Source organism: Acartia tonsa, chromosome 6 (genome assembly GCF_053477335.1).
Source record: "Acartia tonsa isolate MP-2025a chromosome 6, ASM5347733v1, whole genome shotgun sequence".
Taxonomy (NCBI): domain Eukaryota; kingdom Metazoa; phylum Arthropoda; class Copepoda; order Calanoida; family Acartiidae; genus Acartia; species Acartia tonsa.
Genome location: NC_137265.1, coordinates 25,230,932 through 25,303,020, shown reverse-complemented (window position 1 = coordinate 25,303,020; position 72,089 = coordinate 25,230,932). Strand labels below are relative to the sequence as shown.

The following is a 72,089-nucleotide window of genomic DNA, read 5'->3' as shown; positions in this document are numbered from 1 at the left end:
TAATTCGAGAAAAAAATCACGAAAAAAACCTATACGTCCTTTTCAGCTATCGTTGGGGGGCAACATATGGTAAATTTGAAGAACTTTAAAACTGCCACCCAAATATTATTTCATATTTATTTCGCTTGTTGGTTATTCTTTATTCCTGGAATATTTTTAATTGTTTACATAAAATTGAAATTGACAAAGATACAACCACTTATTGCCAAAAAAACAGCACTAATTTTTGCTAGTTGTTGAAATAGCAGCATCTCTTCGAGATGTGATGGGTCAGATAATGATTAACAGTATTGCTAATACATACAGTAATAGTTATTTATAGCATCGTATTATAAACAGCTTTCTGCGGGGTGGAGTCTAAAAGGGTCCTGAATGTAATTTGGTCTATCTCAAAAAACGCAAACTCAGTAATGTGCGACATTTTTAATGAATTAAATTAATCAACTTTTTTTTAAAGAAAGCTTTTCTATAATCACTAAAAGTTTAGCTTTTGTATAGTTGAGGTTGTTCCGCCTTTCTGTTGGTAACAATTATCGCTTATTGTTAATAAAAAATCCTTGCGTCCATGTACACTTTTTAATAACATTTTTTATGATACTTGTGTAAATAAAAAAAGCTTATAAATGGTCCGTTGGTTGATCTGTTCATAACGGATAGCTTTTATTGTCATTAGGAATTTTAGAGTTGTCTTATTGATTTCCAACGTAGTAGTAGGGTGCCTGTACGATATAAAAAGTCAACCAGAAATTCCAGACGTTCATTATAAAATGCAAATTTTTCTTTTTGACAATATTTTTTATGATTTTATGATTGGGGTTGGGGTGGGGGTGGGATTGCGTTCAACGCTACCCTCTATTATCTCATTTCCTATTAGAGCTAGAGGGCTAAAAAAAAATTCTGCAGGTCCCCTGTTTGATAATGAATTTCTGAACTCAAGTGAATCAAAGTCAATTTTCGCTTCCTTCACCCTTTTATTAACCAACCTTTGTTTTTAAGTCCTTTTCTACTTAAAAATTTCAAACAGCTGTAATTTTTTTATTTTTGTAGCAAGAAGAAAAATTTTTTTGCAGAAAATGTTTATCTTTAAGTAAATTTTATATTAGAAATATCAAAACATAAATTCTAGCGGCCGCAGCTGTACTTGGTAGCTGCAAGCCGCCGCAGTCGGCGGAAAATGTTGGAGGATCTTTATGAAATTTTAATACATTATGTAGACATGTAAGTAAAGCAATTTGAAGTCTCTAAGTCAAAAATTGCGGTCACAGGAATCTTTTAAAGATTTCTGGAGACCTGGAGGATCAGGATCTGAAGGATCATACCTGGAACCTGATATTGACTTGAACACCTGTATTTCATCTGAGGATGTATCACTAGAGGATATTTCAGTATTTTGGTAAGATAAAATGCTTTGTTTAAGTCACAAAAATATATTTGCTTTTTACCTGGATGAAATTTCCAGGTTTGCTGGCATCCTGTTCCCGCCAGGATGGAGATATTCAAAAAGTTTTAACTCTCAGTTATGTGTCATACCCATACTTATAAAAGTCATACTTATAAGTTAAGGGTTAACAGTCGGGCCCCTTTTCAGACCCTAATCTGTAGGAAGGGAGGGGGGGGGTGGCATGAACACCCTTGCTTTTATTTCAGCTCTTTTCAGAGCTAGAGTCCTAAATAGAATTATGCAAGGCCACTGTTTAATAATGAATTTAGACTATATGTCAGTCAAAGTATTTTTTTTATTTTTAAGGTAGAAAAGCAAATATTTAAGAAAATGTTTATCTTCATTATACATATAATTCATATAGGGATTTACTAAAAGAGGATATTTAGTATCTTTGTAAGGTAAATTCTTTGTTTAAGTCTCTGGTATATGTTATATCCATATGTAATAAGTCACTTATTTATGGTTTTCAATCTTTTACACATGAAAAACTGAAAGGGGGGGGGGGGCATTTAATAACATAATAAAATTTCATTATGATCTGCCGTAGTTTACCTGATGACTGCGGCAGCTGGCAGCTGCCAAGTACAGCTGTGCCCGCCAAAATTTATATTTTGAGATTTGTAATACAAAATTTACATAAAGATAACATTTTCTGAAGAAAAAAAATAGTTTTCTAGCTTCAAAATTTAGAAAATGGCAGCCTTTTAAAATTGTTTAATAAAAAAGGACCTAAAAACAAAGATTGTTAAAAAAAGGGTGAAGGAAGCTGAAATTGACTTTGACTCACTTTTAGTTGGAAATTTATTATTAAACAGGAACATGCACAAATTTTCTTAGCTTTCTAGCTCTAATAGGAGCTGAGATAATAAGAGATGGGGGGGGCGGTGCACCCCCCCCCCACTAATAGGCGCAGCAAGGGGCCTTACTTTTAAGGGTTAAGGATGATAAGAACAAAGGGTTATCATTATCAAGAAATGAAGAAATATGTGAAATAAGAAAAAGTTACTTGCCCTGTCATCTACAGATACCTTACAATGATGGAAAATTCAATTTTAATATCCTTATTTACTGAAGTTTTTAAAATCAGACCACAAAAGATACAATCGGGAAATGTGAAAAATATAAAAATAGCCAAAAAAAACCTATTAAAGATTTAATCTAAAAATACTAAAATTGCTTAGATTTTGAAAAAATAAAATTAATAGGAAATTTTAACATGTCTAGATTAACAATAAGTGCTGTTTGTAACGTACAAAAGTACAAACGTAAAAACTGACATACAGACGTAAGGAGGGACTTATCCCAATTATAGAATGGCTTCGCTTTCAAAATTATCTATTTTACCTTTTCTTATCATAAAATTGTAAGTAATGTATCTATTAAATAACAAATTAGATGGTGGGTTCATTTCCCCCTTTTTTTTTGACTATAAGTAGAGCCCCCAGTCTTGTCTTTGTTTCCATGAAAAGGTAATAAAGTACATATTAATATTCTTAATAAAAAATGTTATTGCATAATAATAGTTAACCGAAATTCCGTATCATAATAAACAAATAATTTTGTCACTTATAATGTTTTGTTTATCATATACTTCCTTTTTTTCATCTCTTTATTTATGAAAATTTACGTTATTTCTTGTTGGGAAAATTATAAAAAAATTGTTTTAATTTAAGCTTTTCTAAATTAAGATTTTATTTCATCAAAATTACCTACAGTTTAATTGAAAAAGAATAGGTAATAAATTAATAATTAAAAATGTTTTGATTGATTTTTTCATTTCAATTAAAACACCTTTTCTCCTTTTCCCACTGTTCTACATGCATAGTTTGAAATAGATAGAACAATAATGGACAGACGGAGCAATCTTAATTGTAGAAAAGCTTCTATTATAACAAGGATTTCATATTTAAACATGTGAAGCTTATTAAATTAGACTGCCTGATAAGCGAACTCTTTAAAACTAGGAATATTGTTGAGAAAAATAGATATATTTTGACCATGCTCCTAGCTAGTACCTCTTTAAAATACCTATTCTAATATGACTAAATCTAACCTAACCTAAATTAATTGTTGTCCAATTAGGTTTTAGGATTTTATCTTATATTATAAAGCTTGATAATAGAAATTCTTTGTATTATAACATAATGCCTGACCTACAGTAAAACAATTATGACAACATCCATAAAAGAGAAGCTCCATAACAGTAGGACAAACGAACATAAACCCTTGAGTGTCAGAACTAAATAAGCAGAAGAATATAAATGTATATTTGTCAACAAAATTGTAGGCAAAACTGCTAAAATACAGACACTGTTTAAGGACATACTTACATTTTTAGGACTTGATTTTGGAGATGCTTCGCTTATAACATTATACCTAGATGTAATAGGAAACGGTATTAAAACAAGGATGACAACATCCATAAAAGTGAAGCACTGAAACGGTAGGACAAACGGACGTGAACACTTATATAGTGTCAGACCTGAATAATTAGATTATAAATGTATAAGAGTCGGAGCAAAATTGTAAGTAAATTTGTTGAAAAACTGCTTTATACAGGATAATGTTTATGGACATATTTATATATTTAGAACTTGATTATAGAGTTGCTTTGCTTATAATATTATACTTTGTTGTCCTAGGAATCAATATACCAAAAATTAGACCAATCGGATGATTAGATCACATAAACATTTGTTGTTAAACAAGGATGACAACATCCATAAAAGCGAAGCACTGAAACGGTAGGACAAACGGACATTAACACTTGTATAGTGTCAGAACTGAATAATCATAATATAAATGTATAAGAGTCAAAGCAAAATTGTAAGTAAATTTGTTGAAAAATTGCTTGATTCAGGATAATGTCAGGACATACATACACTTTTAGGACTTGATTATAGAGTTGCTTCGCTTATTACATTATACTTTGTTGTCCCAGGAATCAATATACCAAAAATCAGATCAATCGGATGATTAGATCACATAAAAATTAGTTGTTAAAAAAGTAAAAAAATCTTTATGTTTAAAATGGACGTACGGACATTTTTGTGATAATAATAGAGTTGCTACGCTTTCTAAATCGTACCTAACTATTAAAGGAATCACCATGCAAAATTTAAAATCGATAGGTCAATTCTAACATGCCTAAATTAACGAAAAAAACCATCCGTTACGGACGAACGGACCGACCCTAATTATAGAAAAGCTTCGCTTTTAAAAAGTAAAATTTGTTGTTAAAAAAGTAGAAAAATCATTATGTTTAAAATGGACGTACGGAAATTTTGGTAATGATTATAGAGTTGCTACGCTTTCTAAATCGTACCTAACTACTAAAGGAATCACCATGCAAAATTTGAAATCAATAGGACAATTCTAACTTGCCTAAATTAACGAAAAAAGCTATGGACGGACGTACGGACAGAACGACCCTAATTATAGAAAAGCTTCGCTTTTAAAAATCAGATATAAAGATTGATTATAAGATATAAAAAAAAAACATTAAAAAGGTTGGACGTGCGGACTTTCTAGTAAGGATTATAGAGTTGCTACGCTTCATAAATCTTTACTTAACTGTTATAGGAATTATCATGCAAAGTTTGAAATCGCTAGGACAATTCTAACATGTCTAAATTAACAAAAAGAGCTAACCGTTACGAACGGACTGACGGACAGACTGGCTTTAATTATAGAAAAGCTTCGCTTTTAAAAACAAACAATAAACTACCCAGCCTTTTTGTCAAATAAGAGAGAGTTTTGTAAAATTAGGGTCGGTCCGTCCGTAATGGTTAGCTCTTTTCGTTAATTTCGGCATGTTAGAATTGTCCCATCGATATCAAACTTTGCATGATGATTCCCATGACAGTTAGGTACAATTTATAAAGCTTAGCATTTTGACAACATGTTGTTGTAAAATATGCTTCTCCTATTCATCTGATTTTTGGAATATTGATTCTTAGGACAACAAGGTAAAGTATTATAAGCAAGGCAACTCTACAATAAAATCCTAAAAATGAAAGTATGCCCTTTTATTTGATCCTATATATGTGCAATTTTGACACACATTTATGTATAATTTTGTTTAGACTTAAGAATTAATGTTCTGCTTCTGAAACTCTATAAGAGTTATTGTTTTAAATAGTTAAAATAGTTCAAACCTTCCCTGGACTAATAAGAAGCTACAGACAAAAAAGCTTACTACTTTATACAATAGGATACATCTGTGCTTCGCTAATAACGGATGTTGTCATCTTTGTTAATTGTGAATTAACATTTTTAGTAGCGAAGCTACTCTATAATTTGAAATGTCCGTCTGTCCATCTGTCCGTATGTCTTAGTTTGGGGGAAACATGATTTTCTCGGCTCCTATAAAAGATAAAAGGCTGAAACTTCTTGTCAACATTCTTATACTTGATTATTAGTAGCGAAGCTACTCTATAATTTAAAATGTCCGTCTGTCCTTATGTCCGTCTGTCTGTATGTAGTTTAAGGAAAACGTGATTTTCTCGGCTCCTATAAAAAATAAAAGGCTGAAACTTTTTTTCAACATTTTTATACTTTGCATTAATTATTATATTGTTCCTAAACGTCCTAAAAATCAACGTTTTAAAAATCATGTTTGAAAGTGACAAACAGACATTTGTTAAAGATTATATAGAGTTTTTTAGAGTTGCTACGACCTATAAATAATGCATTAAGATTAAGAATGATAATACAAATTTTGAAATTCATAGGGTAATTCTAGCATGCCTAAATTAATTATCGGCGTTTTTTTCTAGCTAGGCAGGCAAGTGGCCGAGCGTTGCGGCTTGGCAGGCAAGGGGGCAGAGTGCTGCGGCTAGGCAGGCAAGAGGGCCGAGCGCTGCGGCTAGGCAGGCAAGGGGGCAGAGTGCTGCGGCTAGGCAGGCAAGAGGGCCGAGCGCTGCGGCTAGGCAGACTAGGGAGCCGAGCGCTGCGGGCTTAGGGCGGACAAAGTAACCATAATTTTAGAAAAGCTTCGCTTCAAAAAATTCATAATGATATTAATTTTTCTATTCATTGTCCTCTTTCAATATTAATGCGATATTCTTAAATATCTTATTCCCATTATTATTAAATTTTCTTTAAAAAAATAGCTCATAACTTTTTAATAGAAAGTTTGCCCATTTCGTCCATAAAGTGTTAACACACTATTATATTCGTGTTCCCCACCCAACTATAAATTCCAAGTACACCTCTCATAGTACAAAACTGTATAAAAAGTCGTCAAAAAAGGAACACGTAAAAATTCAAGATATCTGACAGTACAAGCAGGACATTCAGGACCCTTTTAGACTCCACCTTCTGCGGATATAAAAATGTACAATTTTAAGATTAAAACCATTTTTTAGCCCTGAGATACAGAAGGCACGGGCTAAAAAAACTGGTTTCAATCTTATGATTGTACATTTTTATATTTTTAGAAAACTGGATATAAAACGATGCTATACATAATTTTTCAGTATGGCTGAGAACTGGTTCTAATCCACCGGAGCGGTTTAGCGGTTTCGAAGCGATACTAGAATATAGTTTTCATGCCATTTTTATATTTATATTAAAAAGGCCTCATCACTATGGCAATTGCTGCGCTACTCATGAACTTACATGTGTTCTTGTTTGTTAAATGTTTGCACGAAAGCAATTTGTTTTGAGAAGAATTTTATGTGCATGCCTGAAATGTCAACACACATATTTATAATTTAATATTTCCACACATATGAAAATTTATTATCAAAGGCGAGGCCAATATACATTTTATGTGTTTTGATTTGAGAATGTTATAATGCTCTTATAACTCTCAATATTTATAGTGATATTGTGACTATTGTCTTAAGTTGATGTAATAGCAGCTATAAGTTTATCTGGCATACCTGTTACACTTAGCAGCGCATTCCAGAAAAATATTAGCAGCTAATCTAGTCTACAATTTAAAACGTACGGCTGTTCGTTACAGAAAATGGTAAGTTTTGATAAATATTAAAAAAAGATGTTGTTATTCTAGCATTCTTATATTTATAAGCTTCGCTGCTTATGTATGTTGTCATCCTTGTTTTATTTTTATTTTGTCTAGTTTTCCTTTTAAAATGTATTGCTTCAAAATATCAAGTTTCGTCTGAGAGTAAAATTTTTCGGAGGTAAAGGTGAAGGAATTTACTCGATGCTTTCACTTGAACCTCTTCTTTTTTTAAAAAAAGATAATAAAACACATTTATAGCTTCTGTGTGTGCCCTAACTTAACCTAACCTAAAATAAGTACTAAAAAATCTTTCATAAGTTCGTTTTAATCCATATGCAATATATTTGATCCACTTTAAAGTTATTTTATTATTATCAACTGTTGCTATACCAAGCTCGTGACATATCTAGCAAAAATAGGTAAAAGAATTTTATTTATCTATAATGCAAAGTAGAACGATGTCTGTCTCTTAAGATCTCGGTAACCACTGAACCGACCGTTTTCTACTCTTCAGGTTATATACCTATTGGACCTGTGGTGGTTTTAAGCTATTTTCTTGAGGGGTGGGACAACTTCCCCCCCCCCCAAAAAAAAATGGCAGCACCAGAAATACTTTATTTTTTTATTTTTTTAAAATCACCTCTTGGGGCAAAGCCCCTATAGGCTAGGGGCGAAACCACTAGTGATATTAAAAGTTGCAGTTGCACGACTTCAAGAGGTAGATTCCGATTGTGCAATGAAAGGGTTGATCTTTAATGCAAATCTAAAATAAACACCAATAAAGCAAAATATTTTTTTATGAAAAGGTTATATACATTTAATTCTTTGTAATAGTTTCTTCTTTTATATGAGGCCTTAGGCTAGGTAGATTTCGTATAAATACTTTTGATTTTTAATTAATGATTGAAAAGCTTCTAAAAATATTTTTTCCTAATTTTATCTATACTTTTATCATATTTATTTATATGTTGAAAAGGAAAATAAAATGATAATATAATACCACTTACTACTTAATCACAATATATAAACTAGGATGACAATATATGCAATCAGCAAGAAAGTTTATAATAAATATATAACAAACTGATTGTAAAGTGAATTAAAAAAGGTAGTCATAGGAATATTCAACACAAAAACTAGATATCATTTTAATTACAGAAGAAAGAGCCAATTTTCTTTTTTTTTTCATTTTTATTGAACCGACGGACAAAGTTATTTACAAGGTAGCATCTCATTGGTCATAAGAATTTTACTTTTTCTATACATTTTTATTTCATAGCACCAGAGAAAATATTAACACAGCTAACGGACGGAAAAACTATTGGAATAAAAGAAAGCTTTGTTGATAATAAGAATAATCCTCTTATTTCAAGTTATTTATATATGGACAATATCTAAACATAATAATCTACATATAATCAAAAGGTAAGCCTTTTTATATTTGTATTGTTTTTTACGCATAAGCAAAGACGTTTACATGATTTAGACTGTGAGGGTATTCGCAAAGATATATATGAATTTTGGGGAATGAAACTTAATATCTTTTGAAAATTAGATAATAAAGAAAAGGAAAAACGCAGAGTTTGTAAAGTTAATATAGTTTAATCTATTTAAAATGTTTCCAGGTAACCCGTAGTAAGTGCATTTGGTTACAGAGTGTCTTAAAAATAAATAACACACTCAAAAGTGTAGATTTAATTACTTATGGGGTGCGGTCTATTGACTGTTAATCACTCTTTTAAAGTCAAGAAGACACTAATTATGCGCTCTTAATATTTTTAAAACATTCAGAAGCCAGGCGCAAATGTAGGGAGGTAGGGGACGTTGAGCTGTTAGTTACACTAGTCTTAAAAGTCTTATAAAAACTATTTCTTATGTATTGGCTTAACACCATAGGGGACTTTTATTGAATTTAATTATTTGGTTCATTTAGTTGAGTTTCCAAACGTTTCAACCACTAATTGCACTCTACAGAAGAGGTAATTTCGTGGGGATGTACGTCAATAAATCAATAAACTCTCTTTTCCTACAAATATTTACTTGCTTTACTAAGACACAAGAAATTCAATCTCATTTTTTTGGTTGGCCTCCCAAATATAATCAGTATTTCCAGTATGGCTTCGAAAACAATTATTATTCGCTGGATTAGAACCGGTTTTTAGCTATACTAAAAAATCATGTATCGTATCGTAATATATCCAGTTTTTTACGAATATAAAATGTATTTTACGAGTTTTTTAGCCAGTGCTACCGGCATCTCGGGGCCAACAAAATTGGCTTTAATTTTTTTATTGTTTATTTCTGTATCAGTGGAAATCTGTTTATAATACGATGCGATAAATAACTATTTAATATATGTATCTAAATTTGTATAAACGGTGCTATGCAGTTTCAAGTTTGCTGCAATTAAAACTTTTAAAAGTGCATACTTAATGAATTTTTCCTCATTGACGAATCAATTAGAATCTCAGTACAAAATTCAATATTCAAGTAATGCATTTTATTATAAAGTATAATGTGTTAGGGGATAAATGATAAAATAGTGGGGGGTTGCATTTCATATTAATCAAAACTAATTTTAAGAGAAACTCTCAGACAATTAGAATTGAGAAGGCTTGTATAACACGAAATAAATATTCTACTGAATAAGTTTGTTCTTGTTTGTGTAGTGCAGCTCTATGCTGTCGCGTTTTTTAAAACTGATTTCCATTAAAATAAAAGTTTATTATCGATCATTTACATAATTACTTTTAGTCAGGTCTGAACGGTAAAGATTAAATCTATTTTCTTCACATAGGTTTGTTCCTTTTTTTTGATGTTAATTTAAGAAATTTAATAATAACTTCTCCGATGAATTATATCTAGCTGCGCCTCGTATATAAGTTTAAAAATTTACACCAAACATTTAATTTAATAAATTAGATGAAGTTAAGTTGAAAGAGGTTTTCTTTATCAAATTTAAATTTTATATACCTATGCGGTGCTACTAAGCTTACCTCACATCTTTGGCATCAAAAAATAAAGGCAATATCCTTGAAAGCGTTAATGGAGTACACAATTCACCCCCTCCCCCTGGAAAATTACCTTTTACAAAAATTTTGACAGAGGCAAAGAACAGACAAAATCTTGAAAAAAAATCAAAAGGATGTTCATTCAGGTTTCTAACCTTGTGGGGATCAAATCCTTTTTGAGTTAATCCCTGTTTCCAATTTAACGTAACTAAACTAAATGTAGATGAGTAAACCACCCACACTAGAATATCGAATGATGACTTGTAAGGTGGGTGGGGGGTGGATGGGGTCCTCATAACGCTTAGCTGGATATTGTAAAAGTTTGGAAAGGTTGGCTATAAACTTCTTTATCTATTTATCTACCAAGGGTTGTCGTGAAAATGATAGTTGAAACAAAAAAATTGCCTATCCATATAGATTGGACTATCTTTAAAGAAAAAGTATGATATTTTTTAATTCTTAAAAAATGTCTGAATAAATTCTCCTTTTAAGGGAAGCTTCATGTAGCTTTAAGTAAATGTATCCATTAGATAGGGTCTCCAGAAAAATAATTATCATTTAATGTATATATATCATATTTTCTAATCCAAAGATAGTAAATTTGTACAAGGAAAACTTAAAACAAGGATTGCAACATCCACAAAATCGAAGCTAAATAATCAGACACTAGGTCAAACGACCATTAACTCTTATAGATGTAGCACTCAAAGAAAGTGGGTATTATAATTCTGAGCTGGATCTTTAAATCACTGAGTCGGTCAGTGTTTCTTGGCTCACCACTGCCATTTTGATTTCAAAATTGCTATTAGGTGAGCAGCTTTCAAATTCGGCACACTAGAGGCATCGGCATTGCTGTGATTTAAAGACCCACCTCAGAATAAATATCTTGGTAAATTGACCTCTAAATTATGTAATTCAAACATACTTACTTTGAAAGACCTTATTATAGAGATACTAAGAATTTAAAGCCTTTTTGTAACGCAAATAATTATTCAGAGTTTGAAATTTATAAGGCATTTTTTTTAACAATTATATCCTTTACGGATGCACGTAAAGATGGATAAACCGTAAATGTGAAAAGCTTCGCGTTTAAAAAGAAGATTGAATTATTCAATTAATATAGACCTTTTTGCGTCTATTTATACGAGTTTTCAATGATTAAATCTCGCCTACCTCTTTTACTATCCAAACATTTCCCGTTAAAAAGAAGGATTTTAAAAGAACTTTTATTTAATTTTCAAGAATTGTTCTAAAGAAGAAAAAGCAAAAAGTAAAATCTGTTTTTGATGGTTTTCTTTTTATTATAAGTCTAATTGTAAGATAAAGTGAATGATTTCTTTTTACTTTCTGTTTTCAGTACATCATAAGAACTTATTTTCCAGATGACAAAGTGTAAATAATGAAAATACATTGGCCCTTAAAAATGCGCATTTTATTACTATAAAACAAACTTTTAAAAAGATCAAATCGTTGGATGTCTGTTTAAATAAAGACTTTGGTAATTAGTCAATTGAACAATAATGGATGGCTGAAACAAATTTCGTATTATTTGGAAATATTCGAGGCAAAATGTTTTACTAAAGATGAAATATAATTTTCTAATTATAAACCAAATCTTTTCCCATAAATATACTTAATACTTAATTTTATGCTTCTTAACCACATTAATACGTAAGAAATTGGATCTAGGAAGGTCTGACTGCATGTCTGGTTTTATTACTTCTTTTGGGAGTTTTAGGCTCAAAAACAAAATTGTTTATTCTTTTAGATTACCTTAACAGATCCAGGAAACTATCGGGCCAGTGTATAAAAACAAGGATGATAACATCCATAAAAGCGAAGCACTGAAACGGTAGGACTAACGGACATTAACACTTGTATAGTGACAGAACAGAATAATCAGAATATAAATATATAAGAGTCGAAGCAAAATTAAATATAAAGTTGTTGAAAAACTGCTAAATACAGGATAATGTTTATGGATCTACTTACATTTTAGGACTTGATTTTAGAGAAGCTTCGCTTATAATATTGTACTTTGTTGTCCTAGGAATCAGTATTCAAAAAATCAGATCAATCGGATAATTTTATCTGATACAAATTTTGTTGTTAAAAAAGTTAAAAATCAACATGTTTAAAATGGACGTACGGAAATTCTAGTAACGATTATAGAGTTGCTACGCTTTCTAAATCGTACTTAACTACTACAGCAATTCCTCCAATTCCTTCCCTTTCTATTCCATATTATAATACCCATCATATACAATGCGTAAATTCTGATTAAAATGATAAGTTTTACTTACATAAAGTCTAGCCTTGACTGACCCTGGAATCTGTCTGGCCATTGGAAAATACAATGTTATACTCACATAAAGTCTAGTCTTGACTGACCCAGGAATCTGTCTGGCCAGTGGAAATACAAAGTTATACTCACATAAAGTCTAGTCTTGACTGACCCTGGAATCTGTCTGGCTAGTGGAAAATACAAAGTTATACTCATATAGAGTCTAGTCTGGACTGACCCTGGAATCTGTCTGGCCAGTGGAAAATACAAAGTTATACTCACATAAAATCTAGTCTTGACTGACCCTGGAATCCGTCTGGCCAGTGGAAAATACAAAGTTATACTCACATAAAGTCTAGTCTGGACTGACCCTGGAATCTGTCTGGCCAGTAGAAAATACAAAGTTATACTCACATAGAGTCTAGTCTGGACTGACCCTGGAATCTGTCTGGCCAGTGGAAAATACAAAGTTATACTCACATAAAGTCTAGTCTGGACTGACCCTGGAATCCGTCTGGCCATTGGAAAATACAATGTTATACTCACATAGAGTCTAGTCTGGACTGACCCTGGAATCCGTCTGGCCATTGGAAAATACAATGTTATTCTCACATAGAGTCTAGTCTGGACTGACCCTGGAATTCGTCTGGCCAGAGGAAAATACAAAGTTATACTCACATAAAGTCTAGCCTGGACTGACCCTGGAATCCGTCTGGCCAGTGGAAAATACAATGTTATACTCACATAGAGTCTAGTCTGGACTGACCCTGGAATCTGTCTGGCCAGTGGAAAATACAAAGTTATACTCACATAAAGTCTAGTCTTGATTGACCCTGGAATCCGTCTGGCCAGTGGAAAATACAGATTGAATATTCCTCACTTGTCACAGAACTTGTATTATTGCTGAAATTAAATATTTCCTTCATTGAGTTTGCAATGCTTTCTGGAAATGCAATAGTTTTGGACTGGTCAAAATCCTTATACTAAAGTATCAGGATGTTTGTTTGTCTGTGTGTGTATCTGTGTGTCTGTACCGAAGGATCTCGCTAACCGCTGAACCGATCGGGTTCTCCTTAACAGGGTAGATTCTCATAGGTCCTGGGAAGGTTTATAACTATTTTGGGGGAGGGTACCACCACCCTTCCAAGAGAAATCACAATAAAATCGAAAAAAATTGAAATATTCCTGCCGCATAGTGTCGCTAGCGTATGAATGTCTCTACGTAGCGTAGTTGCGCTGCGTAGATACATGAATTTATTATTTAACAGCTGATTGACCATAGACAAATTATTTCTTAAATTAGATATTTAAAATAAATGCCACTAGAGGCCTCTAGGGGCGTAGCCGCTAGTAGTATATACAGAATAATGTTTGACATAATAGCGTTTAACAAAATAGCTCAAAAAATATCAATATTAATTACATAATATACATCTAAGTAGTATCTAGTCGGGCACAGAACATCTCCTCTTATTTTGAAAGAATTTGAAAATAAGGGTAGCGGATAGTTTTTATTTTCTATTTATTATCTTTGGTTATTACTTTGGGTCAGGTTAGCTTAGTTCATATTTCGAAAAAAAAGATGCTGTGAGTATTGGTTTAAAAAATATGACGTAACAAAAAAAATTAGCCAATGAGAGGCCGTTATTGACCAATGGCGGCATGCGTTGTGGACTCTCATTGGCTAATTTTTTTTGTTACGTCATATTTTTTAAACCAATACTCACAGCATCAAAAAAAACTACACTTTCCCTCTTTTTTCAATTTAATAAAAAATATTGTGGTGCTCGATGTTTAAGGGTGAATAAAAGAAGAATTAAGGGCCCAATACAGCACCAAATTATTAATATACACATCGCTAACTAACCTTTCAACAGTGACCAACTCAGCCATGGCAAACCCTGGCATTGATATGATTGTACTGAGTGTCCATATCAGGGCCAGGTACAGAACCAGCTTCCTTCTGGACAGACAGGGAGCCAGGGGGGTCAACACTGCTTTCTTTCTGAAATATAATCTTATATAAGATCTCTGGAATGACCATGTATACTAACTTACTCAATATGAACAGTCATACTTTCTTATTTTAAAAATATCATACAAATAATTATAAATTTAGTTTTATCATCTTTTAATAAAAACAGTTGTTTTATAACTCTAATGCTTGATTTACAGTTATAAGATAAAGAAACCAAACACATTTTCAGACCTCTTGCTATAATAAAAGCTAATAAATTAACATCGTTTGTAAACATATACAAAAAAGCTAAGTAAATACCTAATACGTACCCCAGAAAAAAATACCAATATTATATTTTCTTCCTTTGTTAATCATAGTATTAATTACTCTTAAGCTGGGACATGCTTAGTTGGTGCTTTACCTTTACAATTAAAGGTATTGGAATCTTTTTCTTGGAAAAAAAGCAGGTTCTCCCCCCCCCCCCCCCCTCCAAAAAAACAAAGTTATGAACCTTCCCAAGACCTATGAGGAGCTACATTGTAAAAGAGATACATATCGGTTCAGTGGTTGGCGTAATTTTTCGTCTCAGACACACACACAGATCCTGTTACTTTACTATAAGAATAAAAATAGCATCATATGTCAAATATAAGTATTATTCTTATTAAGTATTTCTTAGTTGTTATATTTCTCTTTATTCTGTGGTATACTTAGTTATACTTTAAGCCTAGACTGGACTAGATTATTTTTGCTGATTGGGCATTATCCAGTATACTTTATTTGATCTGTTTTGAGCCCCCCTTTAACGGACAGACCAACATTAATTGTAATTAATCAAGCTGTTTCGTTTCTGAAGCAAGAAAAGACTACTCTATCAAATCTTCTTATCTGAGCCTTATATATTTTTGGAGGGGGGGGGGGGGGGGAGTAGGTGTTTGAATTTATTAGCTAATTTATTTATTGGGATCAGTATGCTATAAAAGTAATTAAAAGGTATTTTATTAAATGTTGATTCAAATGTTTTAAAATTGGAGACATAAAACCTTTTTTTTTAATGGATAAAAATGTCTGGTATCCCCCACAAACACACACACGATTGGACGTCCTTGAACACATCTGTATATTGTCTTGCTAATCTGATTAGAACAAGAATGCACACATTTTAATTACACAGCTAAAGGTTACAGAGTAAAAAAGAACAATCCTAATTATAAGATTAATTAAGATTTCTTATGTAATTAGCAAGGAATAAAAAACAATGAACACATTCTTTAAATTTAATTTTTCTAAACATAAATTTAGAAACTGTATATTTTTAATAAAATTAAGTGAGTGTGTATTTATTTATCAAACTAATAAGCATTAATCCTCAAGTATTTTAAAAGTATAGCATCTATAAAAGTTTCCTTTATCCATTACTCCCGTGATTTAGAATAGTGTTATGTTGTATTAATAAATTTATAATATATATGTATAACCAGACAACAATCCGGTAACTTTTTCGTCTGCTAACAAATTGCTTTCTACTCTTTTAATAGCGACTTGGCTGTGTTAATATTCCCGAGGCTATTGGTTGATTATCAAAGAACCAAACGAAAGTCGGCCCAGGGTCCTCGGGAAAGGGACATGCATTTATTTAACCCCCTATCCCTCTATTGCTTTACTCTAATGTTGTAATAGATTACTAGGTAATGCAGAATATAATATCTTTTTTTTACTTCTATAAATGTTTTCGCCCTTGTTTATATCTGATTTATAATATTGAATTAAAATACGGTATCAACAATTTTAAGGAGAAAAAGTGTTTTAAGTGCATTTTATCTAATTTTAGAATAACAAAGAAAAACTATCTATAAAATAAATTTCTTAGAGGTAAAAAATACTTTTTCTAGTAATGTCCAATGTATGCAACTAGCGGTTGCGCCCCTAGCATCTAGAGGAGACAGGGAAGTTATGTAGCCAAAAACAAAATAAAGAATTAATTTTTTTGAAATTAAATTATCCTAAAATATCCTAATATTTAAAGATTCACAAAAATGAAATTATCCTGAAATATCCTAATATATTTAAAGATTTACAAAAATTAAAAACTCGATTGGTTTAGTGGTTAGCAAAGTCTTAACTGAAAAACAATTTATATAATAAGATGCGAAGAGAGAGGGAACAATGGGCTTTTTATTACACAACAAGTCCACAACGTTATATAATAATGTGTTCCTATTCGTTATATAAACTTTGGAGACTTTTAATACATTTTGATTGGTTCATTAAGTTGAGTGTCAACCACTAATTGTAATCTACAGGAGGGGGTAATTTGGTGAATTAACATTAGGTATGTACATGAATTTATCGAGCATTGTTTCATCCCTTTAGATCCCAGAATAAGATGCCTTTCACTATTCATTTTATATTTAATACAATTTATGTCAAAATATTTTCACTTATTCTGTGTTTATGTCTGTATTTTGTCTGCTTATATTTAAATTAAAGTTTTCAATTTTAATAAACAAGAATGACAACATCCATAAATAGTAAGGAAACATATTTTTTTATCTGAGCTGAAGATACTTATTGACAAAGTAAGTTATAAAGAAGATGATCATTAGTCAAGCGAATCTTCAAAAATCTAAAAGAAATTTTATATTGCAAGCAGAGAAAATTTCATTTCCTCCATATTATTATTACATACATATTACATATATGTATTTGTTACAAATTAGATCTTATTTGTCAGAGAAGTCTTCAAAAACAATTGCATTCGTCTTTCGAAAATATCAGTGACGGTTTCTTCTGCGTAGCTATTGGGCAGACGGTTGTACAAACAGACATTTTGAATTAAAGAATAGATTCATTATTAAAAAGTAAAAACAATAGAACGCACATTTCTCCACCTTTTGACACTAAAAGAACTGTAAAATCAGAAATAGAGGAATGTCAATACGTATTTTTTACTTGCTACAAAGTTTTTCTCTATCTTAAATGAAACTTATAAACATAAATTCATATCTAAGAGAAAAGCCAGCGGTTTGCGAAATCTTTCAAACACATAAGGATGAATATTAGAGTTTAACACTAGAGGGGGAAGGGGGTTAAATAACTGTATTTCCCTATCCTGATGACCTTGTGCCGACTCTCAATAGTGTCTTTGAAATTCAACTAATGGTGTTGGTAATATTGACACAGCCAAGTAGCAGAAAACAATTTTCTAGCAGACGATAAAGGTCATTAGAAAAGGGGAGGAGGTAGTTATCTTTGTCAACATCTATGCTATAGATTGTATTATTGAATGAATAATAACCAATTCCTAATATTCGTGGGAGGCTGGAAATGTGATCCCTATTTCCTAGTATCAATGAAAGGTATTTTTCCAACTTCCTATTTTCTTTCAAATAATCTTTTATCACCATGAATAACAGGATCAGTAAAAATAAAGAACAGCAGGCATAATCATTGTAACAATTTTCTAGGTTCTTTATGTTATGTATCATAACCCTGTTTAAATATAAATGCTAATATCTGTCAGTTACACCAAATCTAGAAGCTATTCAAATGATATTTCTAAAATATAACATTAACAATACCAAAGATTAATTTTACACTGAATTTAGCTGTAACTGTAACTATTTTAAGCTTATTGGAATAATATATATTGTTGGGCACAAATAATCTTTTTTTACACAAATGTAAATTTCATTGTCCATATTTCGGTTTTATTCAGTGTATTTCTATTTCTCTGAAGTATTTCAATTAATGTTTCTAATGAATAGTTATGTTTAGTATAGATAAGAGTAAAAACAAAAAAGTAGATTATTTACAGGGAAGAACACCCTCCCCCCCCCCGGGCCCCCCCCCCAAATAATTTAAAACAAGATTTGTCTTTTGGAAGCTTAAAGGTGGTAATAAAATTAAAATTGACTTCAACTTAACTAACAAAAGCAGAATTTTATACATAAGAATTTAGGAAATATTGATTTATCGTTGATTGTCCCATCCCTGTATGGGTAGTAATTACTTATGAGATAATTATAGAGAAATGCTAATTAACAATAACACTTGCGTCCATTTCACCTAATACCGACAGTTGCGAAGCTGTTTGAAGCAACAAGATAAACTTTAACAGTTTTGTGTTACATATTACAGACAGAATGTAAGCCATGGAACCTTATAGAGTAGCCTCTGTGTTATAATCAGAAATTGTAAATATCAATGTTTTTTATCATGTAAGCGTAATAATTAATAGCTGGATAAACAGCAAAGGCGACTTTTAGTCGAATAAATACACTAGCTGATACGGTCAGATAGAATGATATACAGGTAGACTTGTAATAGTATGCTACCTGTTAGTAGTCAGAATAAGCAGAGTAAGAACACTCGATGAATCGGTCAGATAGTATGATATACAGGTAGACTTGTAATATTATGCTACCTGTTGATAGTGAGAAGTAGAAGAGTTAGAATACTCGCTGATACGGTCAGATAGGATGACATATAGACAGACTTGTAATATGCTACCTGTTAATTGTCAGAATAAGAGGAGTCACAACACTCGCTGATACGGTCAGATAGGATGACATATAGACATACTTGTAAATTATGCTACCTGTTGATAGTGAGAATAAGATGAGTTATAACACTAGCTGATACGGTCAGAATGGATGACATATAGACATACTTGTAATATTATGCTACCTGTTGATAGTGAGAATTAGAAGAGTTAGAATGCTCGCTGATACGGTCAGATATGATGTGAACATATTGAAGCGACAGTAAGCACTACCAAATAGCCATTTCCTAAAGTACATTTATTTATTTTTATCTTTTCTACCATTTTTGTCTTCACATCACTCTCTCTCTCTCTCTTTCTCTCTCTCTCTCTTTCTCTCTCTCTCTCTCTCTCTATCTCTCTTTCTCTCTCTCTCTCTCTCTCTCTCTCTCTCTCTCTCTTCCTCTCTCTCTTTCTCCCTCTCTCTCTCTCTCTCTCACACACACACACTCTCTCTTTATTTTTGTTTCTCTCCTCTGTCTCTCTATCTAAATCCATCTACCTGTCTATCTAACTATCTTTCTATTTGTATCTCTATCTATCTATCCTACATACCCATCTCTCATAAAAAGAAACGAAGGAATGATGTTAAGAACTGCCATGCCCAAGTCCGCTACCGCCAGGTTTAACAAGAAATAATTCGGGATATTACACATCCGCTTGTGGGCTAGATAAAAAATATAAATTAAAGATTGAAATAAAAAGCAGGTATATCTCTTTTCTACGAAATAAAATGTCTATCTCTCATATAAGAAAATAGCTGCCTAATTTAGACGTGATTTAGAGAAAAATGATAGTATACTTTTCTTTTACAAATAAAATATATATCATCCTGTAATTGCTGCTCTAATTTCAAATATTTTTTGTCCTTGTTCTCTTATAATATTCGCGAAGTGAAATAGTCGGTCGTTATACAATGAAGAGATTATAGGTGATTTCACAAAGTTCAGCTGTGGACCATCTGAAACCTTACACCTCTCCCCCCCCCTCTCTATCCTCATATTTTAACCCCATACTAAGTATCTTAAACTCTTAAATCCTGCGGTGCTTTAACCCTGTGTTGCCGAACCTTGCCTCTTTTAACCTAACTTTAACAAAACTTAGAATTTGATAATGGGGGATGGTGTGATAAACGGTCCACTCTAGTACGAAGAAATTTTAAAGATTATCAAATTAATCTTTTTTGATGAATATAAAGTAATAAAAAAGATTACCTAAAATAATCCAGAAAATCAAAATATTCCCTCCTAACATTAAGAAAATTCGTCAATAAATTAAAAATTTTAATCCTTATTCCAAAATTTTGAGCATTTTAAAGATTATATGGTTCTTCATTAAATTACAAAATTATTTCATAAATCTAACTTATTAAATCGGTTGTGTTTTATCTAGTTTTGTTTAAAAGTTTTATTCGTTTGGGTTTAAGTTTTTAATTTGGTAACGCAGAAAATAGTAGTTGGGCGGTCCCCTCAATCACATAAAATGCAAAAAAAAGTAAGATTTTTTAGGTTAGGAAGAGCCCCGTAGTAATAGTATCCCATATGGGTATGGCCAAGTAGGGTTAGAACTGAGAAAATTCACCTCTAACTAGGTGGCAAAAATACGTCAAATATGAATAATATTTATTTTTTTGAAATAGTTGCTTCAATGCAGAAAATGAGCTGCTAATTCTTTTTTATCCATAAGTAGTTAAAATGGTTTGTATGGGTTTTTATTTGTTTTGTTTGTTTCTTTAGCAAAGATTTGATAATTTGTTTATACTCGAAGGGGATTTAAAATGATGAATGATTTTCCAAGTTTAACCTTTGATTCCAAGCCACCAATGTATTTCATAATTTCAATTTACATAGAAATTCCTTTGATCATATGCATACAAACCAGGAATCTAAAGGGATAAGACAATGGCTGATAAATTGATGTATATACCCTATACTGATACACATATTTTCCCTTCTGTGGTTGAAAAGTTTGAACACTCAATTAAATGAGCCAACAAATTAAAATTCAATAAAAGTCCAGAAAATTGTTAAGCCAACGAATAAGAAGATGTTATAATTAAACTTTGAGGACTGGTGTAATAAATAACCTAATGTTCCATCCCTCCCTGCATACAAACTAATCAGAAGGTTGTCTATCACTTCTGCATAAAGTCTAAAGCATCAAATTTGCAACATATCATTATAAGGCATTGATATTAAAAGGGACATAACTATAGGTGTCAAATGATGTAATGACCAAATTATGTAAAGCAAAATTACCCGTTCCCTCTCTCTTTGTGTTTTATATTAGGAAAATATTTTTCCAGCTGAAACTTTGGCACACCCCATTCCAAACAAGTGTTTACACAAATTAAAAAGAAACGTTTTTCTTAAATAGCCAAGAACCATCAATGCATAATAAGCCAGAGCATATTTTGCGACTTTCATCCAATTTGCACCACTTTTGCATTATTTGTTGCTATTCATTTTTAAATGGTAAGGTATACTTAAACCAAATTTCTGAACTGATACGAAATATGAATATGAATTAACATTGAGCTATTTAAAGTTTTATTTGCTCCTGTACATATTTTATTTATACTTTTTGGACTCAAAGCCACACGAAAAATGTTTTCATTTTAAAAAACAATCCTTTACAAATCTATTTTTAAAGCAGTCATTAGAACAATATCAAATAAAAAAAAATGTTCAACTGTTGGCTTAAAAAATTGTAAGATAAGGGATGACATCATGGAAGTTTATAAAAACTTTGGAAAAAATAAATTTATAAAGTCTTTTAAAATCCGCTTATGGGGTATTAGAAAATAGAATTTTGGTAAAGAGTTTTTTTTGTATTGAAGCTACTCTATATTTTCAAGTTTTTGTCTGTTTATCCTTAAGTAAAAATATATGTTTTTCTCGGCGGCTATTTAAGATAGAAGTAAAAAATCCATGTAAAGATTCCTATGATAATTGAGAATTTTGTCTATAACAAACCTTTTGTTCATCTATATACTGTTTTTTTAGCTGGTATTTGAAATAGGTACCTCAAAATTTTTATTTATAATTCCCTGGCCATTGTGCAGCTTCTCTATAAGTCACAATATCCGTCCGTCTGTTCAGTTGACTTTAAATTTAGTCTAAATTTTTATTCTTCACTTTTCATGGATGTTGTCAACTTATAATCTAAGTTTTTTTTAAAAGTTTTGATTTTCAGTTTTTTAATCTGATATTCTATAATAGATAAATTTACATTACAATAACTTTTTTAATGAAAGAAAAAATGAAGATTATGTTGGAATAAACTAAAAGTAAACTTTATGAAAATTTTCTTATTCATTAATTTTAATTTTCTCACTAGTTACTGATAGAAAATTTTATCTTTCCGAACAATAGAAATTAAATATCTTTTATATTGAAGACTAAGCTTTTAGCAGAGATTTTAAGGGATATGACAATGTCCGATAGATGTATATACACCATCAATGATGATTAACAAAATTCAAATCCTATAATTTAAAGTAGTAAGGTTTGTTTGTCTATAGCTAAATATCTCGTCCGAATAGGTAATTCATTTCATGGTAGGTTTATATATGTCTCTATATTTTTGAAATATCCGTCCTCTCCTTGAGGCTAGGGGCGAAGCAACTAGAATTTTAAAAAGCTGAAATTTCTTGAAGGGAAGTCAATGGCCAATAAACATTTGTCTATCAGTTTGTATTTAATGCTATAAGGCATAGAAATTGCGCAGGAAAATGTGAATTTCTATTTTATGAGATGGAATCTTAAAATTTCTTGATAATATTATTGAATAAGCCTATAACTTTTTTTCTTTATGACAGTTAGGGAGTTGAATCCATTTTTATAGAAGCAGAAATATAATCTATGATTATGGTTTGGACCCTCTAAAACTGTAATCTACCTTTCCACTTTCCCCTCTCTTGGTGAAGATATCTTCAACGCCGATACGATTTTTGAAATATAAGATTCCACTTTTGTCTCTCTTGTTGAAGATATCTTCACCAAGAGAGGCAAAAGTGGAATCTTAAATTTCAAAAATCGTATCGGCGTTGAAGAAATCCTCACCAAGAGAGGGGAAAGTGGAATCTTACATTTCAAAAATCGTATCGGCGTTGAAGATATCTTCACCAAGAGAAGGGAAAGTAGAATCTTACATTTCAAAAATCGTATCGACGTTGAAGATATCTTCACCAAGAGAGGGGAAAGTGGAAAGGTAGATTACAGTTTTAGAGGGTCCAAACCATAATCATAGATTATATTTCTGCTTCTATAAAAATGGATTCAACTCCCTAACTGTATGAGTTTGGCTAGTATCAACTTATGAAAGTTATCATTCTTTTTTATGAATTACAAAATAAATAAATAGATTACACCATAAGAAAATATATATAAAAATAATTAACGAGTTTCCTATAGAAAAAGTGACTATGATTCCAAACAAGCAAGTCCACAGCGCATCAAATACTGGTATTGTCATTCTTGTTCTGAAAATATATCAATTAGTATTAGCACAACAATAATAACCTTTTCTCGTATTCATTCGAATCCGGTGGATAGGAACCGGTTCTTATCCATACGAAAAAACTATGTCTAGCATCGTATTATATCCAGCTTTCTACGAAAATAAAAATGTACAATCATAAGATTAAAACCAGTTTTTTAGCCCGTTCCTTTGGCATTTCGGGGCTAAAAAAAACTGGTTTTAATCTTATAATTGTACATTCTATATCCGCGGAAAGCTGTTTATAATAAGATGCGAGAAATAACTATTCCAATATGGCATTAAATTCTTAAATATCTGCTAGATTAGGACTGAGCCATACCGAAAAATCATATATCGTATTATAAAGAATTTTTCACGAATGCAAAAAAAAAACATTCAACAATTTATAAATTCATAAAACCATGGAATATATTTTTTTTGTTTTTAATGTTGTTTAAAAGTCGAATATATCTCTTTTAGGCGATTGTTTCGGCTATAGATAGGGGTAAATAGGTACATATACTTTTACAATTCCAGCTATTAGTTCTCTTTCTACAAAAAAAAAAAAAAAAATGCGTGCTGACACTTTTTTAAGAAACAATTATAACGGACTAGCTAAAATGTTTAGCTTTATTTCCCAGAATATAATAGAGTAATTCATTCCATGGAAGCAGCAATGGTTAATAGGTGCTCTATCACTTCCCCATATCTCTGTCAAAAAAAATAGGAATTTACATATTTCAACATAAGTATGCAGTCATACTGTGTGTCATTATGTTTATATTTTGTCAGCCATTCTATTTTAATAATGCAATTTACATATAATTTATTCCCGGGCGGAGGGGGGGGGGGGTGTTCTAGCCCTCTCCACGTCCACACACCTTTTATTATACTCCCTGTCTCACAATTGCAGTGTGAACCGTTATCTGATTTTGTTTGTGCGAAAGCGATATGATGCCAAGATAATTACGTATGTGTACCACAAGGGAATAGGTTTTTTTCTCCTCTCCTGTGAACAACACATTGTGTATTAACATAACAAGGAAGGGAGAGGACAGTTGCCACTAAATAAATTCCCCCCCCCCCTCTTCCCTCCCCCCATAACAAAAATATTAAAGATTTTCATTCAGGTTTTGTATTTATCTTTTGGGGAGGGCGGTGATTTTAGCTTCCATTTCCAAAAAAATTTTTTTAGCTTTTTACTTATTTTGGATTTTAGCAAATTTACGACAACTGACCATCCATTTTTTTATTTAGTTAGACTTCTATTAATTGTTAAATATTAAAAGTATAGTTACCTTATGTCTGTTATTTTATTGTAATTTTTTTTGACCATTTCTAAGTTGTAGAGTAGCTGCGCTTATGTATAGTGACATTGTGTTTAATTAGCTTCTAGTTCTACTTCATAATTGTAGTTTCGAGATAGAGTTAATTTAATATGTCATATACAGTATATCATTGTTCTTACAATAATAATTTTAGTTCAAGTTTGTGTCTTTTACCCTCGCCATTTAAATACTTTTGATAAGTGAGAGGAGGGTAATTATTTAAACTAAACTGCACTCAGGATTTAAATTGAAATTGGATTGAAAGTTACCACTTTCTTTTAGGTGTGGGGGAGGGGCGTGGGGCAATATTTGAATGTATGTAACGAACCTTAAAGGTAAAATCACAAAAAAAAAAAAAATAGGTGTTATAGCTATCCACCCCCCCCCCCCCATTTTGACGTCCTTGAATTGAGTCCAGCTATTTTTTTTCGGAACAGAGCTTTAAAAGTAAGGGGAAACGCCTTAGCTACAAAAAGGAACTTAGCAACTCATTATCATAAGCTACACAAGAATATAATTAGAGCATCTATAAAAAAAAAAGTATGGAAAAAAATCCGAAAAATTATTAAAATATTTTCTTTATGAAATATTTCTTTCTAAAACAGATAATCTGAGATAATAGTTCCAATTGTACAAAACTTATTGTTTCTATTTGACCTATGCAATCATGTATTAAACAAGAATAAAAACATTTAGTAGAAGCCCTGGAAGGTCATGTGTAACTTCATAAAAATACATATAAATCTATCCCTTTTTTAGGGGTTTCCTTTCCCACCTCTCCTCTCATTCTTCCTTTTTAGATATATTTTTATGACGTCACACATGACACTTTCCGTATCTCAAGGAACAACAAGAAGAGGATAAGACATCTATAAAAAAAATATGAATAAATTACTCCGAAAAAGTATAAAAAAAAACTTAGTTTATGAAATGTTTCTTTCTAAACAGATAATCTGAGATAATAGTTTCAATTCTACACAAATTAATTGTGTAAAGGTCCATTAAATATTTTTTAATAATGCTAGTCCTTTTTACTGTCTGTACATACATCTTTTGACCAATGAAAACATGTAAAAACAAGGATGAAAAGTTGAAAACATCAATAAACGCTTACAGAACTTACATTACTACAATAAGATATTGGCACATCTATTTTTGTTCAGAAGATATTTTTTTCTAGTATGTCAAAATGTGTCCTTTTGTCTGATTCGTTAGACTTACTTTTGTGAATGTTGTCATCCTTGTTTGTCTATAATTGCATACACATTCTTGTGTACATTAGTAGCATAATTTGTGTACAATCTAAACATAATGTGTACAAAAAGTTTCTTCACAAATAATTAATGAGTTATTTTTTATTTCTATCATCCAATTCAAACTTTTGTCACTTGACAAAGTTGATGGTTCAGAAGTGGTGCTTATCTGTTATTTATTTTCTCGTATTTATTCAAAACCGATTGATATCCGGTGGATTAGAACCGGTTCTCATCCATACGAAAAAAATATGTCTAGCATCGTATTATATCCAGTTTTCTAGGAATAAAAAATGTAAAACATAATATTAAAACCAGTTTAGATAGCCCGTACTTTGGCATCTCTGGGCAAACAAAACTGGATTTAATCTCATAATTGTACATTTTTATAGCTGCGAAAGCAGGTTATAAAACGATGCGATAAATAACTATTATTCTACGTTTCTTTATTATAATGATAATCAACAGCTGCAACATCAGCCACAGCCACCAAATTTTAATTCAGACAACCTAAGATCACTTAGCCTAATCCACCCATAGCTACAGCCAGCCTAAGACTACCATAATAAAGCCAATCTTTGCAGAAGACAACCTAAGCCTCACTCAACAACTTAGCAACTTGAAACAGTAGCTGCCTCTGCATTAACTAAGACAGCTTGCAAAAGTTGCAGTAGTAGGTGCAACGAATGCTACAAGTATCCGCAGCAACCCTCACTCTGTCACGAAGCTTTTTGAAGCATCTGCACTAATCACCACAGTTTGCCAACGTTGCAGTAGCAGCTGAATCCAGAAAACCTAGCGGCTTGGCGGGAGAATCATCAACAGTCACAAAATCGTGATTTATCCCCTCTCATCCGCAGCCACAAAATCTTAGTTCAGTCACCCTCAGCCGTAGCCATAAATCTTATATCTGTTGAACTCTTAAAAACGTGGAAAAAGGTAGGCAATTAATCATATTATGGACTCTAGAAAAGAATTAAATTCCCAGATAATTAAAATTCTGTTTTAGTCCAAACTTCAAGATAGAGGAGAGTGCAAAAAGTTTCCAAAATAAAAATTTACTGTAGATTTAGTGTGATATACAGACATTGAGAGAGAATATTCAAGAGGAGCTTTTTAAAGTGCTTATAAAAAATGACGCCATACTTGCCTACTATTGGTCAATCAAAATGTACATACTAGTCTACCATTGGTAATTTAGACTGTGTATTTGCACATCATTGGTCATTTTTATTCTATGATGGCCTTTTTTATAGGTACTATAAAGAGCCTAAACATCCTCCAGGCAAATCTCTGTGCACGTTCGTGTTTGTGAACAGAATGATTTTTGTTTGATTTGGCTTAACTCAAATATTTTGTCACCTTACATAAGAGCACACAAACATTTAAGTAAGACAATAAAACGGATCAAGTCTTGAGCACGAAATATGGCTTCTTTTTAGGGAACTTTAAAACATGCAGACGGCCAAACGGCTGACTAAAAAGCCTGCATGAAAAATCTAGAATATCATTCATAACTTAATTATGCGCGGCGCTAGAAAACGCGCTTTTTTAAAGCGGTTCGCTGAATGTGAATTAATTATTCTTGGATGTTTCATATTATTTGTAGACTGGACTGTGCGCCTTCAATAATAGAAAATATATACTTTGATACAGGCATTTTATACCTAGACATGTTTTAAGGATAAAAAATGCCTTATATTATATATCCAACTAGATCCCATATAACTTTATAACTGCGCTTATACTTTATAAATCTTTTAGATGATATTCTTAGCAGCGAAGCTGCTCTACGAGTAGTCTTTAGAGGTTATTTTTTTATTAAGTTTTATCTGGTTATAAAAATGAACAGTGAATAGTGTCTGACTGATTATGACGTAACAAAAAAAATTAGCCAATGAGAGGCCGTTATTGACCAATGGTAAAATTTATAGTGGCCTCTCATTGGCTATTTTTTTTGTTACGTCATAATCAGTCAGACACTATTAATGTGTTCTATAAAAATCAGTGACACATATGCACTTTCGTTAATTTAGTTATGTCATATTTGTCCTATCGATTTTTAACTTTTGATGATGATTCCTGTTACAGTTAGGTACAATTCAGAAAAAGTAACAACTCTATAATCATTCCTAGAAAATAGGTTTTTTCATTTAAAACATACTATTTTTTTGATAAAATTTTCTTCATATAAAGTTTTGACAGGTCTTTCAGGTAGTCATGTTTGTTTGTTCTACCTTTTGATTTCAAAGCATCGCTTTTATGATTGTTCTCATCCTTGTTTCTTACTTTTTTCTAAAGAATATTCTACAGCACAAAAAAACCTATTCTGGTATTTTTTTGAAATCGAAGCGATGAAAAATTGATAATACTGATACAAGAAATGTAAAGTTTAAATATGAATTATTGAACACTGTATAAAGTTAAGTGTTTTATTTTTTTCTCTTCAAAAATAGTTTTTATGTATGAAATGACGTCATATGTACAGAATGTAAGGTTGTGTTGACATTTTTGACAGGAAGAATTGTCTGATTATTTTGAAACGATTAAAAATTGTTATTATTGCAATTTGCGACAGTTTGTGTAGCGAAAAAAACTCCAAAAGAATGATGAAAAGTTTGACATGTCTGTTTTAGGTCACATACCGTATTTTACAATTTTGTGGTTTTATTTATGAGAGAGAAAAAATTTGTTGAAAAAAATTGTGGAATTAATTTAAAATTTTAAAATTGTACCAAATTTGTTGCAGGAATTATCAATTACGTAGAACGATTTTAACATACCCAAATTAACGCTTAATGCTTAACAAACTTTTTAAAAAATATTTAAAAGTGTAAATAAGACACATATTAAATTATTCTTTATTGTTAACAAAAATTAAGTAAACAAAGAGTCAGAATGATCCAGTTGCAGTTAGTTTTAAAAATGTTTAAAAAATTCTAATTCATCTTAAATCATGGTTACGGGAGAGTACAATGGACGATGATTAAACCTCTCTATAATGTTTGAAATTCTGGTAGGATAGGAGAGGGGGGGGGGGGATAATGAACTGTAAATTGCACTGGTAAGTAACTGCTTCGTTGGCTCAAAAACTTTGGTTACCTTTGGTTACATATGTTGAAATCTGATTGAATGGTTCCAAACTAGAAATGTACAAACTTTTCAATCAGTCCTTTTAATCTACAGATTGGGTAATTTCAAATTTGGATTATCAATTTTGGGGATATTAATAATCTTTTCGTCTTTTGTCTTATCTCTAAAATCCCTGGGTAACTAGAAAATATAAAAAAGAATAAAGGGAAGTAGAATAATTAATCCGCCACTGTCCTCTCCATCCCTGTTGAAAAATCCTCTACTTATGAAATTTGAGCATATTTAATGTAGGTTTGACATCAGCAAAGTGTTCGATGCATTTTTATACTTTTTAACTTTGGAATGAACAAGGATGCACATGCAAAAATTAATGTAAATCAAATAAATAATTAAAATAAATGTAAAACATGTAAACATGAATATTTTTAAACAACTTAATTTACAACCAAATTTATTAAAGATTTTGAAACAAAACAAAATCATGCTGCAACCAACAAAAAGACACTTCAACGTTAAAAATCTTTAGCGAAAAAGTATATTTTTGATGACATTATAGGTAACTACAATATATGCAACAATTAGACAATAAAAAATATCCAAAAATAAACACAAATGTCCAATCTACAATGTCCAATCTGCAATTAGTCAGACATGTGATAGTGAGTGAAACGAAGCTTTGCTAATCACGCTTACCATCTTAAAAATTTGGTGCATACTTTCTTGATAATTATGATGTATGTATAAAAAGTGTTTATGTAACAAAAAGAAATCCCCAAGTTGTGGGGCAGGTGATTGTCAATTAAAAAGGTTATAACGAGTACTAGGATATGTGCAGCCTATTTATGAAGTAAGATCAATTATCCAAAGATTAATAGTATATCCCTATAATAAACCTATAATATAAAGTAGTAAGTTTTTTTTTCTGAAGCAAATATATAGAAAATGAAGAAGCTTAATTGCTGGTCCGAAATCGTTGTTCTTTTCAGGTAAACAGTATACATATTTCTAGGTAGTTTTAGGCTATTTTCTGACTTACCCCGCACTCTCCTAAAGAATAGAGTCGAATCAAATAGTATTATTTTAAACCAGTGTCACTCTATGTAGAAAAGTCACTTTTCACCATATCTAATACAAATCATACGTAAAAGTATATTTATTATGATTTTTAAGTTGCACCGTGTTAATGCCACTATCCGCAGTCAGACTAAATATCTTGTTCGTCGACACTATTCATCTCTCTGGACGATCTTCATTTCTCTTACACCCCCCCCCCTCCCTCTCTCTCTCTCTCTCTCTCTCCCCCCTTTCCTATCTCTCTCTTACTCTCGAAGATTTTTAGTAGCGAAGCTACTCTATAATTCACTTTGTCTGTCCGTCCGTCCGTCAGTCCGTCCGTCCGTAACGCTATGGGGGAAATGGGATTTACTCAGCTCCTATAAAAGATAGAATGCTGAAATTTTTGACAACATTCCCATTATTAAGAAGCATAATTGACTATAAAACATCATTGGCGGTCAGACTGCCTTTTTAGCAGGTTTTAGGCTATTTTTATATTTTTCACATTTTCCTCCATATCTTCAGTGTTTATGGTCCGATTTTCAAAATTTTTTCAGTTATAGATATCAAAATTAAATTTCCCGTCTGCAAAAGAAAATAACCATGACGGCCAGACTGCCTTTTTAGCAGGTTTTAGGCTGTTTTTTTTTATATTTTTAACATTTTTCTCCATATCTTCAGTGTTTATAGTCCGATTTTCAAATTTTTTTCAGTTATAGATATCAAAATTAAATTTCCCGTCTTTAAAAGAAAATAACCATGACGGCCAGATTGCCTTTTTGGCAGGTTTTAGGCTATTTTTATATATTTAACACTTTTTTCCCATATCTATAGTGTATATGGTCCGATTTTCCAAATTTTTAAGTTAAGGATTTAAAAAATAAATTTTTTGTCGTTTTAAGTAAACAACCATGGCGGCCAGACTGCCTTTTATCAGGTTTTTGGCTATTTTTATATGTTTTACATCTTTCCCCATATCTTTGTTTATTTTGATCCAATTTTCAAACTTTTATGGGATATCAGTATCAAAATAATTTTTCCCATTGTTATGAGCATCTTTAATATAATTTACTTTGACCATCGCCATCATACAAAATAAAACATGTTTTTATGTTTTTTTATCTAATAAATCTATTCTTGATTTTAGTAAAAACCTTTTAAATCTACCTGTACGTATTCCCATCTACGATTTTTTGTGCTTCGCTACTTATGGATGTTGTCATCCTTGTTTTTCTCTTCCTCTTTGAGGTTATCAGATTCTTAATTTTTTCACCCCTCTCTACCTACTTGTGTCGCTCTAATATATCGTCTATATTATCTCTCCTTATTTTCTTAGTCTTTGAATCTCAAAGGTACTAATTTAGTAGAACCACGAATGGACAATTGAACCACATTTCAGGACTTTCTTTTAGCTATTTTTTTTTTTTTTAAAGCCCCTTTTACATCTTAAGGATACTAGCAAATCGCTGTTTAAAGATATTTAGACAGGAAAAGTTTAAATATCTGTATTGGACTGTAAGTGATATTAACAGATTTATGCAAGTAAAATCATGATAATAATAATTGGGAAGCTCTTTACAGTGCCAATAAAAAAATGAGGTCGTACAATACAAATGACCAATGATAGGCCAATACACAAAGTAAATTACCAATGGTAGACCAGTAGACATTTTTATTGATCAATGGTCGGCTAGTATAACGTAATTTTAATAGGTACAAAATTTTATAAACATCTAATTTTTAGTTAGTTCTTTTTGTTTTTGATATATTTTATGATACTATTATTATATCCGCAGACCTAGTTCTCTCAATCTCAAGAGAGTTCAAGCTCTACAGATGTCCTTGCAAAACGGTATTTACATCATATCTTATCCTAGTATACAAAGTTGTAAGCTTTTTGTCTTTCTAACCGCTTGACCGATCTGGTTTTCCTTTACAAAGTAGCTCCTCATAGGTCATTGGAAAGTTTATAACAATTTTGAGGGAGGATACCTCTAGCATCCCAAGAGAAATCGTCCATAAAAATATGACTCTCTCCAAAAAAGATTTATTTTAAAAACTATAATTTTAGAGGGAGATCGATACCCCCCCCCCCCTCCCTCTAAAGTGCGACTATATAAATATACAAAGCCAGCTTACATTTTTTTGTGAATATTTACTTTACCCATGATTATTTACATAGTTTTCTTTTTTTCCTAAGTAATTTTATTTATCATCTTAAATTAAACAAAATTGGATAAATTCAAAAGTTTCATAGTAAAAGGTAATTGTCTTTGTTTTCAATATTTATCTTTGAAATCTTAATTTGTTTGTTTATGTATATGCAAATCTCCTTTTAGCTGTATTTTATGAATACTAGAGATTATTCGTGATCTATTTTGAATATAGGTGTTACATCCCTACCGCACAGTTTAATTCAGCTGTCAAAATCGAAATAGCCACACGCCAATGCACCCCTAGCATCTTAAGGCTCTGAATTAGAATATAAACCTTCCCAAGACCTATGAGAAGCTACCCTGTAAAGGAGAACCGATCGGTTCAGCGGTTAGCGAGATCCTTCAGTGCAAACATACACACAGATAGACAAGCACACATCCTGTTACTTTATTAAAAGGATTAGCAAATACTTTTCTAATCTTAATGTAAATTCTTGATATTGTTAGTACAGATATGATAGGACACCCTGAATACATTGTAATATTTTCCTTGTCATATTTATGAGTTTCTAATATACATAGAGCGCAGGGAGGGAAGGGACATTGGGCTTTTCATTAAACTTGTCCCCAAAGTTTTATTTTAACGTTTTCTTTTTCGTTGGCTTAACAACTTTGGGGACTTTTATTGAATTTTTATTAATTGGTGCATTGATTTGAGTGTCCAAATGTTTCAACCACTAATTTTAATCTACAGAAGGGATATTTTTTTGTATAATGTTTAGGGATGTACAGTACATATAATTTATCGGCCATTGTCTTATCCCTTTAGATGCCTGCATAGAGAGACCTTTTCAAACATGGAAATGATATAAACACCGAATGATTTCATAATAAAGAATTTCCAGACCAACAGGGTAACAATTCTACAGTACATTACTACTTTTCTCCAGTTTACAAATATTTTAAAAACGTTTTAAAACTATTATATAAAGTAGTAAGGTTATTTTGTCTCCAGCTCAAGATTTCAATGACTATAAATCGATTGAGTTCTTTTAGGGAAACTTCACATAGTTCCTGGGATAGTTTACTTATTAAATTTAAGGGTTGGGATGGTTTTAGGCTATTTCTTAATCTTAGAATTCAAAGCCTCTATATGGTAGGATCGCATTACTAGTTCATTATGTAGAGGCCCTAGGTCAAAGCTGCAAAATGAACAGTACACTAATATTAAAGGCATTTGCAGGTAGGGAGTGGTCATTGGACGGAAAATTACTCTTGTACATAAAAGTTTTATAACCCCGTTATCTTATTCGTTGCCTCAACACTTTGTGTTTTTTATTGAATTTTGATTGGTTGAGTCTAAATTTTCCAACTAATAATTTTAAACTACAGAAGGCGTATTTTTGTTTTTCATTATTAGGTAAGACTAAGAACTCCAGTTTATCGTCCATTATCTAACCTCTTAAGATCTCTAACAACTCATCCATCGAACTTTCTCTCCACTCCATTTATAATTAGTAATAGAAATAATTCTCGATAAAACTGTGTGTTTGTAGCGAAAGATCTCAGCAACCAATGGAGCGATAAGATTCCCATTTTCAGTAAAGTTTTCCGGGTGGAGAGAATGTTCCTTACTTATTGGGGGGGAAAGTTACCTCGACTCTCTAAAGAGAATTCCGCCCTGGAATTAATTACCTCTCCTCCCATTTTTTTTACTTTAAAAAAAACTCTAATGTGCAGTGGAGACCCGGAGGGTCGAAAAAACCCGATCCCCTTTTTTAAGTGCCCCTAGATGCTTCTAGGGGTGTTTCCGCTTGTACCTAATAAACCAATGACTTCCTGCAAGAATAAGACGCTGATATATGCTGATTTTCTGTTATCAATATTAGAAATAAGATTCTCTGAATAAATTAATGAAGATTAATTTTCCATTCTATAGTTGGGAAGATAGAAGTGCCAATCTTATCCTCCTAAGACTTTCAGGTTTTAAATATAAAAAAAGTTGAAAACAAGGATGTCAAATAAACAATAACATTTGTACAGTATCAGAATTTAATAGGCAAAATATAAATTTAAAGTCTAATCAAAATTGCATGTAAATTTGTTGTATTTTGCTTAGTTGCAAGATTATGTTAACCTTATAGATGAACGGACAGACAAAACCTAAATGTTAACAACCATCAAACCCTTTGTCAACGACCCAACTGTTTTCTTCATAGTTAGTCTAAAATTAATCATTATTATATTCATTCTTTATTAGCTCTTTATCTCCTGGCTCTCCTAAACTTGGTATTTTTATTATATCGACTTTACACTTGTAGAATTATAACATTATTTGATCATATTATTAAGATGTTTTCATTGGAGGTTTTTTTCTCTCAATATTTTTCAGTTCGGAGATTTTTTTATTTTTTGAAAACATTGAAAAAAACATTAAAAAAATTTAGAACATCTAAAAAAAACCTAATCTTCACAGGAATCGCTAAAAAACTCTAGTGCTTGTAAAAATGTTAATGTTTTCACTACTAACCAAAAAGTTTAAGAAAAAAAAACACTAAAGAACACTGAAAAACATTTAAAAAATAGGAATCGCAAAAAATTCTAGTGTTTGTAAAATGTTAGTGCTTCCATAAAAAGCAAATAAACATTGAAAATTTTTTTTGTTATTATTGAAAACATTACCTTAATGTTGGATATAGTTATTATATATGCAAATTTAATAACAGTTCAAATGTTAAACATAAAAAGCTTTCATTAACTGCCATTTAACATAATCAATGAAATTTTATTTCATCTCTAAGCTTAAGTCTAACAGAGTCCCTCTTATGTCTTATTAATATTAATTCTAATCACAATAATATGAATATATTTTTAGATTTTTTTTTCTTTCTGATAATGATAAACATCTTTATAAATAACAATTATTTATAACAATATATATCCATAAAAGCAAACATCAACAAATTAGATAATTGGACAATTAAAATTTAACAAATAAATAGTGACAACAACGCTTTTAATGGTCCTACGACAAACGCAGGAGTCCCAAACGTCGGAGTGGACACTTAACCTAACCTAACCTATTTTAGACCATCCTATAGGTTTTTAAAATGCCTAACCCCTGCAGGGGGCCTTCTTGTTCATTCATATCTTAACCTAACCTAATCTGTATAGAAATACTTAATAAGATTAATATTTTAACACTCCTGTGTTTGTCCACTCCAACGTTTGGGACTCTTGCGTTTGTCCTGGAACCCTTTTAATATTTGATAAATACAGAGAAAGAGAGAGAGGGGACAATGGGCTGTTTATTGAACTAGTGCCAAAATTTTTTATAATAATTTTCTTATTTGTTAGCTTAACAATTTTGGGGACTTGTTTTGATTTTTCATTATTTTGTTCATTAAGTTGAGTGTTGAAACGTTTCAACCACGAATGGAATTCACAGGGTAAATTTGTGTTTTATAATTGGAGTAGCACATCAATTTATCAGCAATTGTCTTATTGATTTAGAACCCATAAATTTTTGAAAATGATGAATACTTAAATCGTATATTTACATCATTTTCATTATCTTTCTAAGAATCATTATTTCAAAAAAAAGGTTATTATAATATGAATCATACAAAAATATTGTGTTAAATCGTACAGACTTTCTTACGCATGTTGGATTATTCATTATTCATATAAAAAAAAACACTAATACAATGTTTGAGATCAATCAGACGATTCTAACATGCCTAAAATAAACAAAGTTACGGACGCAAGGAATGCTATAACTCAAAGTAGATCATCATCCTTTTAATTAGGCCTAATTGATTTTTTCTTAAATCTATATTATTATTAGTCCAGGAAAAACGTTCTGATTAAAGTAAATCCACGTAATTTGTTAATTAAACTAGTAATGTAGTAAGCCTATTAACAGCGATTTTACCCCTGACAGAATATATTTAAATGCCAATTATATTAAGTGACAATTATTATATATTTATCATTAGTCCAGGAAAAACGTTCTGATAAAAGTAAATCCACGTAATTTGTTAAAGGGACTGTGAACGTAAATTTTTCTCATCTTAATATCAAATCTTAACATTATCTCATTCATAAAATCTCACAGATAGAACAAAACGCGCTTTTGTTTGCTTAAAAAACGGCTTTTTCCGACGATTTTTTAGGGAAAGGAAGAAATTTTCCCTATTATATAAAATGTGCATTAAATTGCTTTTTTCTCCCATTATAGCTAAAATTAAACTTTTTCACATAGTTCTTGATTTTTCCTAATGGTTAAGCTGACTTTTAACATAATCCTTGCTGTAAACCAATGTATAGTTACTTAGAAATTGATAAAATAAGCAATATTTTTTATTGAAAACCAAATACAATAACAAAGCTAGAAACAGGTTTTTTTTATTAGTATCCATTAACTTTAGATGGCCCATCTCTTGCCCACCTTTAATTACAAATTTGTAAATAATAAAGAGGCAATATTTCTTTATATTAAACAGTCTGATAAAAGTGTAAACTAATTCTCCAAAGTGGGTTATTTATTGTCCAACACAATAAAAAAGGATATTATTATTTTAAATAACCTATGAGATTCAACCCTTTGTAGACAGTGAGGTATTTTCTTGTCAATAATACGAATTTAAAATAGGTCTTAATTACCTAATTACTACGTTATAAAAAAAACTGTCTCTCGTTTCCTTAAAAAACGGCTTTTTCCGCCGATTTTTATTATGTCCAAGATTGGGGGAAAAAATTCCGGACTATATAAAATGTGCAGTTAATTTCCTTCTATAGCTAAAACTAAACTTTATGACATAGTTCTCTATTTTTCCTAACGGTTAAGCTGACTTTTAAAATAATCCTTGCTTTAAACAAATGTATAGTTACTTAGAAATTGATAAATAAGCAATATTTTTTATTGAAAACCAAATACAATACAAGCTTCAAACTTCCCAAAAAAAATCAAAATTTTAAAAATTAATATTTTGAATGCATAATGTATAAATTGTTTATACATTACATCGCTTTTCCCTTTGACGGGAGTAGCTGAAAATAGCGTTTGCAATAATTGGGTTATCTGCTGTACACTTTAGGAAACTAGGGCTTGAATAGGAAATCCATTTTCAGCTAATAAAATAACTTCTGAGATTCAACCCTTTGTAGACAGTGAGGTATTTTTTTCTCAATAATACGAATTTAAAGTTATTACTTAATTACTTTGTTATTTAAAAACTAATTGGCAATTTTATATCATGATATAAATCCCAAACAGTAAGTAAATTGTTTCAACTATATATGACAAGTTAAATATCCCTACAAACATTATAAGAAACAAAAACGTTCAGATTTTCCGTTTTTTCCTTTTTCCCTCCAAAATACGGCGTTGCTACAAAAGACCAACTCTACAAAAGACCAACGCCTACAAAAGACCAAATAGTCGGTTCTACAAAAGACTAACTCTACAAAAGACCAACGCCTACAAAAGACCAACAACTACAAAAATTGTAGTGCTGGAAGGTCTATAGCTGCAATTGATGTACATCATATTTGTATTTATCAAATTAATGAATATAATCAATAAAAAGAATGCTATAAATAGATTATAAACAACACAATTACGAGAAAATAATTTAAACTTTTTTTTTGTATCAATGTAATGAAATAATGGCTTGAAAATCTTCTAAGAAAAATTTTTAAATCTTTCAATTTTAATGATAAAATCTTCCAATTTTGATGATAAAAAAATCATTTCTCTCAAACATTTTGTAACAAATGGTTATCCTTTCTATGAAATGGCAGAAATGGGGCTGAAACAAGCTGTTTTTTTTCTATTTCTAACATAAAAAAAGAATCCTAGAGGACGAAAATCGCTACCAGTACATGAAAATAAAATATAATGCCAAAGGAGACACTACTTACTGGGTCTGCCGTCAAAAGAAGGCTCTAAATTGTAGAGCCAGTGCAATTACAATAACCAAGTTCCAGCAGTGTGTAGCTGGCACCTACACAGATTCTAACCCTGGGAGCAAAGACAGGGCTCAGGATGTCCAAGATGTAGGCAGCCATTGCAAATTACAAGCGCACCTTCATTACTGAATACATGTTTGGACTTAAGAGCTTGGGTTACATCTGAGATGCCAGTTTTAGTACATCAGAATTGTAAAAATTATTATATGTGCTTCTATTATTAAGTATATAAATTGATTATGTTTTACTGTATTAATAAATTTGATATACACTCAATTTCTCCCACAGGTGTCTTAAATAGACATTTAGTAACCCCCCTTCCCCTTCGGAGATAACTGTTTTTATTTCATTAAAAATTTTAAACATCCCTTCCCTCCGTTAAAAGAAGTCTCAAATTTCTCTGACTTGGAGTTAATTTTATTTTTATAGAAACGAAGTCGCCTAAAAAAGAACTTATACATGCCTAGTCGTATGCTTCTATAAGAAATCTCAAACTGCCTATGAAATTTATGAGATTTTTTTATTTTTAAGTTTTAACAGACACTAAATTACTTAAATATATAGGATATAGAACTGTTTAACGTTTGAAGTAGGTGTTATATATTTGAAAATTTAAAATAATGTAAAACTTAGTTTCATTTTCTAAACACTAATATATATATTTGTTAATATAAGCCAATAGAAGGTAAAATACTCCATTCTATTTTGTCAATATTTGCACTAAATCTTTCGTAGCGTACATAGACATTGAAGAAAATTTCAGTTTAAAAAAAGAATATTTTGTGTCTAAATCTATTCCAATTATTTAAGTTTTATTAACGAATCTACTCTATATTCCAAAATATTCGGTCGTCTGTCTGTCTGAAAGAAGCGATATGAAGGGAATGTGATTTTTTCAGCTCCTATTCAAGATAGACGACTGAAATTTTTATGTTAAATCAATGTACCAATGAGCATCCCGTATATGATTTACTCAGAAGGTCAAGCTTCAAAACAAATAAAGTGTTGGGATTTTTAAAAATATTTATCGTATATTCTCTTTTTCATTTTTTTACAACAACTTAACATCTGCTCTATAACTCAATTTGTCCGCTTGTCCAAGATTTTTTGTGCTTGGCTACAAATGAATATTGTCATCCTTGTTTCTTTTGTATGAAACATGATTGATTAACGTAGCAACACTGAAATGCAGGGGGGAGGAGACTTTGATCTGTTTATTTCAATACTCCCCAAAGTTTTATCATAACGTTTTCTGATTCGATGGGGAATTTATTAAATTTTATTAATTGGCTAATTATGTTGAGTATCCAAACGGTTCAACCACTAATTATAATCTAGAAAATGGTTAATTTTGAGTATCATCATTAGGGATGTACATCAATTTATCGGCCATTGTCTTATCCCTTCAGATCCCTGCTGAAATGTCAGGTATAAACTATCTATGCTTATATTTCACCCCTAAATTGAAATGATGTTTATGTCCTTGTGAAAGGTTCTTCATTCAATATTTTCTTTTTCTCTACCTTACCTTTCACGACTAGAATACTGACCAAATTGAAAAATGTTGAAACTTTTTTCAAGTATTTGGGCTTCATTCAAATATTGAGTAGTTGTCAGATTTTCAAAAGTGAAGCTTTTCTATAATTAGGGTAGGTCCGTCCGTCCGTACGTCTGTAACGGATAGCTTTTGTCGATAATTTAGGCATGTTAGAATTCTCCTATTGATTTAAAACTTTGTATGGTGATTCCTGTAATAAAGGGTACGATTTAGAAAGCGTAGCAACTCTAAAATCGGTACCAGAATGTCCGTACGTCGATTTTAAACTTGTTGATTTTTAACTTTTTTTAACAACAAATTTGTATGTGATAAAATTGTAAGATTGATTTGATGTTTGGAATACTGATTCCTAGGACAATAAAGTACAATGTTATAAGCGAAGCATCTCTATAATCAAGTCCTAAAAACGTAAGTATGTCCTTAAAAATTATCCTGTATTTAATCAGTTTTTCAACAAATTTAATTAAAATTTTGATTCGACATTTATACATTTATGTTCTGATTTTTCAGTTCTGACACACTACAAGTATTAATGTTCGTTTGTCCTACCGTTTCAGAGCTTTGCTTTTATGGATGTTGCCATCCTTGTTTGTTTTGTATTTGATTTAAATGAATGAAAATGTTGTAATGGTTATTTAATATTATAAGCAATATAATGTTATCCCATAAAAAAGGGATAGGTATAACTATCTTTCTAGTACTTTGCATTACAGCAAAGTTAAGTCACCTAAAGGAATACTCGAAATATCACCTCAACAAGCCTTGCTCAGAATCGAAAAAAAGGTGAGGCTAGTATTTCCTTTCTTTGTTTATTTGCGTTAAAATATGTTTAGGTTGGCCAGCAGGACATAAACAAAATATAACTTCAATTATTTTAAATTTTTAACCTTTTTTGTATATAATTAATCTATTCATCAATTTTTTAAATACTTATTTCTATTACCACGTGGTACAACGTTATAAGCAAAGCCTATTTATAATCTAATCCTTAAATGGATGGTTTCATCCTTGTTTTAACATAATTAACCTAGAAAATGTTTGATAAATCTCGGTCAAACACCTGAGAAATTTAATTTATCAAAGCAAATACTTTTCTGACTGAAGAACCAAACAAATACAAAACTATTTCAATCTCTAACCTCATATATACAGTGTGTTTTTTTTATGAGAACTTTTTTGAAAGCAATTTTACCCCACTTATAGTTATCAGAATTTAATGAGTAATGGCTTATTTTCTTCGTTTTTTAAGGCAATTAATAGAACAACACAAAAATATTTCAGTTTTTATTTAAGAGTACAGTAAAATCTAAAATTCAAAACTCAGGTGTCAACATCTAAAAATGGTTTTAGCGCTTTTTTCTTATGCTCAAATAATCAACCTTTTGCAAGAATGGCTGCTAAACACTTCAAAGTTGAGATATAGAGCTAAAAATGTATACAGATACTATTAGGGACATGTACTAGAACATATCAAAGTTTAGAGTCATATCTCAACCAGGGAGGGAGTACTGGCCCCCCAAAGTCGACTACAGAAAATCCATTTTTTAAGAAAAATGCGCTAAAACCATTTTTATATGTTGACACCTAAGTTTTGAAATTTAGATTTTACTGTACTTTTTAAATAAAAACTGAAATATTTTTTTGTTGTTCTATTAATTGCCTTAAAAAACAAAGAAAATAAGTCATTAATCATTAAATTCTGATAACTATAAGTGGGGTAAAATTGCTTTCAAAAAAGTTCTCATAAAATAAACACACTGTATATATATATATAAATATATACTAGTATCTGCGCACTAGCATCTAAGGGCTCTGTATTTAAGAGGGTAAAAAGAACAGAAAAATAGCCTAAAACCGTTCTAATACCTACATACTAAAATGAAAAAGTCTAAAACCATCCTGGGACCTATGGGAAGCTTCCACGAAATCAATCAGTTCAGTAGTTATCGAAATCTTAAGCTACCGACAAAAAATCTTACTACTTTATATGATAGAACGAAGTAACTAGCGGCTTCGCTCCTAGCCTCTAGGGGCTGTGCCCCAAGAGGTTTGGTCAACCTATTTTTGTGTTATTTAGATTTAAAAAGAAAGAAAAAATTTTTTTTGGGGGGGTGGTATTTTTCATTTTTTGGAAGGGTTTGGGGTGTTCCATCCCCTAAAAAATAGCTTAAAACCATTAAAGGACCAGTAGGTGTATTTCCTGAAGAGCAGAGCCTAATTGGTTCAGTGGTTACTGAGATCTTAAGCTTCAGACGGACAGACAGAAAGACATTGTACTACTTTTTATTACAGATAAATGTATGTCTGTCCATTCATCCATCTTTTCTTCTGTATGTTGCTTGAGACCTTCCTTTTCAGAAAATTTATCAACTGAATACACGACAACTGAGGCCAAGGTAGGCAGCTGCGTCTTCAGCCGAGAAGCTGTTGCTGATGGTGATTGCAGTTGAATGGAAGATGGTTTTCTCTAAACTCTTTGACTGAATATTACAGCTGCTATATTCAAACTGTCTACAAAACCGCATTTTAGACTTACATTTTGTAACTTTAATGATAAATATTTTGAAGTTATTATGTTTTTCAACCTATTTTTAAAAAATTACACTATTCTAATACCAGGTATAAGGTATAACCAACAAGAAAATTAAATCTAAAATAATATTGGGGGGGGGGGGGCAAATGGAGAGGTTGTCAATTTTACGATGTGTTGCTCCCCAACGACAGCAGAAAACCGCGTATAGGTTTCGTGATTTTTTTCGAATTAATTTTGTTATTGGTATAAGCTGTTCTAATACATGGAGATATATTTCGATAGATAAATAGTAAGAGCTGCGTAGGAATAGTAATAAGCCTATACGTTTTGTAGTTATAAGGAAAAATACAACGTAAAATAACTATATTGTTTTCTTGTTTTTGCCAAAACCAACTAATGATTAATAGTTTAATAATAGTTTTACGCTTAATTTTCTTTTCTTTCGGAAATATATAAAAAGGAAAGAAAAAATGAATGGTTATTATGTTGTCCATAATAAATAGTTAATTATATACAAATTTTACGAGAGCGAGAATCCTGAAAGAAACACACAGACTATATATATAACGCTTATATAGTGACAGATATATAAGTGACGGATAGTTCAATGTTCAGACAAACTGACATTTATGTAGAGAAGATCCACTTCTAACTAATATAATTTCTGCATATAAACTATATACTTGGCATCAAATCAATGGGTGTTAATCAAAAAAAGCTAAATTTCAAGAAAAAACGCTTTTCTATGTTTAGGGATTGTCCTTACTTTCGTCCGTCTGAAATTGATAGGTCTAAAATCTTCCTATCGATATTAAGTCATTCGATCTTATAGTTCATCTAGATCCGTTGAAAAACTATAAAAGCTAAACGTAAAAAAAATTCTGTAATTTTTTTATGTATATAAGTCAGATATCAGAACACACATGACCCACAATTTTTAGGAATGGTTATAATTTGCCATGGGATTGGGCAGTTTGTTTACTATATGTGGGGTTTACAAATATTTGTTCATCCCAGGAATAAAGTATATCCATCAGGCGAAATAAATATTAATCTAAATAAACAAAAAAATATTTGGAAGGCAGAAAAAACGACGTGACGCCCCCTAAAAATCAGCAAATACATTTTCGAATTAATGCTTCAGTAGTTGGTTAGAGCTGTGTCCATCCCCAATTTTGATTAATGCAACTGAAGCTTTTTAAAGATTTTACTCTGTATGACAATACTTTGCAACCATTTTGTACTTTGTTTCATAAAGGGGGAGGTAGGTTATGCTAAAATTCCGTAAAGGTGTAAGTTTTAAGGCTTAAAACAGTAGTAGAACGATAAAATTTATGTTAACTTAAAACAATGTCTATAGTTCTTTTCAATAAGGAATACACATATTTAGTGAATATTATCGTTCTACTACTGTTTTGAAGCCTTAAAACTCACACCTTTACGGAATTCTAGCACAACCTACCTCCCCTTTTGTAGGTGTTACTGAAATAATAGATTCGTAAGATTTATTGAACATACTAATAGCCTTGTTTTTATCAAAGAAAATAAGTATTATATTCAGTGTTTCTTATTATTAGTTTTAAAGCTAAAGAGATTTTGGTTCTGAATAAAAAATTATTTTTTAAATATTTTCCTTAGTTATATTAAAATAGATTCAAAACTTGATAGTTGTTCAACATAAAACAATTTTGTATAGAAAACAACCGTTTAAAGATCTATGTATTTTCATAAATAAGTCTATGAATATAGATGTATAACCAGCTAATCACCTAGATCCCCCTGTTGGGGGCCTTTTTCGTCTGATAGCTAATTGTTTTTTGCTCCTTTGTAGCGACTTGGCTGTGCTTATATTCCCAACGCTAATGGTTGATTTTTATAGACCAAGTTGAAAGTCGGTTCAGGTTCCTCGGGGTGGGAACAAACAGTTAAACCCTTCCCCTTTATTGTCTTACTCTAATTTTCCATGCATAATTTGGTGATTGAATAACTTATTAATACAAATTTCTAGAATGAAGGTATTGAAACCTATATTTTGAAATTAAAAAGTTTGATCAAACAAAAAGAAATATCCTGTTTTATCATAATACTGATTTTCCTCTTACTTTTTAACATGCAAAGTATGTTCTATAAAGCTTAGCACCTGCAGTCATTAACTGAAGGTTAATAGCATAAGTTCCGTTGGGAGGGGTTTGCTAGCTTCTTTTTTTTTGTGTACGGGCGATTTCAATTAAAAAAGATTGTTTTAACCCTTCCCAGGACTTATTCAAAGCTACACTGTAAAGGAGAAACATATTGGTTCAGCCTTTAGCGGATCATTCGTTAGATAGATACTTGTTACTATTATATACGAAAGCATATTTTAATTTATTTTCTTTAATGTATCTCTTAGAGTTCGGACATTTCTTGTTGATGATAATAATAGTAAGGAAACTTTTATTAAAAACTTTTTAGAAAAGTCTAGATAAGGAAATATTTCTTTTTGAAATGAATACTGTACGAACAGGTAGAATCTTTGATGAAAATAAAACCTGGAGGAGCTGAACTTTAAAGATCATACCTAGAATTTCAATTTACTGTGAATTTGTATTTCTATCTCATTTTGTGGTGTGTAAAAGATTAGTGAGGGAGGGAGGGAGGGAGGGGACAATTGGCTGTTTATTACACTAGTCCCAAAAGTCTTAAATCAACGTTTTCATATTCATTAAACAACCTTGGAAACTTTTATTAAATTTTGATTTGTTGGTTCATTTAGTTGAGTGTCCAAACGTTTCAACCACTAATTGTAATCTACAGACGGGGTAATTTTGTATATCATTATTGGGAATTTACATCAATTCATCGAACATTATCTTATCCCTTTAGATCTCTGGTAAGATAAAGTCTGTAATTAAGTGACTTTTTAAGTGCAATAACTCCATACACCTGAGAATTTAGATAACCCTAATATCACAATGATGGGCGGCTACAGGATATACTAGCAAAAATTTCTGGGTACAGAAAAAAAATATACTCAGTATTCAGGAAACTTTGAACAGTGAACTTACTTAGAAACGTTAAAATTCAAAATCAAATCTTACATGACTAAATGACTTTTATGTCAGTTTTTGCGAATATCGCCGCCCACAACGGACACTTTAATTATTCTAAATCTTAACTCTACCTTTCCAAAAAAAAATGTCAATGTAACTAATAAAATTTTAAAAACTACGGCCGTTTAGAAGTTGTTAAGTAAAATATGACCTAAACACAAAGGTCAGAGGGGAGAAGGAAGCAAAAATCAGGAATTGGCAGCAGCTCGGCAGCTGCGACAAACCTTCATATTTATACTGTTTAGGTGCTTTGAATTTTTTGTGAAAAGAGTGATTGCCATATTTGTGTCCGGTCTAGACTACCAGCTGATTTTTAAAAATTGTAAAAGGTTGATTTCCCTGATGCTTACATGTTGCTGACGCACGGCTGCCGAGCCCTGGCAAAAATGACAATTACTGTGTTATGGTAAGAATTTCTTAATCCAAAAAAAAATAGAATTGTCATTGTCTGTTCTAAGTAATCTACTCTATCTTATCCAGATTTTCATTCATGTCTAGTAGAAATAGAACCCAATCAAATAATAGAAAACTTTCCCTACTTACATAGAATATTTACATCAGACCACTGACATTCATTCTTCAGATAGATAGATAGATACCTTATTATTGTTATCTAATTGGGGCGGGATTCTCCTTCAAATTCAAATGATCATCTAGAGAACCTAAGGGCATTTACCGCTTGTAATAGGTTGTAATACTCCACTAGTGGATCTTAGGTTAAGGAACAACCAACAGACAAACAACCCTTTGGTTGCACGACCTTTGTCTGAGCAGTCATAACTGTGTATTGTAGTGAGTCGCGCCTGTTAATGGGCCAATACATTCCCCCTACTCTAACTATTTGTGTCGCGCACCTGACACAGCCTCAGTAGGAACCATTTTCAACGTCTTTAATTATGACGCTGTGTCAGGCTGAGATACGAACCTATCACCTCTCCGATGCACTACGTGTTGAGCCACGTTCGCGGGTTAGATAGATATAATATAAATCAATAATATATTTATTATTATCATATTTTTTTCTTTGTTAGTTTTATTTCTTTTAATAATATAATATCTATTGACATGTTGAAATAAAATTGCTAATTCTATTTATGTTTGGTGACAGTTGCACTATATATACAGGGTCATCAAAATGTCAGAGTTATTTTTAAAAGCGAAGCTTTTCTATAATTAGGGTCGGTCCGTCCGGGACAGATAGCTTTTTTCGTTAATTTAGGCAAGTTAGAATTGTCCTATCGATTTCAAATTTTGCAGAGTGATTAGTGTAGTATTTAGGTACGATTTAGAGAGCACAGCAACTCTATAATCACTACCAGAATGTCCGTACGTTACTTTAAACAAGTTAATCTTTTTTATTTTTTTAACAACAATTTTTATGTGATGAAATTATCCGATTGATCTGATTTTTGGTATACTGATTCCTGGGACAACAAAGTACAATATCATAAGCGAAGCAACCCCCCCCCCAAAAAAAAAAAATATATATTTTTTTTATAGAAAATAATTATGTGGTAGGCGGGTGACAAACAGGGAGGTAAGGGTATTTGTCTTTAAATTATACTGGTACCCAAGGTTTTAATAACACGTTCTCTTATTGTTGGCTTAAAAATTTGGGGGGATTATATTTGTTTTTTTTTCAAAATGGCAGTGTCCAAACTTTTTCATTAATCTTAATCTATTTGAGAAGTGGAAATTTTGTTTATTATGATTTGTACACTAGTGTACATAAATTAAGGTGTTCTATACCATGGAAATTTCTTAATACTAATATTTTAAATATTATTGATATCTTGATACAATTAACTGGAAAAAGTTTAAATTCTAACAAGAAAAATTATTTGCATTGAAAGCGTAGTAAAAACGAGCCATTATTTTTATACAGTATGGAAATAAATTTTTATATTTAAAATAATTTATGAATCAGGAATAAGGCATAGCCAAGAAGCAAAATAAATCTAATATAATATTTGGGGGAGATATAAAAAGGTAATCAAATCTAGTAAGTGTTGCTGCTAAACAAAGCTGACAATCAAATGATTTATCACAGGTTTTATGATTTTTTTCGAATAATGCAGCAAATAGGAAGGTTGAGGACTGTTTAGCTGTTGCAGCGATTGGAGGAACAGTAAAGGGAATGGTATAATGATCAGGGAGAAAGGGAGGGGACAATGGGCAATTAATTCAATTTAAGAGTTTTCGCAGAAAGGTCATGAAAACCCGATTTTTCCAGAAAATTTCAAGAAAATCATAAAGTGATAATAGTTATCTAAATTAGAAAACTCAAATTAAGAAAAAGTTTTAGGAAAAAAAGGATCTACTTATAAATCAGCTTATCAGTACATCACAATGAAGTTAACATTCTATAATTAATCACTAGAAAAATCACTCTTAAAACGTCTTCATCCCTTCTCAAAATTCCACTAAAATTTAAGAAAACACGAAGGGTTCTTACATTGTTTTTTACACAAATATCACAGTAGAGTTTCTAGACATGAAAAGACATTTTCTTAAAATATATCCAAGAATCCGCCGAAATAATTTTATACAAAATAACTTTTTTGTCTGCTAGAATTTGTGTTATTTGTTTATTGTTTTTATTTTTGTCTGCTAGATTTATAACAAAATCAGCGGCAATTGTGCGCCTGTACCCCAAGTCCCCAAAATCAGCCTAAATCCTTCACGAACACTTTAAGCTGGTACCCAAGGTTTTAGACCCTAAAATATTGAATATTCGATTCATTGTCCCCTCCTTTTCTCCCGGGATAATGATACTGGTTATGGATGAGCTGAAAATGGATTGCCTATTTCTTCAATAATTTCCAAATATGTACAGCAGATAACCCAATTATTGCAAACGCTATGTTCAGTAAGAGATATAAGTTTTCCGGAATTTTAATGTAGGGAGTAGATTTGAAATCTGCATCAAATTTTAAGGATATTTTAAAAAATTCGTTTTTTGTAAAATTCTTTATCTAAAAGCGAAAATACATTTTAAGTTAATTAATTTTGACCAATAAGATAGGTGGATTTTAAACTACCTGCGCTCTAATTGGTTGAATGATGTACGACATCCAATCAGAGCGCAGATTTTTTAAATCCACCAATCACAGATGCCAAAATTAATTAACTTAATTTGTATTTCCGCTTTTAGATAAAGAATTATACAAAAAACGAATTTTATAAAAAAAAATCCTTAAAATTTGATGCAGATTTCTAATCTACTCCCTATATTACAATTCCGGAAAACTTATATCTCTTAATGTTCAGCTACTCCGTTCAAAAGGAAAAGCGATATAATGTAAAAACGATTTATACATTATACATTCAAAATTTTAATTTTTTAAATTTAGATTTTTTGGGGAAGTTTGAAGCTTTTTTAGCTAGTAGCAAATATTGAGATAGGACGCGGATGCTAAGTACACTTTCGGAAACTAAAATTCAGGACATCTGGTTATGTACATAAGTGTGTATTTTGAGAGTTGAAAGAAGCAGAGAGAGAGGGGACATTGGGCTATTTATTACCAAAAGTCTTATAATAGCGTTTTCTTATTTTGTTCCATTGGAGAATGTGCGTTTTGGTTGTGTTGTGCCTTTGAAAGTGCACTTGAACGCGAAAGAACCCTACTGTAAGCCTGTTCTGCTTGCTATAAATATACCCAGGTGACGATTATTCATGCGTGTTGTGTATAGGGCAAAATTTTGATCGATTACGATTAAAACGGCAATTATTAATACTTGTTTATGAAAAACTTAAGCATTTAACCTGTGCATTTATTATTAGTACCATTTTATGTTCGGCCGAGTTATTAAGATATGATTTTTGCTTTATCTGATTCTGGTACCCTTATATGTTATATCTTGATTTAATGTGTTTTATTTTGTTTTAGTTCCATGGTTTTCATCACTTTCAGTAAAGAAATTTGAAATCAGTCTGGTTGTTTATTTATCGAACAGCGAGTAGCAGTTAAATCAAATTCCGCGGGTTGTTCTCGTCTAAAGATCTCGAGTTCTATAACGTGGGCAAAACAGCCATAGTCTTATCCCTTTAGATCCCTGGGAAGGAAGAGTTTATAAAATAAAAGAGTAGAAATTTAATTAAAAGGGAGATTTATCAACAGTAGATCTAAACTTCTAATTATAAAGTAGTTGTGATTATAAAAAATTAAATTCTAAAAAGATATTCTTTCCATTCTTGTTTAAAGTTAAAACTGCTCACAAAACTTAATCGGATTTAATACTTTCAAGAGTTAGAAAACTATATTAGAAAATTTAAAAAACAGTTTCTCTTTCAGTTTAAATGGACCTTGTTAAGATAACCCTGCTACTCTATATCTATAGTATGTCCTTATGCCGAATTTGCTAGCTACTCATTACTTTTGGCATATCAAGTAGCGCATATCCCCTCTATGCCAAGAAGGTGATAGGTTCGAATCTCAGCAAAACTCCGCCTATTAACACCAATAGTAAATGTATCTTGATGCCTCAGTCTTTAAACATGTGCAATTCAATATTCTGTAAAGTTAACACTTCAAGACAAAATCTGTTCAATCAACGGGTTGGTTGTCTGTTGCATGTTACTCAGTATAATGGGGGAAACAGGGACATTTCTCATCTAAGTTATCTCAGATTGTTAGAACTGACGTTATAGTGACATGGACAGCAACCTCGCCCTTAGTACAAGGTAATTGACAGGTTAGAAAAAGGGTAAGTAGGTTATAAGATACTGGTGATTAAAGTCAAATTAGTATTTAATTTTAAAAATGCTTTAGTTTTGTATATTTTAGTGAATAAAACATTGTAAGAATATTTTTAAACTCTAGAAATCCTTATATGTATGTATAATATGGGCTATGCAAAAACAAACCCTAAATTTGTCATTCTTGCATATGTCAATTATGGATGAAACTAAACAGAATAAAACTAACAAAAAATAACTTAATTTAAAATGCATGTTTTTTTCACATTAAATTGTATTAAAATTGTCACCCCTTAATTAAATGGGTGACAGTACTTGTTAAATTAAATGAAAATGAATTTTGTATTCTAATAATTAAATGTTTTTAAAAAGATTTTAGATAGTGCACCTACTCTTTAATCATGGTGTGCAAGTCTAAGATTTATAAAATTCTGTATATCATAGATAGAGAAAAATACCGGCCGACCTCTCTTTTTATGCCTTCCTTATCTGGCAACTGAAATGCTTGTTGTGCGGCAAGTGCAACTCAAAGCCATTCTTTTGGGTAATACCACCTAAAAAGGTGTTATAATAACCATGATTTTTTACACCACCAAAAAATCTACCCATATATCTTTTGATACTATTTATTATACTGCTCCCCCCCCCCCCAACCCTTCCAGAATAAAATCTAAAAAATAACTATAAATGATAATATTTTCTGCTCACATGTTAGTTTTATCCCCGGAGAAAAGAATATTTATCTCCCCCCCCCCCCCGGAAAAAAAAGGACTTTGACTCCAGAACTGAAATAAATATCCTCTTGAATTTCTATTAAATTACAGTTAAATATTAAGATTCTATTTTTAAAAATATCTGCGCTATTTAAGGACATAATTTTTCATGTTCATTTTATTTATGTTGCTGATAAATTCTGGAGAAGATGTCTAATTGAAAATTTATTTTTATCTCCACGTCACTATTTAAATCAACTGACACGTAAAATCTATTTACAATTATCTCTTTTTAAATTTTTTTTTATAAAATTATAAGCTTTTGTTTCTTAAATCTTTTATTATCTTATGATTATGTTTTGAAATTTTAAAAAGAAAAGAATAACAATTAGTGCTAAAACAATCAAAGTTAGTAAAACAATGATGATAACATCTACAAAAGTACTTAATAAACAGAACATTAATTTCTTAGTGTAAACGAAATTGTACAACGGAGAGTGAAAGAACGTTCTTTTATTTTGAGACTTGGTTTTAGAGAAGCCTCGCTAATAATATTGTACTTTGTTGTCCTAGGAATCATTATTCCAAAAATCAGATGAATAGGATAATTATGTAATATAAAAAAAATGTTGACAAAAAAGTTTAAAAATCAGCATATTTTGAATGGACTACAGATTTTCTGGTAACGATTATAGAGTTGCTAAATCGCACCTAACTGTTAAATGAATAATAATAAGGTATGAAATTGCTGCACTCTCAAAGAGGTAAAAATTGTTCTTATTTACACAATTTCCCAAACCAAAATAATTAAACATGAAATAATCATTTTGTTTACTATTAAAATCTGTATTCATAATAAGACGATATTTATATAGTTTGCTCCAAAAGACATTTTTTCACTAAATCGATTTTTCTGAAAACTTTAAAAGCTGCCAGCTACTAGACGGCTGGAGGTTATCTAAAAATTATTTAAATCGACATAACAAGGACAAAATGAAATAGGTAAAGTAAATCAAATAATTCAAAGGGAACAAGCAGGGAAAAAAAGTTTTCTTTTGCCCCGTGTTCTATGTGCAGTAGTAAGTCTTTGCTATTCCAGATTACATGTTGGCTTTCTAATACCAGTTCAATAATTTACGGATATTATGCGGCTAGGAGCCATTAAAAGTGTAAAACAAACCTCTCTTTGTGTTCCTCTAATGATCCTTAAGTTAGTCAGGGATCTAAAGGGATAAGACAATGACCGATAAATTGATGTACATCCCAATAATTATACACAAAAATAACCTTTCTGTAGTGTATAATTAGTGGTTAAAACGTTTAAAACTTAATAAACCAACCAATCAAAATTAACAGATGTCCCCAAATTTGACAACTCAACGAATAAGAAAAGATATTATAAAACTTTGGGGACTATTCTAATTAACAGCCGTTTGTCCCCTCTTTCTCGTTTAAAGTTCGTACACTGCAATCTAATTCTATCAAAATATATTTGATAAGGACAGGAAGCAACTTTTAAAATTCATATACAATCAAAAATATAAATTAGTAAAGTATAAAATTATGTTATCACTTATATTATATTTAGCATTAAATTTTCGTCAAGATGATTATAATAGTGATACTTTATGATTGACGTATTGCCCATCTAAAGGTTTTAGCACAATTTATTATGATTTTTTTAGATCTGGTTTAATCATAGATTCAAGATTGTTTTACCTTTGTTGCGCTTTGTTCCTTTTATAGTTGCGTTACTAATGTATTTGAATGTTCTTTTTAAAGTAAATATAAAATTTCAGATTTTAAAATGTATGATTTAATAAGGTAGGGTGAATTTTAACGTTGATTAAATTTTGTAATATATAAAGTTCATTTTAGTAATAATCTATTTCATGTTTATATTTAGCAGGTTTTTTTATTTTTCACAAATTTAACCAAATCTTTGGTGTTTTTGGTCTGATTTTCAATTTTTTTTGTGGTGTCAAAATAAAATTTCACCTCGTTCTGTAAATGATTTTCAAAATTTTTTTGAATAATAATATTAAAATTAAATTTACATTGTATATATCAATTTTACCTTTCTATTTCTAGTAAGGCAGCTGATCTTCTGACTGGTGATGCAGTGAAGACAGATAACTTTATGCTTAGGAATCAGTTTTTTACGCAAAAATAAAGCTCTAATGCCTATTAAAATAGCGTTATACAATACAAATGACAAATGATAGGTAAATTAACAGACTTAATTAGCAATGCCAGGACATTTTAATTGACAAATGGTTGGCCAGTACATCACTTTTATAGGCGATCTAAAAAGCTTCCAAAAATGAATGCCTGTCTTTTCTCTACGCTCTTCATATTTGTCGTACAGTACATAGCAAAGCTATAGTTTTATGACTTTTGCAAATCAAGTTTTACAATATTTCTGTACTTTATATTTAAAATCACAAATAGATTGAAAAAAATGATTTTGTCTGAAACAGGCTGCACTACATGGCTAGTGTCACAATTTTCGGCAAGTCCTTATTTAAAAATATTTAATAATTAAAGGATATATATTTTAAGCAGTTTGTTACAGGGCTCGACAGTCGCGCATCAGCTGCATGTAAGCCACAGTTAAATCACCCATTTACAATTTTAAAAATCAGCTGGAAGTCCAAATATTGCAATCATCCAAAACGGGTTCTTAATTCAAAGCTTAGTCGCGGCTGCCGAGCTCTGGTTTGTACCTTCATTATAACAGTTTTCTAAATTTAATTTAGTTTTTAAGTGTAATTAATATTTCAGCAACGCTTCGAAACCGATTAATATCCGCTGGATTAGAACCATACTGAAAATATATGCATAGCATCGTATTATGTCCAGTTTTCAACGAATAAAAAAAATACTTTATCATAAGATTAATGCCCTTCGGCATCTCGGGTTTTAATCTTAGTTATAACTGTACATTTTATATCCGCGGAAAACTGTTCATTATACGATGCGATAAATAACTATTGTAGTTGGGTACAGTATGATTATAACAGTGAGCACCTATGCAGGAGATCCTATTGACTGTATTACCAGCAAAGGGACGCAAGGAGCGCCACCTGGAAGTAAATATAAACTATATTTTTTATTATTATATTGACTGTATTACCAGCAGAGGCACACAAGGAGCCCCACCATGAGGTTAATTAAACTATATTATTTATATTATATTAGCGGTTTCGCCCCTAGCCGCTAGGGGCTTCGGCCCAAAATGTGATGGGAAGTTCAAACCTAACCCATATTTTTTTTTGTGTGTGTTATAATCTGCGTAATATTTATTACCTATAAGTGCGACAGCTTTTACTACGTAATATTTATTTAATACCTATATGTCCGACAATTTTTTGTTACAGAGAAACGTCAATTTTTAACAACTACAAAATGGCTCAAAAAAATTAGTTTAATAATTCTTTTTTTTTGGGGGGGGGGGGGTTAATAAAAATTTTTTTGTTGGGGCTTCGCCCTAAGGTGTGGTTTGGGTTTTCCCATCCCCCTTACTTGTTTTTTCTTTGAAATAAAATTTTAAAAAATTGGGGGGGGTGTTCTTTTTTTGGGGGGGGGATTGGGGGTGCAAATTTCCCCCCCCCCAAATTTTTACCCCGGGGGTAAAATTTGCTTGGGGGGGGGGGGTAATTACCCCCCCTGAAATCTGTTGGCAGGGGTAAATTTAGTTTCCCCCCCCCAAAATTTACCCCCGGGGTAAAATTTTTGGGGGGGGTAATTTAAATTTTATGAAATATATAGTATAAAAATGCGCGCAAAGCGCGCAAAAATTTTTTTTATTAGAGATTTTTTATTTTGGAAGGGTATTTACCCCCCCAAAATTGTTTGGGGGGGGTAAATACCCCCTCCTAAATGGTTAAGGGTGCCTACGGCACCCCCAGGGTAGGTGTAAATTATGAAGGGGGGGGGGGGAAATGAAAAAAAATTTTTTGGGGGGGTAATCGCCCCATTACCCCCTCCCCCCTTGGACGCCTATGGTGTGATTTTAGAAAGGTATCCTGGATCCTGAATAACTGGTAACTATTTTACTTTTTATTTTAAGATTTTCTTGATACCTACTGTTACATCCATGGAACTTCAACTCTTGATTGGTATGTGGATATAAATGCGGGTTCTCACAGGTATGAAATTAGATATAACTGTCTTTTGACAATTCCTGCGGGTCAAAAGTTACTGAGCAAGAATATTATTTTACTTTTGGAAAGTTCTAAAAGTACTAAACAGTACAGAATATTGGTGTCCCAGATAATTCTAGGTTTCAAGTTTAATCTTCCAGGTTTTGTGAAAACAATTCAATCAATGGAACCTTTTGACAGCATCCATAAGAACTAGAAACGCAGTTACTCTATGTAATAATTAAGGAATATAAAGCAGAATTGTGAAGGAGACGAGTGTGACAGGAAACATTATTATTATCAGTGGGTCTCTGTTGTTTGTTTGCTTCAGGTAAAAAAAATCTGGATCTACTATTTACTCTATGACTGTAGTTCACGGTAAAATGTTGTTGTAATCAAACCTTTCATTAAAAAAACTAAGATCTTTATATGCTGCATAATCAAATGCAATACTAATAAAAGTATTATTTAAAAAGTCTGACGTCAAAACTGAGAGGGAAAAGGGGAAATAATTTAATTGGTTTGTATTGAAAACACAACCTAATATTTAACATTATTGATTGTGATACAAAGCACTATTAAAGTTTCAAAACCTTTAATTTCACAAAGGCTGCCCTGTTCTACCTGCCTCACTACCTGTGGATGGGATGGGAGGGTGGCATGATGGAGAGGATGATAGGAATGGTGTTCAACCATGTCTAAAATATGTCATAATTGCCTAGAGGGGTGAGGAAAAAAGTGGTTTATCGTATTCATTTGAATCCGGTGGATAGGAACCAGTTCTCATCCATACAAAAAAAAAACTATGTCTAGCATCGTATTATATCCAGCTTTCTACGAATATAGAAATGTACAATAATAAGATTAAAGCCAGTTTTTTTAGCCGGTGCCTTCGGCACCCCGGGGCTAAAAAACTAGTTTTAATCTCATAATTATACAATCTATATCCGCGGAAAGCCGTTTATAATACGATGCAAGAAATAACTATTATCTTTTGAAAACCCACTAATCTTTCCCTCATTTTGCAAGCAGAACTCCATATAACTATATATTATCATAGTGCATATTTATAATCGATAAATCCATTAAGTAACAAAGTGCATATATACATAAAACACATATAGCAGCTCATAATTATTTTAATGATGACATAGTAATTTAGGAAATAAAGTGTTTTCTTTTTACAGCAAAGGTATTCATTAATTTAAAAATGTCTGTATATCCATCAAATATTACGATTGAACACCCTTGAAAGGAACCCTGGCCACTGAACCTAAATATTATATTGATGCGGACCAACAGAACGCCAGAAGTATCTACGTTGTGAGTTTTTTAAAGCATAATGATTGAACATTATAAAAGGAAGGTTTCAGAATATAAAGCAATATTTTAAGGACTAATAGAACATTTTTGCATACAGAAGTTTTCAATGTATTCACCCCCCTGACAAACCCTGTGCACGCAACTGGTTACTACATATCATTGCATTGAAAGAAATAGAATCATACAATTTCTTTTCTTGTTGCAATACTCTTTGGCATGCCTTGAGAGATAGAGAGAGAATGCGGAAAAGAAATAAAAAAAATAGAGAAGGAGAAAGACAATGAAGAGAATTTAGAACACACAGACAAACAGAAGAACAGATACAGTCACTTACATTTAGAGTTACTTAGCTACTGATGATTGTTTTCTTTGTTAGAATGAAAATTTTTCTGGTTTCTTCTCTCTAATACCTTCATCTGGATGCAAACGAACAAGAAATTTGTCCAGGTAGATAATTGTCTTTAATGCTATGCTTGATTTTTCAGTATAGCTGAGAACTGTTATTTATCGCGTCATATTATAGACAGCTTTCCGCGAATGTTGGAGTAACATATTATAAGTTAAAGCTAATTTTTTGCCCCGATAGGCCGAATTCCTGGTCTACCAAAACTATTACTAATTTATGTTTTTTATTATTCGAGGAAAATTGTCTTTAATACGATGCTATGCTTGATTTTTCAGTATGGCTGAGAACTGGTTCTAATCCTGCGGATATTATTCGGCTTCGAATCCATACTGGAATAGTTATTTATCACGTCGTTTTATAGACAGCTTTTTTTGTGAATATTAGAATAACATATTATAAGGTTAAAGCCAGTTTTTTTCGCCCAGAGGGGCCGAAGGCCTGGTCTACCAAAACTATTACTAATTTATATTTTATATTATTTGAGAAAATTGTCTGTAATACGATGTTTGCTTGATTCTTCAGTATGGCTGAGAACCGGTTCTTATCCAGCGGATATTAATCGGCTTTAAACCCATGCTAGAAAATATTTTTATTCTATTTCATAATAAACATTGAATATGTACTAAGTTCAGCGTGGGGTCATTAAATGTCATTGATTTACACTACCTCCAGCTCCACTCCATATTTCATTTAGTGAAACTTATCTTTGATATGAGTTGTAGCCCTTAATGTATTAATTTTAAAATTTATACATACCTAAAATAATTCAAGATGTTCCTTATTTAAGAATAATTTTGAACACATTTGGGGAGAATCGTCTTTATGTTTTCAAATTCTACTTCTTGGAGTTTCTGTCTGCTGCCATTGCGTTCGTTCAGGTAAAGAAAATCCATAGCTCAGGCCATTGCTGTGTGCTCTATCCTTGAGGATTTATCCCTACGTAACTCACCTATCCTTTACTTAACCTAACCTAGGCCACCCTTCCCAACCGCGGCCAATTTCAGCTACCCTTGAACAAAGTTACAATCAGCTGCAACCATAGAAATTGAGTCTATCCACCTTTAGCTGCATAATGCAACAGTCTCACTATTTCACGTGGAATACCCTTCCTTGACGAAAAAAAAACAACAAAAATAAATAATGGATAGGTGGTTGGGTAAGGGGGGTGCTTGACACATCAGGGGAAATGCTGACTATTCATGAAAAAGTATCCTTGTTTAGTTTTTTCTGACCGATATGTTTCTTGGCGGTTCTTACACTAAAAATGGAGCTTCTCTGCCATTTGATCTTGTACAGGTAAAAATTGTTGTTGTTTTTTGTTTTTTTAAAGGTTGGTGCTAAACAGAGAAGGGGTACTTTGTAGCTAACCTATACAAAAATGCAGAGATCTTAAATCAAGGATAAAATTTACATAAATTTAAATTCAAATTCAAAATTCATTGATAGGATTATTGAGAAGAATAATTAATGTAAACCCAAATTATAATAAACAAAAATGACTACTTCTGTAGATTAAAATGATTTTAGGAAAAGTTTACTTTATGTAAGAAAATATGTGATTGTTTCTGTCTACAGCTAAGTTGACAAAAATGTTATTAGGTTTATCTATATTTTTAAGGTTGAAAGCAATAGAACCGACAGATTAGAGTGGTCACTACCTATCATTTCTGGGTAAGTTGTCAAATTTGTCAAAAGCGAAGATACCCTCTAATTATCTTTGTCTAATTAACTTTGTCTGTCTGTATTTCAGTCCGCAACAGGGAAGTGATTTTCTCGGCACCTATTTAAGATAGAATGCTAATTTTATTACCTATGAACATATATTATACAACTATAAACAAAATACACGTTTCGTGATTTTCAATAAGTCATTCTTCTCTCTCTTTTTTTTATGGCAACTGTGTAACTGCTCTATAACTTAGTTTGTCCATCTAAAATTGTGTTTTTGCTTCACTACTTAAAAAAATAATTGTCCTTGTTCTGTTGTACTTACACTCATTATGGCTCTGGGGGAGGAATTAAGTCCAAACTACAACATAATTGTCCTTGTTTAGTTGTACTTACACCAAGTTTGGCTCTGGGGGAGGAATTAAATCAGTCCAGTCAGTCCAAACAACAACATAATTGTCCATGTTTAGTTGTACTTACACCCAGTATGGCTCTGGGGGAGGAATTAAATCAGTCCAGTAAGTCAAAACTAAAACATAATTGTCAATGTTTAGTTGTACTTACACTCAGTACGGCTCTGGGGGAGGAATTAAATTAGTTCAGTAAGTCCAAACTAAAACATAATTGTCAATGTTTAGTTGTACTTACACCCAGTATGGCTCTGGGGGAGGAATTAAATCAGTTCAGTAAGTCCAAACTACAACATAATTGTCAATGTTTAGTTGTACTTACACCCAGTATGGCTCTGGGGGAGGAATTAAATCAGTCCAGTAAGTCCAAACAACAACATAATTGTCAATGTTTAGTTGTACTTACACCCAGTATGGCTCTGGGGGAGGTATTAAATCAGTCCAGTAAGTCCAAACAACAACATAATTGTCAATGTTTAGTTGTACTTACACCCAGTATGGCTCTGGGGGAGGAATTAAATCAGTCCAGTAAGTCCAAACAACAACATAATTGTCAATGTTTAGTTGTACTTACACCCAGTATGGCTCTGGGGGAGGTATTAAATCAGTCCAGTAAGTCCAAACTACAACATAATTGTCCTTGTTTAGTTGTACTTACACTCAGTACGGCTCTGGGGGAGGAATTAAATCAGTCCAGTAAGTCTAAACTACAACATAATTGTCCATGTTTAGTTGTACTTACACTCAGTATGGCTCTGGGGGAGGAATCAAATCAGTGCAGTCTGTTTGTGTTCTACCAAACAATGTTGTTCACCAGGTAACTTTAGTGGCATTTAGGCAAAGCTTAATAAGAATACATTAATTGTGTGAAGTTTTTAAACTACCAAGCAATTTAAATACTGTATTTAAGTTAATCATCTAACCAACTTTATATGCTTTGAAGCAAAGTTGGAAAATCAGTTTAATAAAAGCTACTCTACAACCTTTTTTTTGGTCTGTCCGTCTGTTTGGCTTAGGAGAAATGTAGTTTTCTCGGATTCCTCTCAATCTCAAGTGTTTTTAATTATCAGTGCTTCGTTACTTATGGATGCTGTCATCCTTGTTAAAGTAGACGCAACGGAAAGTGGCAATCCTCTTGACCTAACTGACAATTTATCCGTTTATTTAGAAGTTCTACACTTTCCTGTACTTCTGGCTGTTGTTTGTAATGATTTACTCGACTGCCCACTGCGTCTTTAGGTATTCAATCACGCCACCCATTTAAGAATCATGCTTTCAACAAAGTTGAATAATGGAGTTACAAAGATGTAACCCGATCTAGCTTTGACCCCTAAATGCAACCACATTTACACGTTTTTTTTTATCTTAAAAAGAACAATGCCATAATCTTCAATTTTAACAAAGAATTTTTCACAGCATTTAAACAATAAATATTCTTCTGATTTACATTTTTTGGTGTTTTCCTTAAAAATAACATGAAAAACTACCTTCTCGACATTTTAAATTAATGAATGAAAAAAAAATAGATAATTCCAGCTTCCAATAAGTATGCAACATTTTTTCGAGACTTACTAGGAATTGTATCATGATACTAAAGCCTTTTAAAATCCATTAGCTCATTTCTTTCGTATGTGATTGAACTATCTTCAGACTTGCTATCATTGTGAATCCAATCTTCAGAGGAAATATTGCTTCTAGATATTGGGGAGGTATGTTGCTCAGTTTCTACTATACAATACAGTTTACCGATCCTTTTAAGTCTATCCTATTTAATATTAAGTATATGATGTTTTCATCTTCGAACCTTTCTATAAAGTTCTAGAATTTAATCAATTATATTTAAAATAGAACTATGTATAACCTCCTTTCTTTGCTTTTTTATGGAGATAAACTTGCCTCACTTTGCCTTTAAATTCTCCCCCTTTTTTGTTATTTTTTTTTATTTATGCATTACATAATCCTAACCATGCGGGGCTATCCTTATACAACCTAAAATAACAAGCCTATAGTAGTAATTGGAACAAAAAATATTCCTCACTTATTTTTTTTAAAAAAAGAGGAGGGGAATGTTTTTGTGCTCGACTAGCCATTTTGAGAGAAACCGCCGGTCATGGCCTTCAGAGGCGGATTAAAAGTTTCTTTAATTTAGAGACAGATATCAAGGAAAGCACCGACCATATCATTCGACACATCTACTCAAATATCAGGTTTAAAGAACCATAATGTAAACTTTTAAATACAGAAGCTCTTTATGGTGCCTATAAAAATTTATCTCAAATAATACAAACCAATGATAGGCCAATGGCAGGCCAGTATACATTTTAATTGAACAAATGGTACGATAGGCAAGTATGACGTAACTTTTATAGGCACCATAAAAAGCTTCTCAAAGACAACGCATTTTCTGAAAAGCTTTGCTTCCTATACTTTGTTTGTAGGGTTTCACTAAATGTTATCTTTGCGAACATTAATAATATTACTTTAGAATATGAACAAAAATGAACACAGTAATAGTGTCTGACTGATTATGACGTAACAAAAAAAATTAGCCAATGAGAGGCCACTATAAATTTTACTATTGGTCAATAGCGGCCTCTCATTGGCTAATTTTTTTTTGTTACGTCATAATCAGTCAGACACTATTACTGTGTTCAACAAAAATGGTTTACCCAAGGGTACAAAAAGTAAACACGAAGGTCTTTTAATCAGAGCTTTTTTTGAAAAAGGGGGTGGGTGACTGGATATAAAATATTGAGGTTATTTTTTTGTTAGGGGGAGGGTCAAAATTTTTTTTTTATTTCAATGGGGGGGGGTCATTATTCTTCAATTACACCCCATTAACCGTCCTTGTTAAACTTCCCTGAAAATTGTTAAAAGAAACAATTTTAATTATCTGTTTATTACAGCTTCTCTGATTGGCAAATGATTTCCTTTGTCCATTCCAACCTGGCAGAATACAACTTTGTCCTGTTTCTGGAGGATTTGTCATTCGATTATTTTGAGAAAAACCAGGTATATTTTTATTATTGTAAAAAAAGGAAGTAGAATTTTTTAAAAAGATCTAACTTGAAAAAGTTGAGTAATTCATTTTTATTATTCAAGAAATCTCTATATAGTTTCTGGACAGTTTTAATAATTATGTTTTGTTTTTTGGGTCTTGGGTATTTCATTTTCAACACTTTAAAAGTAGCTAGTATTCGGTTAAGTTACAAGTATTTAAATGATTAGTTCTTAAATTTATATAATTTGAAATAGGGCTTTTTGTAAAGAAAGACACATTTTACTGTAAATCATATTTGACCCCAAAAGATTTGTAAGCACGATCTCTCATTCGTTGGCTTAAAACTCTTGATACTATACTTGATTGGGTAGTACAAAATATCAGTGTCCAAACTAAAAAATTGCATAATTTTTTTGTTGTTGCAAAAGTGTTAACTTAAATTGTTAATTTATTTAAATAATTTACAGGACGATCCCAAGTTCCAGAAAGATTTGTTGTCAAGACTAAACAAAGATGGAAAGAAGAATTTGTAATTAATGCACGCATGACAAAAAATATATTTAAATTCACAAAGTTTTTATATGGATTTATAATTATTATACACAAAAAGCACCTTACACCATGTAGTTTAAATTATACATGAATGTACTATTTACGATAAAAAGCTATTTTTATTAGTGCACAGATTTGAAGAAAAAAAATTGTTTTAAGATCAAATATATTAGTAGCAAAAATGCAATAAAATCTTTTCTCGTATTCATTTGAATCCGGTGGATAGGAACCGGTTCTCATGAATACGAAAAAACTATGTCTAGTTTCGTATTATATCCAGTTTTCTACGAATATAGAAATGTACAATCATAAGATTAAAACTAGTTTTTTTAGCTGGTGCCTTCGGCACCACGGGGCTAAAAAAACTAGTTTTAATCTTATAATTGTACATTCTATATCCGCGGAAAACCGTTTATAATACGATACGAGAAATAACTATTCTCATTCGAATCCGGTGGATAGGAACCGGTTCTCATCCATACGAAAAAACTATGTCTAGCATCGTATTATATCCAGCTTTCTACGAATATAGAAATGTACAATCATAAGATTAAAACCAGTTTTTTTAGCCGGTGCCTTCGGCACGGTGCACCTCGGGGCTAAAAAAAATATGGTTTATTGTAATAAAAAGCTAAATATTTCTTCCTTTCCTGACACAATTTATCAGAATCGGATACTCAAGTATATGGCTCCTTCCTTTCAATATGCTGGGTTGCTCCAAGTTGGTTCTTTCAATTTTGTCTTGATCCATTTCAAGACAGGTGTACCATGTAAAGTGATCATTTTTTGTACAATTTTCATAAATTAAAAGAAGTTCTTTTACGCGGTAGTAAATAACAATCTTAATCTGAAAGTTGAATACTCCCACTCTCTTTTTTCCCCTTACTTACTTATGTCCAAATTCCATCCGTACTTCCATTATAATAAGGTAAACTTTTATAAAAGTAAAATGATGACTGTGTGTTTGTGTGGGTGTATCCGATATTGTTCTCCTTTACAGTGATGCTTGTCATATGTCCAGGGAATGTTATCACCAACCTCATAAAAATTTTGAAAAACTAAAATTAAAACTGCAGGTTCGTCTTTGCGCTCCATCAGCCTCTAGGGACGTGGTCGCTAGTGGTAAAAAAGAAAATATATAAAGTAAGTACTTGTAATTGTATTAATGTTTTGTTGAGAAAGGGGTGGTTTGTTCTTTGATAAACAAAATGAGGATAATTCCAAATTTCTTGTTATCCGGTTATAAATCACTCAATTGGTTTAATTTTTTTCATGCTCACTGATTTTTTCGTCTTATCTAGGGATTTTTGATGACTACAAATTAGCTTCATAAATGAAAAATTTGATGATAGATTTAGAAACATCCTAGAAAGCGAAAAATTGATAGATAATAGCTTCCCATAGCTGTATTAGGAAAATTAATGAAATTATTTATAAATTGTTAGATTTCAAAGGTGTTTGTAAATGTATAAAAACAAGGATGACAACATCCATAAAAGCGAAGCTCTGAAACGGTAGGACAAACGGACATTAACACTTGTATAATGTCAGAACTGAATAATCAGAATGCGAATGTATAAGAGTCAAAGCAAAATTGTAAGTAAATTTGTTGAAAAACTGCTTGATACAGGATAATGATTATGGACATACTTACTTTTTTAGGACTTGGTTATAGAGTTGCTTCGCTTATAATATTGTACTTTGTTGTCCCAGGAATCAGTATACCAAAAATCAGACCAATCGGATAATTAGGTCACATACAGATTTGTTGATAAAAATGTAAAAAAAAATCAACATGTTTAAAATAGACGTACGGACATTCTGGTAATGATTATAGAGTTGCTACACTCTCTAACTCGTACCTAACTATTACAGGAATCACCATGCAAAATTTGAAATTTATAGGACAATTCTAACATGCCTAAATTAACGAAAAAAGCTATTTAAAAAAGTAAAAAAAATCAACATGTTTAAAATGGACGTACGGACATTTTAATAATGATTATAGAGTTGCTACGCTTTCTAAATCGTACCTAACTACTAAAGAAATCACCATGCAAAATTTGAAATCGATAGGACAATTCTAACATGTCTAAATTAACGAAAAAAGCTATCCGTGACGGACGGACGTACGGACGGACCGACCCTAATTATAGAAAAGCTTCGCTTTTAAAAACAACCGGATTATACGGGGTCTATGTGCCCCCCCCCCCCCCATGGACTTTAAGAATGGTATCTACTGCTCTTATGTCAGACTCATGACAAAGAGGAACAGTAAGAAGAATGTCATCAAAGCATTTATTTAGTGGTGGGAGGGGAGGGGGGGGGGGGAGTTTGAACAACCCTTCAATCAATCTTTTATCTCCCCCCCCCCCCATCTTGGACGTCCCTGTTTTCGCGGACAATATTGAACAAACAATTCGTTAGTAAATGAAATTAAATTATGGACATATGGACTGACGGATAAGCCATAATTATAGTACGCGTTACTTTTATTTGTTAAAGAAACGAGCTTGATGTTGAAAAGATGATTGTGCAGTATTTTTTATTACTAAAAAATAATTGATCTTCTGTAATTACTGAGCAGAATTAATGAATCTTGATTGGGGGATTCAAAATAACAATTTCGTCTAATAGAAGTTTTAAAATAAAGCTTTCTTATTTGTTAGCTTAACAACTTTGGGCACTTTAATTGAAATTTGATGGGTTCGTTTGTTAAGCAGAGTGGCCAAACGTTTCAACCACATATTGTAATCTAAGGAAGGGGAAATTTTGTGTATGGTTATTGGGACTGTACATTAATTTATTTTCCATTGTCTTATCCTTTTAGATCCCTGGTTGAATGTCTATTGGGTATTTCTTTGCTATTCTCTAATAAAATGTCTTTTTTGTAGCACCAAATTAATTTCTTTAAAACTAGAAAAACCACAACCGAACAAGGATGTCCAAAGAAACTATTTATATCACAAAGTGTAAAACCAGAAATTTATCAAAATGTCAAGTCTTCTTAAAAGTAGAGAAATTGTTACTTAAACCAACTTATTCGTAATTTAACAAAGATGATAACATCCATATAAGCGAAGCTTTGAAATCAGTATGTATAAAAAATTTATATAAACCTTTTGAAAAATACAGGATAGAGATGCTTCGCTTAATATATTGTACCTTGTTGTCCTAGGTGTCATTGATCTAAGATTAGATGAACAGGATGAAAATATTATACAAAAGTTGTTGTCAATCATCATCATCAGACGCATCTCTCTTTTTGACTGTGAAGGCCAGAGAATACGGACACCTTGTTCCTCCATGAATTTCTGCTGTCTTTGGCAAGTTTCTCAGCTTCTCCCCATGTTAATTTCAAATTAAAGAGGTCCTTTTCAGTGCTCCGCCTCCAGGTCATTTTTGGTTGTCCCCGATTACGTTTACCAGTGGTAGGGTTCCATTTTAAGCACTTTTTTGGAAACCTATTTTGTTCCATTCTGAGCACATGTCCTAGCCACCTTAGTCTTTTATATTTCACTTCTGCTTCAATACTATTGCACTTGGTCTTAGCATACAGCTCAAGGTTTGATATTTTGTTTGGCCAGAATATTTTGCAAATTCTTCTTAGGCAGCTATTGTGAAATGCATTAAGTTGATTTGTTTCAGTTGTCACAGTTCTCCAGCATTCCGCTCCATAGAGAAGAACTGATTTCACATTACTGTTGTAAAGTCTGATTTTTGTTTTCAGAGCAAGTTTCTTTGAATTCCAAACGTTGTGTAGACTGTTGAAAGCAACCCTAGCCTTATCAATCCTGGTTTTAATATCAGCTTTTGAGCCATTTTCACTGCTGATAACACTCCCCAGATAGGTGAATTTGTTGCTTTGTTTCAATTGTTCACCATTTATTGTTATAGTTTGATCAGGGTTTGTAGGTATATTCATAATTTCAGTCTTCTTGACATTAACAAAGAGCCCGACTTGTCCTGCATATTTGACTAGTCTATCTGTCTTAGCTTGTAGATGTTTAATTGTTTCTGAAATCAGTGCCAGGTCATCAGCAAAGTCCAGGTCTTCTAGGTGTCCTAGTATGCCCAGCTGGAGACCACGTTTTTTGTCCTCTGTGGTTTTCTTCATCACCCAGTCAATGACCTATATAAAAAGAATAGGTGATAAAATGCATCCCTGTCTAACTCCAGTGCTTATTTTAAAGAAATCAGATGTCTTATTGTTTCCAACTGAAACACAGGCTTGGAAGTTGTCATAAAATTTAGTTATCATAATTATCATCTTTCCTGGTATACCATAACTTCTTAGTATTTTCCAGAGTGTTTGTCTGTGTATGGAGTCAAAGGCCTTAGAGAAATCAACAAAATTTACGTGAAGTGGCTTGTTAAATTCAACACATTGTTCAATAACTGTCCTAAGGGTGAAAATTTGGTCAACACAGCCCCTTCCAGCACGGAATCCAGCTTGTTCTTCTCTCAGTTTATTGTCAATTTTCTCATCAATTCTGTTTAAAATAACTTTACATAGGACCTTGCTTGGGATAGAAAGCAGCATAATTCCTCTCCAATTATCACAATTGTTCAAATCTCCCTTCTTAGGTAGTTTTATGATTATACCTTTAGACCAGTCCGTTGGTATCTTTTCTTGCCTCCAAATTTTATCAAAAAGATCAGTTAGAGTCCTAGCAGAAAGATCTATGTCTGCCTTAAGCATTTCGGCAGTTATCAAGTCAGGTCCTGGTGCTTTGTCATTCTTTAGGCTATGTATAGCAGCTTTAACTTCTTGAATAGTTGGTGGTCTTATATCTATGTCTATTTCATGTCCTGGTTCTGGTTCAGCAGTAATTTCTGGTTCAGGTCTGTTCAACACTTCTTCAAAATGTGATTTCCACCTTTCAGCAATTTCTTTTTCTGTAGTGAGTAATTTACCATCTTTAGCCTTGATAGTTTCACCACTCTTTTTGCTATATTTGCCACTTAATTGCTTGGTTATGTTGTATACTGTTTTCATGTTACCAAAGTCAGCTGCTCTCTGGGCCTTTTCAGCCAGATTGTCAATGTTGTTGTCAAACATGTTAAAAATTAGCATGTTTAAAATGGATGTAGTTACTTTCTGGTAACAATTATAAAGTTGCTACACTTTCTCAACCCTACCTAACTGTTTCAGGAATCACCATACAAAGTATAAAATCGATATGACAGGTATAACAGGAACATCCAAGGGAATAGGGGTAAAAGTGTCTCGCCATCCCCATAAAAATTTTAATATAAAACTAAAAACTGTGAAATATAGTAGACATACATCTTTATAGAAAATATGTAAAATATCTTGTATCTTCATATTGCTGCGCTATTTAAGGATACAATTGATCTTGTTTCATCTAATTGTACTTGATATATGACTGTGAAGCGTATAAAAAAACCTTTAATTTGTGGGTGCCTCTCAGTTCCAAGAAATCTCTCAAACAATTAGGAGCACTTTATAATTATTTTCACTTAAGTTGGAAATTAAAGATCTTTTGAAAAATCAGCCAAAAATCGCGTTTGATTATATACAAATAATATTTAATATATTTTCTCGTATTCATTTGAATCCGGTGGATAGGAACCGGTTCTCATGAATACGAAAAAACTATGTCTAGCATCGTATTATATCCAGTTTTCTACGAATATAGAAATGTACAATCATAAGATTAATACCAGTTTTTTTAGCCGGTGCCTCCGGCACCTCGGGGCTAAAAAAAATAGTTTTAATCTTATAATTGTACATTCTATATCCGCGGAAAGCCGTTTATAATACGATACGAGAAATAACTATTCTCGTATTCATTAGAATCCGGTGGATAAGAACCGGTTCTCATCCATACGAAAAAACTATGTCTAGCATCGTATTATATCCAGTTTTCTACGAATATAGAAATGTACAATCATCAACGGAAAGCTGCCTATAATACGATGCGATAAATAACCATTAATCACAAAGAAACATATAAAATTATCTTTATATTATTAGAACTTATAGAAGTATAGATAGTTCTATGTCGAGGACAAGTTAATGCTAAAATTGCATTATTCTTACAAAAAAATTATCATTTGACATTTCGCATTTTAATAAAGGAACTAGATTTTTTTAATAGGCATTGTAAACACTTATTATTTTCACAAATGAATAAAACTCGCTTAAGTTTAGAGTCACCTACTTTAATCTCTCATTAATGTAATTTCTAGAAAATAACAAAAATATTTTAATTGTTTTGGTTGGTTGATTATGTAATACTTTTTTATAGGCATTGCGTCTTTTCAATTATGTATGTTTGGTAGGGTTTCAGTTTTGATTTGTGGTTTCTTACTATAAGTTGTCTTTAGTAGCAAAGATTATCAATAATTCTATATGTCCATCATATCTTTTTATACTTTTCTCATCTGCATTTTCAGATAGATGCTTTAAATTATTGTATAGATGCAATTTTCTTTATGACCAGACGTCTATTTCATTGTTGTGGATATGAAACACTGGATTTGAAATGAAAAAAATACACCTTTCTCGGCTACTGTTAAAGATAGATTTACTTTTTTGTGAAGATTCTCGCGACCAATATGTATCTACTATGTAACTCACTCTGTCCGTTCTTCTGTTTGTTTCATTAGTCATTCAAGTAATTGGTTTATTTGTGTAAGGTTTGCTACTTATGAATATTGCAATCTTTCTTAATTTAAAATTTCAACACATAGACAATAGCTGACCGTCTGACAGGTCGACTAACGGTTTGTTTTGGTCTTTACTTTAATTTTAAAATATCCGATCCCAATCATATTAATTGTAAAGGATATTATACACTATTCGACGGCAGTTTTTATCCATATTGAATTATTAAATTTTTACAGACAAAAAAAGAAAAAAGTTAAAAATGCGTGTTTCTGCGGTAATCATGCTGACAAGTATGCTTCTAGCTGTCAGTTTTGGGGCTCCAAAACCACAGGTTACATTTTAATATCCTTATAATAAAGTAACAGGATGTTTGCCTGTACCGAAGAATCTCGCTAACCGATCAACCGATCGGGTTCTCCTTAACAGGGTAGCTTTTCATAGTTCCCGGGAAGGTTTATAACTATTTTGGGGATGTGTTCATCCCCCCCCCCCTTAAAATAAATAGATGGTGATTGTACTTTTTTCTTTTTGACACTAAAACTAGTAGACATTATATAATGGTTACAAGTTAGATTTCTTAGTTTTATAGTATACCTTGAAAGTTTTTTTTCGACAGTAGAGTATATATACTTTTATGTAATTCTTAAATGGTCTGACGCGTTGTTTTCATTGATTTTTTTTGTAGAATACATTTTTTGGCATCCCTGCAATTGGTGGCCTCGACGCTGGAGTAGCTACAGCACTTGGTGTTGGAGGTCTGGCTGGTGCCGTCGTCGCAGGCGGTCTTCTGGGTAAAAAGGCGGCAGATGCAACCAACAACCTTCTGCGTGGCAATAGAAATAATAACCGCGGCTATAGATATAATTATCATAGGTGAGTAATTTTATTATTTTTTTAAAAGATACTAATCAGGAAGGAAGAGGACAATGGTCTGCTTATTACATAGTCCCAAAAGTATTTCAATAACGTTTTGTTATTTGTTGGCTTAACAACTTTGGGGATTTTATGGAAGTTTAGATTGGTTGGTTCATTGAGTTCAGTGCCCAGACGTTTCAACCACACATTGTAATCTACAGTAGGAGTAATTTTGTTTATCATCATTGGGGATATACATTTATTCATAGGCCATTGTCTTATCCCTTTGATCTCTGCATACAAATGATAAATATGTTAAGTTATTTCTTTAGTCTCTAAAAGGTTAAAATACTAAATGAGTAGAGAGGGAAAGATCTATCACGACTAATTTTTTACCTTATGAAATATTATGGAAATGATTTTATTTATCTAGAATATACATGTACATTTATTTATATATTTTAGGGGACGTAGATCTGCACAACCAATTGATTATGGCTATGAGGCTCCTGATTACTTATATTAAAATATAAAGCATGTCTACTCCAAAATGGACAAAGACAAAATTAAGTGAAACAAACACATATACTTCATCATAAAAAATTCTCATATTTTTAAAAACAATTGAGGAAATTTTGAGCCAAAACTACTCACAGCATAACCTGGCACACAGCTATTCTTATTTTTTATTTTTAAAAGTTTGCTTTTCTTCAAGAATATATCTATTTCGCTATTTTGTCAAATGCTTTGCTGAGATCACAAAAATCAGCATTGATAAAATCATAAGGAAACTTATTAAGAATATAATTAAAGAAAGTCTGAATAGCTATTTAAAAATGCGTCCCCTTTCACGATGATATCGCCACATTAATTGGTTTTACTTAACTTTGTCTTGATTCATTTTAAGGAAGAGGTGAAAAATTGTAATCAATCAAAACATTTAAATTTACCTATCATCACATAGGCATCACTATTGTGCAAAATACAAAAATTGAATTTATAATTACAAAGTACACATTTATTATGAATATAAATTGAATATTATTGTATTCCAATTAACTGTTATGGCATAAAATATTGGTTCTAAACAAGTTTTTTTTTTTAAATTTTAATCGTTTTTCTAATCTCTGCAATATTTATCCATTATTAAAGTAATTAAGAAGGTTTTTCAGATTTTCAAAAACAAATTGGGTTTGGTGCTATTCAACAGTTTATATTTACAAAAAAAGGTAAAATTCGGTTATTTCTTAACCAAAATATGCCCCTAACGCATGTTTTATTGGTTAATACATTTCTCTTTAAGAGGATATGAGTAGGAAGTAAGAAATTAGTAATTCACTGACAAAATAATGGATTTTGGGCAGATATTAATGATTAAATATGTACTTGAAATATGGCTTTAGAAAAATATTGGGCATTTAAAGTATATTAATTGTTATGTAATATCTTACTATGCAATAAACATTAAAAATGAATATTTAATGATATTATTTTATTTTCCAATGGTAATCTTTTCTTTTAGGTAGTGTTAATACGTCTTTAAATATGTATAGCCATAAATACATTCCATAGTCCATAACAAATACCACTGATCATTTTATAATTGTATTTGTTACTGCTGATTTACATATGGACGTGATCGTCCTGAATATTTTCTTTTTAAAAGCGAAGCTTTTCTATAATTAGGGTCGGTCCGTCCATCCGTCCGTCACAGAGAGTTAGCTCTTTTCGTTAATTTAGACAGGTTAGAATTGTCCTATCGATTCCAAACTTTGCATGATGATTCCTGTAGTAGCTAGGTACAATTTAGAAAGCGTAGCAACTCTATAATCAATACCAGAATGTCCGTACGTCCATTTGAAACGTGTCGATTTTTAACTTTTTTGACAACAAATTTTTTATGTTAAAATTATCCGATTCTTCTGATTTTTTAAAAACTGATT

General features: G+C 31.6%; 3 protein-coding genes across 4 annotated transcripts in view; 2 read left to right on the top strand and 1 right to left on the bottom strand.

The window, feature by feature from the left end:
* Nucleotides 1-20,460, bottom strand: part of LOC145322217 (substance-P receptor-like) — a 35,245-nt gene extending 14,785 nt beyond the window's left edge. The window contains exons 1-5 of the mRNA XM_080164073.1: nucleotides 20,431-20,460; nucleotides 19,772-19,883; nucleotides 19,363-19,464; nucleotides 14,581-14,718; nucleotides 13,524-13,616 (exon numbers count right to left, since the gene is read on the bottom strand). Of these exons, the coding sequence (XP_080020199.1) occupies nucleotides 13,524-13,616; nucleotides 14,581-14,718; nucleotides 19,363-19,464; nucleotides 19,772-19,872 (434 nt within the window). The 5' untranslated portion in view covers nucleotides 19,873-19,883; nucleotides 20,431-20,460. The remainder of the gene's footprint in view (nucleotides 1-13,523; nucleotides 13,617-14,580; nucleotides 14,719-19,362; nucleotides 19,465-19,771; nucleotides 19,884-20,430) is intronic.
* A 32,475-nt stretch (nucleotides 20,461-52,935) lies between these two features.
* LOC145323319 (innexin inx2-like) lies at nucleotides 52,936-62,835 on the top strand. 2 transcript variants are annotated; one of them, XM_080165749.1, is made up of 19 exons: nucleotides 52,936-52,973; nucleotides 53,241-53,298; nucleotides 53,631-53,661; nucleotides 54,149-54,241; nucleotides 55,222-55,300; nucleotides 55,541-55,625; nucleotides 55,904-55,976; nucleotides 56,553-56,617; nucleotides 56,994-57,064; nucleotides 57,811-57,901; nucleotides 58,245-58,319; nucleotides 58,642-58,694; nucleotides 59,498-59,529; nucleotides 59,866-59,918; nucleotides 60,270-60,340; nucleotides 60,752-60,810; nucleotides 61,251-61,308; nucleotides 62,008-62,113; nucleotides 62,570-62,835. In XM_080165749.1, exons 1-19 carry the CDS (start codon nucleotides 52,957-52,959, stop codon nucleotides 62,633-62,635), a joined length of 1,236 nt encoding a protein of 411 aa, XP_080021875.1. In that variant the 5' UTR covers nucleotides 52,936-52,956; the 3' UTR covers nucleotides 62,636-62,835. The 2 variants fall into 2 exon arrangements, with proteins under 2 accessions (XP_080021875.1, XP_080021873.1); XM_080165747.1 differs by lacking the exon at nucleotides 59,498-59,529 and having other exon boundaries at nucleotides 59,834-59,918.
* Nucleotides 62,836-68,714: 5,879 nt separating this feature from the next.
* LOC145322216 (uncharacterized) lies at nucleotides 68,715-70,758 on the top strand. The gene is made up of 3 exons (XM_080164072.1): nucleotides 68,715-69,622; nucleotides 69,977-70,164; nucleotides 70,612-70,758. The coding sequence occupies exons 1-3, from the start codon at nucleotides 69,551-69,553 to the stop codon at nucleotides 70,670-70,672; spliced, it is 321 nt and encodes a 106-aa protein (XP_080020198.1). The 5' UTR covers nucleotides 68,715-69,550; the 3' UTR covers nucleotides 70,673-70,758.
* Nucleotides 70,759-72,089: the final 1,331 nt, after the last annotated feature.

What these genes read in the sequence shown, in the direction of transcription:
- LOC145323319 (XM_080165747.1), top strand. An exon ending in ACGCCAGAAGTATCTACGTT is followed by an intron (nt 56,618 to 56,993) that starts GTGAGTTTTTTA and finishes TTTCTTTGTTAG; the next exon opens with AATGAAAATTTTTCTGGTTT. An exon ending in CTGCCATTGCGTTCGTTCAG is followed by an intron (nt 57,902 to 58,244) that starts GTAAAGAAAATC and finishes ATCCTTGTTTAG; the next exon opens with TTTTTTCTGACCGATATGTT.
- LOC145322216 (XM_080164072.1), top strand. Translation starts at nt 69,551, where the DNA reads ATGCGTGTTTCTGCGGTAATCATGCTGACAAGTATGCTTCTAGCTGTC. An exon ending in TTGGGGCTCCAAAACCACAG is followed by an intron (nt 69,623 to 69,976) that starts GTTACATTTTAA and finishes TTTTTTTTGTAG; the next exon opens with AATACATTTTTTGGCATCCC. An exon ending in TATAGATATAATTATCATAG is followed by an intron (nt 70,165 to 70,611) that starts GTGAGTAATTTT and finishes TATATATTTTAG; the next exon opens with GGGACGTAGATCTGCACAAC.